Source organism: Ovis aries, chromosome 11, assembly GCF_016772045.2.
Source record: "Ovis aries strain OAR_USU_Benz2616 breed Rambouillet chromosome 11, ARS-UI_Ramb_v3.0, whole genome shotgun sequence".
Classification (NCBI taxonomy): domain Eukaryota; kingdom Metazoa; phylum Chordata; class Mammalia; order Artiodactyla; family Bovidae; genus Ovis; species Ovis aries.
Window position 1 is genome coordinate 43361521 of NC_056064.1, and position 60973 is coordinate 43422493.

General features: G+C 48.6%; 3 protein-coding genes and 1 long non-coding RNA gene across 5 annotated transcripts; 2 read left to right on the forward strand and 2 right to left on the reverse strand.

Moving 5' to 3' along the window:
* The first annotated feature begins 14827 nt into the window (after positions 1-14827).
* Positions 14828-42128, forward strand: LOC132657351 (uncharacterized). Its single transcript, XR_009595359.1, has 2 exons — positions 14828-15163; positions 35833-42128. It is a non-coding gene; the product is annotated as an uncharacterized LOC132657351 (long non-coding RNA).
* On the reverse strand, positions 30039-34947 carry SOST (sclerostin). The gene is made up of 2 exons (XM_015098809.3): positions 34679-34947; positions 30039-32033 (listed from the first exon to the last, which is right to left on the reverse strand). The coding sequence occupies exons 1-2, from the start codon at positions 34893-34895 to the stop codon at positions 31612-31614; spliced, it is 639 nt and encodes a 212-aa protein (XP_014954295.2). The 5' UTR covers positions 34896-34947; the 3' UTR covers positions 30039-31611.
* A 686-nt stretch (positions 42129-42814) lies between the features above and the next one.
* DUSP3 (dual specificity phosphatase 3) lies at positions 42815-56106 on the reverse strand. 2 transcript variants are annotated; one of them, XM_042256028.1, is made up of 4 exons: positions 55943-56106; positions 54742-54898; positions 52568-52794; positions 42815-46520 (listed from the first exon to the last, which is right to left on the reverse strand). In XM_042256028.1, the coding sequence occupies exons 1-4, from the start codon at positions 56013-56015 to the stop codon at positions 46315-46317; spliced, it is 663 nt and encodes a 220-aa protein (XP_042111962.1). In that variant the 5' UTR covers positions 56016-56106; the 3' UTR covers positions 42815-46314. The 2 variants fall into 2 exon arrangements, with proteins under 2 accessions (XP_042111962.1, XP_014954296.1); XM_015098810.3 differs by lacking the exon at positions 54742-54898.
* A 1512-nt stretch (positions 56107-57618) lies between these two features.
* On the forward strand, positions 57619-60364 carry CFAP97D1 (CFAP97 domain containing 1). The gene is made up of 5 exons (XM_027975445.3): positions 57619-57742; positions 58294-58364; positions 58623-58741; positions 59683-59806; positions 60308-60364. Exons 1-5 carry the CDS (start codon positions 57619-57621, stop codon positions 60362-60364), a joined length of 495 nt encoding a protein of 164 aa, XP_027831246.1.
* Positions 60365-60973: the final 609 nt, after the last annotated feature.

Genomic DNA, 60973 nt, shown 5'->3' on the forward strand with positions numbered 1-60973 from the left:
CCCCAAAGGAAGATTTTGTAGCCGCCCCCACCACCCCAAGTCTCCGTTTGCAGAGTCTCCCACTTTGCTCTGAGCTGTCGGTGGCAGACAGAGCCTCGAGGCACTTTTTCATGATCATAATTCAAATTACCCGTTTAAGTCGGTCAAATGAAAAAATAGCCGCTCCGCCCGCACGCGGGCCCTGGCGGGGGCGCAGGGAGCGCCGGGGCGGCTGCAGCGCGCTCCCCGCGGCGGCCCGGCCCTGAGCTCATTTCCTGGGGCGCGCGCGCCGGGCTATTTCAGCCTGGCGCTGTGCAAACAGGACAATTTACTGCGGCCAAAAGGCGCCCAAATTACAATCGTATCACAGACAAATATCCGCCACGCCAGGCCTCCAGAAGCCGGGAGGGGCCTCTCGCCCAGCGCGGGGGCCGGGGAGGTGGGGGGTGGCGCGGGGTCAAGCGGGTCCGCAGGGCTCAGCCGGGCCGGACCGCGGTCCCTACTGCGCCCCGGTAGCATTCGCCAGTAAGTGTACCCCTTCTCTGGCAGCAGGAAAGGAGACCCGGAGAGATCGTTTCTAGCTGGGCTCCAGTACAGAAAACCTTGCCTCTTGTGTGTGTGTTGGGGGTCGGGGGGGTGTTCTCCCTGATTTAGGGCAGCTTTTTCTTTGGCTGCTTCTCTGCGCTTAGGATGAAAGCATCCTTCCCCCGGGCCACACGAAGGTTCAAAATCGTATCTCCAGGGCTTTCTTGGTAATGCAGTGGTTATGGCTCTGCGCTTCCACTGCAGGGGGCACATATTGAATCCCTGGATAGGGAAGATCCCGGATGCCACACAGCACAGCCCCCAAAACAAAACGAAACTCCAAAATCGCTATCTCCTTGTTCAGTACCTCTCTAATACCCTTGGAGAAAAGTTCCAAATCTCTATCGTGACGGTCAAAGAGCATCCCTGTCCCCTGCCCAGTTCACCTATACAGTTAGCAACCCCCGTCCCCCCGCCCCCCCCCCCACTCCTGCCACACACACAGCAGGCTTTTCCGCAATTCCATGCCTTGTCATTTGCCTTTCCACTCAGCCAAATGTTTCCTGTTTTCTCTGCCAGTTGAACTCTTGCACATTCTTCAAGATCCAGCTCATAGGTCACCTCCTCCAGGAAGTTTTCCTTGCCCTCCAGACAGAGTCAGCCCCTTTCCCTTGCTAGCTGTGTAGAAGTATATGCTACTTCTCCCAGCCTGTAATTATCTGCTTGCTGGCCCGGGCTCCACTGTCCTGTTGTTCACAGATATTCCCTCCTCCTCTCTGGAGAAGGAAACTACTTCCCTGACTCACTGGCCTCACTCAGGCTTGACCATGTGACTTTCCCTGGGCTGTGAAGTGGAACTCATGAGTCAGTGAGGAACAGAAGCTTCCAAGGCTAAGTATGGTTCACCATGCTCTCTTTTCCCTTTGCTGCAAAGGATGGCAATGCCCCATCCAGAAACCGCGCTGCCAGCCTGGCACTGGAGTAAAGGAAAGTGGAACTGACTCATGACATACATGAAGCGTGAGAGAGAAATGAACTTGACTGTGATGCATGAGGCCTCTGGGACCGTGGAATCATGTGTTACTGCAGCATAAACCAGCTGATCTTGGCTTCTCCAACCTTTGCCTCTCTGCCCCCGCTCTACCAGCACAAAATCAGGAATCTCATCTTACTCACATTACAGGCCAGACCTGCAGCCCATGTTCTTTGAGTGGCTGATAATATTAATAGGTAAGGTTTGCTGAGCACTGTTTGGGTGCTCGACACCGTGCTGTCCTCTTGCCAAATGTCACCCTATTTCATCCTTTCAATGGCACTAGGTAACTACTCTTACACAGAATTTGCAAAAGAGAAAAGGGGTGGGACTTCCCTGGAGGTCAGTACTTTCTGATGTGAATGAACCTAGAGTCTGTCACACAGAGTGAAGTAAGTCAGTAAGAGAAAAACAAATATCGCATATTAATGCATATATGTGGAATCGAGAAAAATGATACTGACAAAACCTCTATGCAGGGCAGAAATAGAGATACAGACATAGAGAGGAGACTTGTGGACAGAGAGTGGGAAGAGGAGGGTGGGGCGAATGAATAGGGGAGTAGCACCGACACATATACACTCCCATGTGTGAAATAGACAGTCAGTGGGAAGCCGCTGTACATAGCACAGCTCAGCACAGGGAACTCAGCTTGCTGCTCTGTGATGACCTAGAGGGGTGAGATGGGGGTGGGGGCGGGAGCGGGGGGGAGGTTCAAGAGGAAGGAGATACAGGTTTACATATAGTTGATTTATGATGCTGTGCAGCAGAAACTAACACAACAGTGTAAAGAAAGCAATTATACTGCAATTTTAAAAAGAAAAATGCTGCAAAAAAAAAGGACTTCCAATGCAGGGGGCACCCATTCAACCCTTGGTCAAGGAACCAAGAGCCCTCGTGCCACGGGGCACAGTGGGATCTAAGAGTCTAAGGTGCACGATTTAATCCACTGTGGGGTTCCAGTTTGCAGCCCCAGTGGGAACCAATACCCAGGACACATTCTGTTCTCTCTCCTTCCCATGGGTACCACACCATACAATCCTTTGCTGAGATGTGACAGGGGAAACACAATCATTGATGCAAACCCCCTGCTAGCTGCTGAAAAGTCCTGGCAGAAAGACAAGACTGGCCTCAGAACAAGAGGAGAACAACGTGGGGCAGCCAGGCGGCAGCTGCCCCCTGAGATGGATGGGCATAACTTTAATTTATGGATGCAACTCGTTTGGAGAGTGCCTCTCCTGCCCTGTTGGCTGCCCCTACCCTCTACCCCTCCTCTCTGGCTAATAATGAATGACAAGCAGTGGACATTATTAATTAAACTGCCCCCAGTATCCAGTATAAAACCCAAGGCCACATGCAGAGCAGGCATTCAAAGTATTTTTGCTGCCCCCGCTCAGGGCACAGGCCACAGACTCGTTCCTGCCCTGGCTAGAGCAGGCCCTGGAGGCCGCAGGCTCTCACAACAGGACTTCCTAGGAACTCTCTGGGCTCTGCTTGGTCAAATAGAAATCAGCAAGACAGGCTACACAGTAATTAAACTCTTGGCATTCTTTTGACAGAAATTATTTCTCTTGGGATATTCCCACAGGCCACTGAAGGACTGTCTGGGGCCTGCAAGTTCCCAGCTGATTACCAAGGGATTTTTGAAGTTGGCCTTGACTGGGGATCAAAAGGGGATGGGGAGTTCAGGCTGTGAATATGGGGTAGGTAATGCTTATAATTAAATTTATCCTCTGGTCATTCAACTCAAAGCACCAGCTCCTGCTTTGCCAGGACCAAGATAAAAAAGAGGCCTTCAAGGCCCATTTATTTATATTCCTACTGTTTGTTCACTGATGTTTCCTTAGCACCTAAGAACCTGGCATATAGTAGGTGTTCAATAAATACTTGTTGGCTGATCAGCCAGTGATTTGTTGATGCCAAGTCCTCACAAAAGCAGCAATCAGGAGCAATTCATAATGAAGGTCCTAGAGCCAGTGGCTTCTGTGTTTGAAGCCACAAGATTATAAACGTGTTGAAGATGAAGCTTATGTCTTATTCAATTGGCTGTCCCCAGAAAGAGGCATGACTCCCCGCCCAGGACTTGCACGCAGTGGTTTCTTTCTTTTTTTAAAATTTTATTGAAGTATAGCTGATTTACAACACTGTGTTTAATTTCTGCTATATAGCAAAGTGACTCAGTTATGTATATATTCTTTTTCATATTCTTTTCCATTACGGCAGGATATTAAAGCTAGTTCCCTGTGCTATATAGTGGGACCTTGTTGTTTATCCTTTCTACGTATAATAGTTCTTATCTGCTCATCTCAAACTCCTAGTCCTTCCCTCCCCCATACCCCCTCCCCCTTGGCAGCCACAAGCCTGTTCTCTATATCTGTAAGTTTGTTTTTGTTTTGTAAATATGTTTGCGTCCACATTTAAAGTTCCTATATAAGTGCTATCATATGGTCTTGGTCTTTCTTGTTTTTTTGAGGAACCTCCATATCATTTTCATAGTGGCACACAGTGGTTTCTTAACAGGATCTGTTGGCTGAAGGACTCACATTCCAGATCTGGTTCGGCAAAAGCCTGCTAGACATGCCCTGTGTTTCTCTGGGTAGTTCCTTGAGCTGTAGCAGCAGTGGCAGCTACAAAGTCAAGAAGCCTGGGAGGTCAGACCCATAGCGAATGTGATAGTTGGAAAGGCCCGAGACCTCAACCAGCTCCTGATTGAAGAGAAAGAAGGAATGAACTAGTTGTAATTAGGGGGGAGGATGCTTCTAAAAAACACAACTTTGTTTTCCTTTATCTCTCTTTGAGAGCCCATCCCATATGGTAGCAGCAAATTTAATTTACTCATAATCAGTTTCAGCTGAACTCAGAAATTTCAGATTTAGGTTTACCTATTCAGGATTTTCTCATCTGTCTTCCCAGAGTTGCTCCTTAGTTCCAAGGGCTTCTGTGGCCTGGGACAGGGAGCTGGAGGACAGAGGGTGCTGAGCCATGGCCTTCGGTCACTCCACCTCATTGGTGTCTGCTATGTCCACATCCTTTTTTCAGTGACCATCAGTCCATGAACTCAGCCTCCTCCTCACACTGCCCACAACACTCTCCAGGACCACTGCCTTGCCCAACATCTCCCATGGCCTCCTTGGGACCTTGGGAAAGCCAGGTGACCCCTTATTACCCTCAGGGCCCAGGAGGCTCCCATTGCCTCTGGATGCCATGATAAAGCAGGGTTCCCAACAGACATTGGATGCACAAGTCCCCTCTGCTCTGGTAGTTTCCAAGCTGGTTGGTGCCCACACTCCATTTTGACCTTTGTCCATGTGGTGAGCTGTGGCTGCACATAAAAGGGAGGGTCACCAGCAGCAAAGAAGGGAAGAAGTTTGATCCTGTAGCCTTTTATATCCTGAATGTCACATGGGGAAATGGAAGATTTAAAAAGTGGAAAAGACTCACACTGATTCCCTGTAATGTGAGTGAGTAGTGGTATCAGGCGAAGATCCTGGGACTTGGTAAACCACTTCTAAACCCTCCTCCTGAACCAAGCCCCATCCCAGTTTCTATCACCAGCTACTGCAATTGATGGGATATACAAAATAGTCTTAAAACATGGCCGCAAATTCTTTGACGCACTTCCTCTTGCCATGTCTCCTTTCCTTGAATATTGGCAAGCTTGTGATTGCTTCAGCCAAGAGTACAGAGAAGCGATGCTATGTAACTCCCAAGTCTAAGTTATCACAAGCCATCAGCTTCTGGCTTGTTAACTGGGGAAGGGAACCCTTGTGTTTGCAGCCCTGAGACTTTGTGTAAGCTCAGTTATCCCAAGGCCACCATGTTGTGAGGAAGCCCAAACCATATAAACAGGCCTTGTGTAGATACTCTCACTGTCATCGCTGAATCATCCTAGTCCAGGCACCAGACGTGTGAGAGAAGCCCCCAGATGACTTCAGACCTCAGACTTTCGAGCCACCTCCAGCCATCTGAGTCTTCCCAACTAAGGCCACTGGCATTGTAGAGCCAAGACAAGCCACCCCATTGGGCTGGAACCCAGTTCCTAACCCTCTGAATCTGTGAGCCTAATAAAATGGGTGTTGTTTTATGCCACCAAGTTTGGAAGCTTTTGTATGTAGCCATAGATAACTAGAACAGTATAGGATCCCCTAGTCTCTGATGTCTATGCCTCTGCCACCCATTAAGCCAGCCTGCAAAAAGGCCAGTGAGTGTGTGGTGGCCATCCTTGTTCTAGGGAACTTCAGTGAATGAAGTTGTTACTGTGTATGGCTGGTAACAAAGGAATGTATATTCTAGACGGAGTATATATTCTGGAGAAGAGACCCTGGCAGTGTCTTAGGGAAGTAAAGGAAAGGAATAATGACTCACTGACAACAAACTCCATTCCTGGTCCAGCCCATCCTCATATCATTTACTCAACAAGGGACAAGTGCGAAGTGCTAGGTCCCAGTGGGCTCTACAACGTGAACATAGACTTGGAGCCACACAGTTCTCATATCCAGCAAGAGACAAACATTAAACAATTATTTAATGCATGCCCTTTGAGTGAGAAGTGTGGGGTGTCCTGAGAATTGGGCAGAGATTTGCTTCATCCTCATAAAATCCTTCTGAAGTGGCTATTATCATTTCTCTTTTGCAAAGGGAGGCTGAGGCTCAGAGAGGTTAAGGGACCTTCGTTAGGCTACTCAGCAAAGGAGACATCAGACTGAAGAGAAGCCTGACTAAACCCCTCAGGTGCAGCCAGAAAGGCACAGGCACAGGTGACCAAGGCTAAGTGGGAGAGATCCGGGCCAGTGCCCTCAGGAACTGAGGCAACCCCTAAAGGAACAGCAATAACCCTGGGAAGGCAGGGTTGCCTCTGAAGCCAGCAGAGTCACTCCCATCTTCCCAACAGGAGGTAGTCTTCTACCGTGAAGGATGGACAGGGGCTCTTAAATCACCTTCAAGTTCCTGGGCAGCCACACTCATCACCTTTTAAATGGGGCAGGAATGGCCAGCTGAGGTATCACCATCCAGCGGCAACAACTGGGACCACTAAGCCATGTCTTATTATCAAGAGACCAGGAGCCAAGGGACAAGCACGGGGAGATGACACAGAACACCCAGAGTCTCCTGGAGATACCATGTGGACTCAGTCATGTCCTATTCTTTGAAACCCCATGGATCGTAGCCTGCCAGGCTCCTGTTCATGGGGTTCTCCAGGTGAGAAAACTGGAGTGGGTTGCCATTTCCTTCTCCAGGGGATCTTCCAGACCCAGGGATCAAACCCATGTCTCTTGCGTCACCTACATTTGTAGGTGGATTATTTACCACGGCACCACCCGGGAAGCCTGGAGATGCTATAAAGAAGTGAGTTCCATTCCCTGGGGTATGGAAGAAGCATCTGGAGAACAAATAAAATGCTTGGCTCCCTATCCCTGCCCTTGCCGCTACTGAGAGATTTGAATTCAGTAGGCCTGGAGGGAAGCCCAGGCATCTAGATTTAAGTTCCTCCTGGTGTTCTGATGCATAGCACACATACCCCAGCATTTGGGGACCACTGCCTTACAGAATACTCTCCTGTGCCCTCGGCAGACAGAAGAGAAAACTGAAGCCAGAGAAGGGATTATCAGCACAGGCTTAAGGCTTCCCTCCGCTGGAGAGGGCAGATGGGAGAGTCTTGTATGGACATTTAGCCTCTGCCTCTGCTCCTGCCCCAACTCCAGCTTTGTCAGATTTCAGGGGGAATCCTGTCTTCCTCCTTTCATTGAAAGGGGAGCTTAAACTCATGGGCAGGGGGCTCAGATTGGCTGGGTGTGAGTCCCAACTCTGCTACTTACCAGCAGTGGGACCCAGGAGCTTTGAAAAATAATCAGCAGACTATTTTTGAAATATATTCTGAGATGAATTTTTAATAAAGTCCTTAGAATACTCAAAGAACAGGGAGAACTAGGACACTCAAAGATGCATGCAGGTGATTAAGCAAATAAATCATTAGATAAATTGGTTTCAGGATAATGATCCCCCTCTATTCATGATATTGGACAAATTACTGATCCATTCCAAACTTCAATTTCCCCACGTGTAAAATGAGATTAAGAAAACCTATTTCACAGTTTTGTTGTAAAAACATTGTAAGGAGATAAATGCCAGGTAAATAGTAAACGTTCAATAAATTCGACTTCCCTCCCTTCCTGAGCTTTGGGACCACACAGAGGCCACCCCTGCCCTTGACTTTGGCTTTAAGGAGCCTGTGGTCACAGAGAGGATTTCTCACTGGAAGTACATGCATTCCAAATTGACACCTAACTGTATGTTTTCTGGTGTAAACTATACGTCAACTCTAACTTTAGCCTGGGGGAGCGTTATTATTTGTTTCCCTTTCATGAAAGCTGTAATAGAGGGAGAGAAAACCCTGCCTCATACATTCCAGTTTCTAAAATACACAGTTTTCTGGGATATTATTTAAGTCTATTTTAGCTCTGGAGTCTCACCATCTCAGTGGGGTGCTTATTTAAGATTTGGGTGGGCTCTGGAAAGGCCTGGAATGTCTCAAAGGTGGGGAAGAGATTCTTCTTCCCATTCACTGACTAGAAGAGTCTGGGGTCTCTGCCAGTTCTAGAAGATTCTGGAAGCTTCCCTAACATCAGCTGAGAGGTCCCAGCAGAGGGGCTGAACTGACACTGATTCCTTCTTCTCGTGGCCTGAAACTTTGACATGACCTGGGCTTCTTCCTATCTTTTCCAACTTCTGCTTTGGCTGGAGGCTCCAGCTTCCTCCCATTCTTATGATGGACATAGGGTCCGCTGGGCCTCCAGGAGGATAAACACCATCGGCCAAATGGTCAGTGTCTACCTCCCTCTACCTATTTCCTGCCCTCCAGTGCTGTTCTTGGGTCAAGATCATCCCTGGCACTCAATGGCAGGTCCCTAAGAAGGTCCCGCCCTGCTAAACATCCTCCCTAGAGGACTATTCTTCCTGACCCTGTGGCCAGTGCTGTCCTTAGCAGTGGAGGGTGGAATGGGGCAGCATGCTGGGGTTCTTCCCACTTGTTCTGATTACAAGTTGTAAACTCCTGTTCTGGAATGCCACACTAGGGTTCTCCAACTTCAGCATGCAGAAGAATCAAGTGTGCTTTTATTATATTTATTTGGCTGTGCCACCAGCTAATGGTGGGATCTTAGTTCCCCAACCAGGGACTAAACATAGGCCATGGCAGTGAAAGTGCTACATCCTAACCACTGAACCACCAGGGGAAGTGTACTCTCAAAAGCACCCCAAGGGATTCTGGTGCAAGTAGGTATTTGGAGAAACACTGGCTGATAAAGTTTCTAGAAAGATGTTCCAAGTTTCTGGGTGTCTTTGAACTGTTCAAAGTGAAAAACAAGTAGGCACCCTTTACGAAGGCAGACTGGAGGATAGAAGAGCTATTCCCAAGGAGGGTGGGCATCTGAGCTCCTTAATAGTAGCAGCCACGGACTTGCCTGAAGATCCCATGGTTAGGATTCCAAATGTCCACTGTAGGGGCTGCAGGTTCGATCCCTGGTCGGGGAACTAAGATCCCACATGCTGCACAGTTTGAGGGGGCCTCCCCCCAGCAAAAAGAAAACAAAAGAGCAGCTAACTCAGAATAGCACTGAGGGCCGGGCACTGTTCTATGTGCTTGTGAACCACAGCCCCATGACGAAGGTGCTGCTCTTGTCCTCATTGTATATGTGAGGAAACAGGCACAGAGAGGTTGAGAGCTGTACACAAGGGCACACAGCTCCCTGGGGGCCCACAGACACCAGCAGTCTGGCCTCAGAATCCCTGCTCTTCCCCACACTCCAGAACCAACTCAGGAGCAAGTGCCTCTACTTCAGGAAAGGCCATTCGGACCCTGCAGGAGGGTGAGAGGGCAAGGGCAAGCGGAGCCCAGGGAACATTTCAAGACCAAGAGATGTAGCTGGCAGAGTAGTTCCCCTCCTTCAGAGGTCCACATCCTAATGCCTGGAACCTGTGAATATGTTACCTTCCATAGCGAAAGGGACTTACAGATGTGAGGAAGGATCTAGAAATGTGGAGAGCATCCTGGGTTATCCAGGGAGCCCAAAGTGACCACAAGGTCCTTCAGTGTGTGGAAGAGGGAAGCAGAAGGGTGAGAGTCAAGGGTTGCAGTGTGAGAAATCTCGGAGAGCCATTGCCGGCTTTGAAGAGGGAACGGGCCACGAGTCAAGGAACATAGGCCACCTCTAGAAACTGCAAAGGGCAAGAAAAGTGTTCACCTGCAGATAGGAATACAGCCTTGCTGGCATCTTTTAAAATTTTTATTTAATTTTTTTAAATGAATTGATTCAATTTATTCATTTATTTTTGGCTGTGCACGGGCTTTCTCTAGTTGTGGTGCGCAGGCTTCTCATTGCGGCAGTTTCTGTCGTTGCGGAGCGCAGGCTCAGTAGTCGTGGCGCACAGGCTTAGTTGCTCCAAAGCATGTGAAATCTTCCCAGACCAGGAATGGAACCCAGGTCCCTGCACTGGCAGGCAGATTCTTAACCACTGGACCACCAGGGAAGTTCCCCTGCTGGTATCCTGATCCACTGTGGACTTCTGACCTCCAGCACTGTAAGGGTATGGATTGTGTTATTTTACGCCACTAACTTTGTTACAACAGCCTTGGGAAACTAATAACAGGAAGAAAAGGAGCTGTTAAGAGAGATTTAGCACTTTGCTTTGAACAGTGGCTGAAAATAGACAAGAAAACAGGAAGATGATACCCTAGAGTGGAAAGAGGGAGAGACAGTCTCCCCCAGGACTGGAAAAGAGTGGGGCTTCCTAACAACTCTGAGGAGTTTGTTTTATAATGCCTTTCAAGAGAGAGTAGAAATAAATCAAATTTCTGTGCTGTGTCTTCATATAGAATATTTCTTGGGGGAGATATAATGAGTCATTTGTATGTTTTATGAACACTTGCTTCTCTTGGTCTTCCAAATATCTGTTGGAAACTTGGGGTTCAAATCTCATTTAAAAGCTGACATCATTTACCTGGCACATTCTTTGAAATGTACACAAAATACCTAGGAAGACTTCATCATGACAGTTAAAGACCATCAATTGCTAATATGCAATGAGTGTTTGCTCTTTGCCAGATGCTGTTCCAGGCACTTTACGTATATTGTTTCATTTTAGTTTTTAAAATGAAGGTTTATGAGAAGAAGAATGACAGGATGAGTAACTGGGATTCGGAAAGAATAATCCAGCAGCAATGGAGACTGGCTACAGTCCCTGACTCCAAGGGCCCCTGGGCCATTCAGTTTCAGCCATGACCTGTAATCCTGGGCACCAAAGATGAGAAAGAGCAGCCAGAGAGCATCCCTCATATATTGGTAGGATTGAAGCTATCTCAAAGTAGGCAGCCAAGGAGCTGCAGAAAATATTCACTTCTGGGAACAAAAGGTCAGTTGGTTCTTCCTGGTTCACCCTCTGCAGACAATCAAGCATCTGGAGCCCCTTTTCTAAAGCTTCCTGTGCTCTCCAGCTTTTCTTTCCAGCAATAAACACTGGGAAATTGTATTTCGACATTTCTTGAACACCCCTGGTGCTGCGTGCTATTTCTCTCTGGATCTGATTTAGCCTTCACTGAAGCCCTACCTGGGGTGATGACTTAATCCCTGGGCTGCCTGGCTGGAGCCATGAAGTTCAGATGGATTTTGCAAGACAAAAACCTAAATCTATTTTGTGGTCGCCGATACACATTCTGACTTTACCACATCCGCGGTCATTCCAACCACAAACACGAAAGGTGCTATAAATTCTTTTCGATGCGGTATTTGATTGTCTCTGGTATTATTCCCTTCTTGATAAGTCAGCCAGTCAAAACAGCCAGTTCAGGTCAGTCACTAATCCCAAGAGCCCCATTGTGGTGTCCTTGATGGTGTTCCGTCTTAATTGTTAGCAGCAGTTTTTGTGTTTTTTCTCTCGTGAGCTCTGTTTTCTCGTTGACTTTGATGAGGGAAAAAAGTTGAGAGAGATATTATTGAAAGAGTTTAATTGCACTCAAAGAAGCAGCAGTCTCTTTTTTTAAAAAATACTTTTATCAAATAATGGGCTTTAGAGAAAAGAACACAAAGTACCTATAATTTCATAATGTTTTGGTGTTTTCTTTCAGTCTTTTTTTCTCTGCACACACAGATGCTGAAACTTAACTGGGATTATCTGTTATATGGTTTTATCCTTGGTTCCAGCAAGTAGCTTGAACTACTACTACTTTTCGTTTTTTTTTGGCTGTGCCAGGTGGCATGGGAGATGGTTCCCTGACCAGGGATTAAACATGGGCCTCCACAGTGAAAGCAACGAATCCTAACCACTAGGCCACCAGGGAATTCCCTACATGACTGTAAATTTTGTAGACATTCTTTTTTTTTCTTTTGTGTAATTGAAATTTAATAGAACATTGATACAAGGGCAGAATTTAACTAAAAAGCAAAGCTTAGGAAGTTTTACAGACACTTCCGCAGAAACACAAATCTCTATTGGGGAGGTGTGAAACTGCTTTCCACAGTGATTGCGTTCGCCCTTTTACATTCCAACTAGCAATGTATGAGAGTCTTAATTCCCCCACATCCTTGACAATACTTCTTATTATTATCCAGCATAGCATCACCTGGGAGTTTGCTAGAAAATCTTTGGCCCCATTCCTGATGCAATGAATCAGAATCTCTGGGGCTGGGGTCTAGGAATCTGTTTCACCAACTCTCCAGGTGATTCTTTGATCACCAAAATTTGAAAGGCAGTGAACTTTTCCTGTAAAGAGTCAGAGAGATCATCGATGAAATCAGAGTAAATATTTTGGGTTTTGTGGGCCTAGAGACAAAAATCAAGAATGTTATGTGTGTACTTTCGTAACAAGAGAGTAAGCAAATTTTCCACAAATTTTTATTGACAAAATTTAAAATATAATCATAATATTCTGGAACAATTTTTTGTAATACAAGTTTACTAATGAGAAGAATGGATTTTGAGGGGATAACTTTCACTGAATTGGAATTCATCAAATCAATTTCAGATGTTCATCTGTATAAACCATTCTTAGCTCGCAGGCTGTTAAAACAGAAAAAAAAGCTAAAAATAGGCAAAGGCTCAGATCTAGGCTGTGACCATACTTTGCCAACCCATCCTAGCACATGGTAATCTCCAGTGTGTTAGTTTTAATTTTTCTAATTAATTAATTTATTTATTTTTGGCTGCACTGTGTCTTCATTGCTGCACACAGGCTTCCTCTAGTTGCAGAGAGTAGCAGCTACTCTAGTTGCTGTACTCGGGCTACTCACTGCAGCGGCTTCTATTGTTGCAGAGAGCAGGCTTCAGTAGCTATGGCTCGGGGGCTCTAGAAGATGGGATCAGTAGCTGTGGCGCATGGGCTTAGTTGCTCCAAAGCATGTGGGATCTTTCTAGACCAGGGATCAAACCGGTATCCCCTGAATTGCAAGGTGGATTCTTCACCACTGGACCACTAGGGAAGACTCCCTAGTTTTAATTTATATATATATTTGGCTGTGCCAGCTCTTAGTTACAGTATGTGGGATGTTTAGTTCCAGGTTGGAAACTCTTAGTTGTGGCATGTGGAATCTAGTTCCCTGACCAGGAATTGAACCTGGTCCCCCCCTACATTGGGACCACAGAGTCTTAGCCACTGGACCACCAGGAAAGTCCTTCTAGTTTTATTTGAACACTTACCTCTCTCTTGTTTCGTGGAATTCTGATGCGACTGTTGCCCCAGCTAAAGCACTCAGACTTGTACCCCAGGAATTTGAATCCAGAAGAAGTCATCAGTGAGGGAGAGCAGTGGCCACAGAAGCCTTCTGATGGCAGGGCCCTGAATTAATTCCTGCCACAAGGATCACACTGCAACATCAAGGCCTTGTGGGATTTCTGAGAATAAAACCCCATCTTCCCCTGCTCTAAGACCTTTGAAGTGTGCCATATCCATTTTATCGATTTCGTTTAGCAACATCTACTAATGACCTTTAAATCCTGTGCAAATGTATTTGAAGTGGCCCCAGGGGTTACAAATCCAGATGTTCTCTCTCCAGCAACAGCATGCTGCCCCACTGCCTTTGGGATTTTCCATTCTGCTTGCTATTAAAAATTTATTTATTGCATATTAATATGTGTCGGGACAGGGACATTTTTCTCGGTCTGTTTGAGTCATGGGATTGTAAACTGGTACCTGTCAGCTGGAAAGCAATCAGGCAATCTCTTAGGGAACCACTGAAATGTCCCTCTCCTGGGAAAAAATAATCCTAAATAGAGAAAAACCCACCTGGGCAAAGATGTTCAGTGTCCAAGGTGGGCACAACCACCTGCCTCGCATTCCCTCTGTCCTCTGAGTGGAGGACCCTCAACATAATCAGACTCTCTGATTATGGTGGATTCTCAAGGTATCATTGTCATGATCTATGATGTTAAAAGACTCTCTCTCTGGGAATTCCCTGGTGGTCCAGTGGTTAAGACTTCATCTTTCAATGCAGTGGGTGCAGGTTTGATCCTTGGTCGGTAAACTAAGATCCCATATACCTCCTGACCAAAAACCCAAAACATAAGACAGAAGCAATATTGTAACAAATTCGATAGTGACTTAAAAACAATTTTTTTTTTTTAACAAAATATAAGACTCACTCTCCAGTAGGGATGACGACAGAGAGGGGAAAGAGGCTGACAGGGTCAGAGAACCCCATCCACCATATTTATAATAATGAAAATATTATAAACCATCAGGTGTTCCAAATGCTGACTTGCACAGCCAAAGGTGTAACCCAGGAGAGCATCCCAGGATCTGAGCCTGATGGGGGAGGTACTCAATCAAAAAGGCATGAGATCTGAGGATGGATGCCATATTCAGCCTGAGAAGGTAGGTCAAAGGCCAGTTCTAAAGAAGCATTTTGAATTACCTTATTTTTTTAAAACTGTGTATGAGCATGGGAGCTGTCTGGAGAGCGGTTGTTGCAGGTCTAATTTCTCAATGAGTCTCAAATTTAGACTTCTGCTATTATTTTCAAATGCGGTTGCATGCTTAGTCCCAGAGAGCAACTGTGACAAGACTAAAAGAGGACATTTGTCACTTGGCCTTGATCTTGTCTTCCACCCTTGGACAGTCAGTACCACCTGTGATGCCTTATGGATTTGTACATTCTTTGTGAGTTTCATGACAGTGTCCCAACATATTATTATCTGATAAAAGTATCTATCTGTTCAGTGTAAATATTAAAATAGTTGGCAATCTTTATAATCCTCTTGTCATAGCTTCTGTTTATAATATACTAGCAGTCTCACTCCAGTACTCTTGCCTGGAAAATCCCATGGGTGGAGGAACCTGGTAGGCTGTAATCCATGGTGTCACAAAGTCAGACACGACTGAGCAACTTCACTTTCACTTTTCACTTTCAGGCATTGGAGAAGGAAATGGCAACCCACTCCAGTGTTCTTGCCTGGAGAATCCCAGGGATGGCGGAGCCTGGTGGGCTGCCGTCTATGGGGTCTCACAGAGTCGGACACGACTGAAGCGACGCAGTGGCAGCAGCAGCAGCAGCAGCAGCAGCAGCAGTCTCAAATGGATGGGAATTCAGGTTTTTCCAATCTTTGAGATGGCATTCTCTGAGTTGTCGGTTCTGAGGGGTGAGTATGACATAACAACTGGGAGATAAAGGGAAAAGTCTCTAGCAGTGAGAATTCAGGAAGAGGTCAGAAGGTAAGGGACCAGATTGAGGGGACCAGATTGAGGGGACCAGATTGAGAGGGCCAGGGTTTGAGGCTAGAAACAGATAGGACATTGTGACTAACGGATGAGTCAGAGGACAATAGTCAATTTTTAAGGAAACTATTGCCCACCATCCCAGTGGTCTCGGGAGCCATTAGGAGTAATGGTTATGAAGACTATGCACTGGGACTTCGCTGGTGGTCCAGTGGCTAAGACTCCATGTTCCCTTTGCATGGGGCCCAGATTTGATCCTAGGTCAGGGAACTGGATCCCGCATGCTGGAACTAAGTGTTTGCATGCCTCAGCTAAATATCCCGCATGTTGCAACTAAGACTCGGCTCAGCCAAATAAATAAATTTTTTTTTTTAAAAAAAGAAGACTCTGTAGCAACATGGAAAATGCTTACGTTGTCATGAAGAATACATAACTTTATGGACCTGCAGTCATACACACATATACACAAGAAGCAAGACTAAGGAATTACACCTGAACGCAAGCTGTGCTTGTGTTGACTGAGAGGAGTGGGGTTATTTGCTCTGTGTTTAATTTAATTTATTTATTTGCTGCTTCAGGTCTTAGTTGCATGATCTTTTGTTGTGATTCACCCACTCTCTAGTTGTCCCACAGCATGTGAGATCTTAGTTCCCTGACCAGGGATTGAACCAGTGTCCCCTGCACTGGAAGGTGGATTTTTAACCACTGGGACCATCAGGGAAGTCCCTGCTCTGTATTTTAAATAAAATAATGGCCCAAGTTGGGAGATAACTGAGTCAGCATCCCATCCAGCAGCCCCCTGGAAGAAGCCAAGGACACTCCAAATTCCCACCACCTGGCTGAGAAGGTCTGGAAGGGCAGAGAGTCTCCTCCCCTTCTCCTGGGGCCCTGAGTCACTTTCTTTGAAGGACCAGGCAGATGTTGAAGCTGGCAAGGCCCGGCTCTGTGGGAGCCAGCATGCTCTGGCTCCTGCCCTGCTGCCAGCTCCTTCACTGTCAATCTTCTGCAGCCTTGAAGCTGGCTGCCTCCACCCGGCACATGTCCGCATGCCCAGCCAACTGGGCCCAAGGTGCCTCCGGGGCACCAGATCTTTATCCCTGATGTGATAGGGAAAGAATTTACTTCCTGTTCCAGCACCCTGGGAGACCCACAGGGGAGGTCCTCAGATCCTGTGCTGCTGAGGCATGTGCTCTGGGCCCCACCCCTGGGCCTGAGTCCACCCACCATCCCCTCAGCTTTTCTCCACTGATGCCTTCTCGGAATGTCTCAGCATGGGTTCCCAAGTCGGCAAGAAGATTTTCTTGAGGTCAAGATGTTGTTGGGCCTCTGTGCCCAGGCTGGGCCCCTGGCAGGGCTCCATACAGAATTTACATGTGTCCCCACCACCTTCTCCTTGGTGCTCCCATCTCCAACCCTTTAGGAAACATGGGAACTTTTAAATCCCGTAGTCTGGTGTCAATACTTTCAATGAAAGCTGACTGTGACCTGTAGGGACTTAGAAATATTTTGACAGTATGTAGCTTTCCTGGTGGCTCTGATGGTAAAGAATCTGCCTGCAATGCAGGAGACCCAGGTTTGATCCCTGGGGCAGGAAGATCCCCTGGAAAAGGGAAGGGCAATCTACTCCAGTATCCTTGCCTGGAGAATCTCATGGACAGAGGAGACTGGCAGGCTACAGTCCATGGGGTCGCAAAGTTTTGGACACGATTGAGTGACTAACACACGCATTGTTAATAAATTCTGTAAAAGTCCTTTATTTTTCTGTTACAAGAAATAGAACTTTATAAAAAATTCAAACTTCTTTTTAAAAAAGAGCTCAGGAATGTCCCTGGCAGTCCAGTGGTTAAGACACTATGCTTCCACTGTAGGGGGCACAGGTTCAATTCCTGGTTGGGGAACTAAGATCCAACATGTGTTGCAGAGTGTGGCCTAAAAGGAGGAAAAACAAAAAAGCTCAGCCCAAATAGAAAGAGTCAACCTCATGGGGTAGGACTGCCAACATCAGAATCACTCACCATATTTGCTACAAAATGCAGGTTCCTGGGCCCAACTCCAGAGCTACCCAGTCAGAACTCAAGGAGGTGAGGACTGGGAACCTGAATTTTGAACAAGCTCCCCACGTTACTCTGAAGCACAGCAACACAAACCAGTGGCTGAGTGGCTTCTGTGCTGGAGTGCCCGGCTTCTCCCTGGAGCTCCCCAACACCCTACCCCGTGCTGGACACAGGTTCACACTGCAAGCTCCTTATTCTTTAGATATTCAGTGACCTGGGGATGAGAAAGACACTGCAGGCAATGGGAGGTGAAGTATGGGTTTGTCCCAATGTCCTCGGGGAGCCCAGAGGAGAGCAGGAATCTCAGAGAGGAAAAACTTCTCAGGGATCTTCAGATCCTGAAATCTACGTAGAGTGAACCAGCTCAAGAAGAATGGGCTTTGCAGATCAAGGGCACAGCAGGGGCAGACAGGATGGGGAAATGTAAATAGGGGCCAGGGCACCGAGGGGAGGTAAAGGAGAGGAAGCTGGAGAGATGAGGGGCAGATCCTTATGCTGGCTTATATTAAGGCAACTTGGTTAGTCTGGGAATGAATGACACTTCCCAGAATCCCTTTCTCCATATAGGTCTGGGATAGAGTAGGTCAAAAGGGGAAATTTTGTGAGATTTAGAAAAGTGCAGTGAAGCTGCACTGACTCTCAGCACTGTGACTGTCAGAAATGAGAGGGACAGGGACCAGAGGTGTCCTCTGGTCAAGTGGAGGGGAGGGAGAGCTGGAGAGGAGATGGGAGCTGGCTGTGCAGGAATTGAAATATTTCTGCAAAGTCTGGACCAATGATTTCTCAAGGCCTTTATTACCCAGGATTTCAGTGACACTTGTTTAAATTAATGTTTGCTAATGTATAGTTGCTTTACAAAGTTGTGTTAGCTTCTGGTGTACAGCAAAGGGAATCATTTATACGTATGCAAGCATCCTCTCTTTTTTAGATTCCCTTCCCATTAAAGTGTCCAGGTGTCCTCTGGTCCCTGTCCCAATGCTGGTCTTGTGAAGCCACGGCTCCCACCAACGTCCACACTAGCTTGCATCACAGCCCCTTTGGCCACTGGACATGCTTGGTTTCCCAAGTTTCCCTGCAAGCCCAAACTTGTTAGCCACTCAAACTTGACACAGTCTTGGTGGCAAGACTAGCGAGTGATATTTTCTCTGATTGTCCAATTCCCCTTTCAGAACGTCATTTCCCCAGCTCCTCCCACTGTGGGGTCTCAGGCCTATAATAAACCCCTTATTCCCATATATGCCGCTTCCTTGGCTGGATCCTGATCAATGCAATCTTTATCATGAGTCCCTTTTTAGGAGCAAAAAAAAGAAAAAATCTCCATAAGCATCTCCCCCAACACACACACACACACAGAGCTCACCTAGGGTAGACCTCTTAATACCCAGGGCTAGAGAAGCAGTGGACCCTCTCACACTCAGATGGTAGGAGAGCTGTGCCCTCCTCAGGCCACCTGCCAGGAGGGGGAGATGGGTCCAGCCCCTCGGCTCCAAGTCTTATTTACAGGTCTCAGAGGGCTGTCCCTTGGTTTGTTTTCCTGGAACGCAGTCATTCTGCTTGAAGACAAGAGCAGACCACAGGATGCCTGGGCCTCCTCCTTTCCCATTCTGGGAGATCAGAGCCTCCTGGCTGGGCTCCTGAGGCAAACCTGGGTCAATTTTATATCCTGCCAGTTTGACTGCTCCTGCACCTCCAAGTCACAGAATTTTCAAATCAGGGTCTTCTCTGCAGCCCTGAGCAAGATAACCTGCCCCTGTCCTCATGAAGCTTTAAGTCTAACAGAGAAAATAAGCAGTAAATTGGCCATAAAAAGGACACTATGCCAAGGGCACAAGAAAGGAAAGTACGATCTGCCCTGAGAATTCAGAGGAGGGTCCTGGTCCAGGGTGGGAAACTCGGTGGCGGGAGAACTTCTAGGAGAAAGTGATATAAGCTGAGGTAAGAGTAGCAGGTGATACAGGAAAACGCTTGTAGGTGAGTGACCAACTACGTAAAGGCCAGAGGTGTGAGAGGGTGTGGGTCCTGTGGGAACTGAGGGGGGCCCAGCGAGGCATCTGGGAGGTTGCCGGGCTGTGGGAAGAGAAGGAGCTGGAACTGGGAGATCTGATCAGTCTGGCCCAGGGCCTGCTGAGATGACGGCTCACCATCATGAGTGGTAAGTAGAGGAGGGGCAGGATCAGATTCCAAGCCTTTGAATAACTGACTTGGAGGAGGTTAAGGCCAGAGGCCTGGAAAACCTTGGAGGTGGGGACAGGGGAGAGGTGGCTAAAACAAGGGGTGGTACTGGAGAGAAATGAATGGATTCAAGGGCCATTAGGCCTAGAGAAGGAGGTAGAAACTACATACATGGTGGTCGTGGGTCAGATGGAGGGAATGAGGGGGCGGGGACGTCCCAGGTGTCAGGCTGCAGCTCCCGAGGGGCTGGAGGTGCCCAGCTGGTCAGCCAAGCGAAAGCTACAGAGTGAAGGAGCCCCACGCTGACTTCAGAGGGTACTCCTGAGTCTTCCCCAGACAGCACTCAGGACCAGAAGAACCATGAAATGGATTCTATGAATGGTATTGGTTTAAAATGAAGTCTGATGAAGGAGTGAGTACTGGGAACAGGGAAGGGAAATACAGTGATTACGGGAAGGAAAGAATCTTGTGCTAAAGAAACAAAGGATGAGAAATAGAAAAGCTTAAAACATTTTTCCAGGTCTGGGTCTCTTACCCGCTCTCGGGGAGGAGGGCTGTGTGAGCTGATAGCAGCTCGGCTGTGACTGCGATCCGGTATTTCAACAATGCCTGCAATAGTCCTCTTAACATGGGTGGTAGAGGGTGTGTGCTGGCGGCCCCCTTGCCCCTTGCCAGTTCATTCATTTGCAAACATTTTCTGAGCCCTGCTGTGTGCCAGGCTCCCGGTCTCAGCATAGGACACTGCGGGGAGCAGACCAAATCAGCCCCTCCCTGATAGAGCTTACAACTGGGCAGCCAAAGCAGACGCGGTGTGACACTAATGCAAAATGACACATTGTGAGAAGGGTTGGGAAAGAGACCAGTAGAGTCCTGTTCCAGATGGGGAGGTCAGGGCAGGCCTCGGAGGAGGTGGCATCTGAGCTGAGACTGGAGTGCAGAGAATTCAGGAAGAACATTCCAGGCAGAGGGAACAGCACTGTCATAAGCTACAAACAGGTGCTTTTGAGGAATTCAGTGTGGGTGGAGTGGGGAGCCAGGTGGAGGTGAGGGAGAGCTGGAGAGGAGATGGGAGCTGGCTGTGCAGGAATTGAAATATTTCTGCAAAGTCTGGACCAAATGATTTCTCAGGGCCTTTATTACCCAGGATTTCAGTGACATTTCTTTAAATTAATTTTTGCCGATGTGTAGTTGCTTTACAATATTGTGTTAGCTTCTGCTGTACAGCAAAGGGAATCAGTTATACGTATACAAGCATCCTCTCTTTTTTAGATTCCCTTCCCATTAAAGTCACTGCAGAGTCAGTGACATTTTAGAGAACCATCCTGACCCCATTGGTCATAAAAGGCTTAGGAGTCTGTTTCCAACTCCATCTCTTCTTTTAAGACAAAGACACCCAGGCTATCATGAACAGGTGACCCGGAAAACAACCCTTGGTGCCCTACAAACGGTCCAGCAACATTTTTAGAAAATGTTCCCCTTTAGATCCAATTTCTCCTAGCCAAATTGAACAGGGAAAAATAAGTCCCTCCAAATAGCGATCACCAGCCAGCCAAGAGAGTCATTATCTTAAATTGAAGCTGGTTTCTAAGAAAAAGGGGGAAAAATACCCCAAATGCCACTCGGCCAAAACCTCACACCCCACCCACCCTCAGTGTATACGTGAGGACCGGTGGCCCCAGCATTCTCTTTGCAAGGACAGGGCTCCACACCAACCTCTGTGTGAAGGAAGGAAACAGGCAGAGGAAGGCAGGCCAGAGATTAGAGAAGCTGACAGATGTAAATAGCCTCAGAGGAGCCACGCTGTCCCGGCGTTCCTCCCCAGGGAGCCTTTTGTACCAAGGAATCTGGTTGCCTGAACGAAAAATGATATCATTTATTTCTTTAGTCAGAGCTGAGCTGTTTTCTTCAGACATAGAAATAACCTCACACCACAACACCAAATTGTTGGCCAAGTGATAGAGGTGTCTGTAATTTGCATGCTTGATAATTTCCTGGGTAAACAACCATGGCCTTGGTTTTCTTGGGAGGGGCCCCGCTGCCCCCAACAACATTGCAAAGCTACGGAACTTGAATGAAGGAAATGCTTTTGGAAAGGTTGTCCTAGAGCTCTTGCCTGCTGCTCAGCTGGAAGGATGCTGGAGTTTTCATTGCTGCTCAGATCGTGCCCTACTGTCCAAATATCCATTAATTCAATAAACAAGTATTAAGCATCAACTCTGGCCAAGCCTGTGCAAAGGCACTGGGGCTACAAACGTGCAAGCCTGGGACCCTGCCCTCCGTAGACTCCCATGTGATAGAAGAGGTAGCCAGGTTCAGCCCTTGTGATGTTCTGTGATGAGGTGTGTACATGGCATGGTGGTCTGCCCCCATAAGGAGGCAACATTTGAGACTTGAGGGTCAAGAGGACTTTCTAGACCAGAGACATAGAAGGAGAGTGTCCTAGGCACACTTACCAGCATGGGTGAAAGCCAGTTTTCTAGGAAAGGGGTTTATAGTGGATGCTGCCACATGAGTGTGCCCCTTGAAGGGAAAAATCTTGTCCAGTTTTGAGAAGTAAGAACAAATCTTTCGGAAAGGAATTAATTTCTAGATTCCTACTTCCTCTTCAGATCTCCATCGCCTGATCCAGGGTCTCAGAATAAACATGTATACTTCTACACATGTATATATGTCTGGGTTAGAGCCACGGCAGGAAAGAATAATCAATGTGTACACGACTGCATTTTCCCAAGCCAAGCTAGTCCTTGCTTCCAATCCTGGCTGAATTTTGTGGGCATCCACTAAAAGCTGAGGACTTTCTTATATATGAATTCATAACATATGTGTGTCCTAGAAAGAAGGCATCTATCCAGTGCCCACAACTTTAATCAAACCTATCTCATGCTTTAAGAATAAAGGCTTGAATAGTTAATTAATAATTATTTATTAATTAATTAAGAATTAATTAAAAAAGAATTTTTTGTGGACCATTTAAAAAATCTTTATCGAATTTGTTACAATATTGTTTCTGTTTTCTGTTTTTTGACTTTTTGGCCGCTAGGCATGTGGGATCTTAGCCTTCCCGACCAGGGACTGAACCCATAACCTCTGCACTGAAAGGTGAAGTCTAACTGCTGGACTGCCAGGGAGGTCCCCTGTGTGAATGCGCTCAGTCACTCAGTCATGTCCAGCTCTTTGTGACTCCATAGACTCTAGCCAGCCAGGCTTCTCTGTCCTTGGAATTTTCCAGGCAAGAATACCAGAGTGGGTTGCCATTTCCTACTCCAGGGGAATCTTCCCGGCCCAGGGATCAAGCGAGCCCACATCTCTTGATCTCTTGTATTGGCAGGCAGATTCTTTACCACTGCTCCACCTGGGAAGCTCAAACCGCTGGACCACCAGAGAATTCTCTACATATGCAAATTATTCTTGACTGGGAGTCACTTGGTTTTTAATATACAGAGACAGGAGAACACACAAAGAGAGAGTCTCTTTTTTATACACACACAAACACACACACACACAACACCTCATCCTACTATAATTATAATTACCATGCTGGCTTCCAGATCAGGGGTTAGCAGGCTTGGCATGGAGACGCCTGAAAGGCACCCAAGGCAATTAGTGGTGTCGCTTCTCCACCCCCTCCATACCTTCAGGGCCTTTGCACTTGCCGTTCCCCTCCAGGCACACACATCCCCCCTGCCCCACCCCATCCTTGTGTGGCTCACTCCCGCACTGCATTTGGGTTTCATCTCAAATACCACCTCCTCAGAGAGGCCTGGCCTGGCCACCTCCAGGGTGCTCTGTTTACTCACCAGCTTTATTTTTCTTTACTGAACTTTTCACTCCTGGGCATCATGCTTGCATTTCCTTGTTCTCTAACATCCACCTCCCAGCCAGCAGGGAGCTTTGAGAGGCTCCGTGATGGCGACCTTGTGCCCATAGCCTAGGGTGATGCCTGGTATGCTGCCGGCACCCAGTCAATTTCAGTGGAATGAATGATTGATTATTTATCTTCTCCTTCCCATATCCATCTTCTCCTTTCTCCTACTTCCTCTCCTGCCCCCATCTCTCCTGCCTCTGCCTTCAAACTGCTGGCAGGATCAGCCCTCAAGAAGGTGTCAAGCAAGTGAGGGTTTGTGGTCTGGGCTCCTCTTTTTCCATCTCTCTTTCCTACTGTCCCTCCTGGACTGTAGTCCCTCCAGTAGTCTCCCACCTGCAGTTGCCCACTGGCAGCTCTGGCCTTCTCGATGGGCAGAACCCAAGCTCAGGCAACCCAGGCAATTGGAGGGAAATTGGGAACTGGGGCTGAGAGAGGTTGTAAGAAAGTCAGGATTTAGTCTCCAAAGCAGCACTGCCAGGCTGGTGGAGAACAGAATATCGCTTGGGGCACCTGCGATTCAGCTCCTTGCCTTTCCCCTGGGAGTCAATGCCACCTTTATGGGGACTCAGCCCCTCCCCCTTGCCAGTGGATGCCCCCTCTCTTCTGCCATGATAGACAGTATCTACCCCTGCCCCCACCCTTCTCTCCTTCCTGGCTTCTGCTTCCGTATGTCATAATCATAACTAGAGAAAGCCCACTGCATGCCAGGTCCCATGCTAGCATCGCCACCGCTCCCCTCACAGCTCCTCTGGCTTCCACTGCCTCTCCTCTCTGCGTCCTCGCAGCCTTCACAGCTCAGACGGAGCCCACCCCTGCCTTGTTTCCTCAAGCCCCCCACCCCATCTTGACTCTGCTGCTCTGCTGGCAAGTGGTCACATACTCCACAGTGGTACCTGTGCCCTCGTTTTCCACTTGACCTTGAGCAAGGTTAGAAACTGCTTGAGGGGAAGAGCTGTGTCTTATCCTCAGAAACCCAATATGAAATAATCTGGTCAAGCCTCTCCCTCCTCCCACCATCATCCATACATCCCAGTCCATTCCATCCACCTAATCTCGTGCATGTGTGTAAGTCGCTCAGTCGTGCCTGACTCTTTGTTACTCTATAGACTTTAGCCCACCAGGCTCCTGTCCCTAGGGATTCTCCAGGCAAGAATACTGAAGTGGAAGACTATGGAAGACAGTATGGAAATTCCTTAAAAAACTAGGAATAAAACCACCATACAACCCAGCAATCCCACTCCTAGGCATATACCCTGAGGAAACCAAAATTGTATCCCATTGTTCGTTGCAGCACTGGTTACAATAGCTAGAATATGAAAGCAACCTAGATGTCCATCGACGGATGAATGGATACAGAAGTTGTGGTACATAAACACAATGGAATATTACTCAACCATAAAAAAGAGTGCATTTGTGGATAAACATAGAACCTATTATACAGAATGAAGTAAGTCAGAAAGAGAAAGATAAATATCGTATACTAACGCATATATACAGAATCTAGAAAAATGGTACTGAAGAATTTATTTGCAGGGCAGCAATGGAGAAACAGACATAGAGAATAGACTTATGGACATGGGGAGAGGGGAGGAAAGGGTGAGATATGGAGAGAGTAACATGGAAACTTACATTACAGTATGCAAAAAAGATAGCCAACGGGAATTTGCTGTATGTCTCAGGAAACTCAAACAATGGCTCTGTGTCAACCTAGAGGGGTGGGATGAGGAGGGAGATGGGAGGGAGTTTCAAAAGGGAGGGGATATATATATATATATATATATATATATATATACCTATGGCTGATGCATGTTGAGATTTAACAGAAAACAACAAAATTCTGTAAAGCAATTATCCTTCAATTAAAATAAAAAAATACTGGAGTGGGTTGCCATGCCCTCCTCCATGCCAGGGTCCAGCCCTGGTGGATCCAGGGTAATTCGAAGGGGAGACGGAGTAGGTGTCCTAGGAAAAAACTTATTAATTACAGATATATAGAGAGATTAAAAACAGATAGTGTAGTAGGAAATATTAGTGGAGGAAAAGGGGCTGAATAACTTGGTTTACGTGGGATACCAATAAAATTCCAAGACAAGGAATTTGCACCATCTACGCTGGGCCACCGGCGCCACTTGAATATCGGAAAGTGCCCCTCCTTGGGCTCCTTCTCGCATGGAACTTAAAAGCCAGGGCAAGTAAGTAGACGTGGTGGGCACCCACGCTCCAGATGGGAATTCAGCCAGAAAAACAGGGAGCAAGAAAGAAACGATACGGGGGAATCAGTCTTTCCAGAAACTGATCCTATTTTTTTATTTTTCAGGTTTGCTTATATACTTTTTGTTATACATAGGGATGAATACAGAGTCATGCGGGGGTCAGCAGACCTGACCCTTGTCACAATCAGGTGCTTCATATAAAATTATACAAAGGTCTTAGGGGTTTTACATCATCTTCTGGCCATGAGGTCTGCTGACATTTTATGGCCCTTTCTGATAACGGTCAGTCAACCAGAAAACTTATTTTTTCCAGGGGTGATTTTTTCTTAAACCAAGCACCACCCTCCAAATAAAGTTGCATTCCTATAGGGTGAGGGTGTAGTGGGTTACAATCAAGAAAAGAATTTACTTAGCCTAAGGTTTAACATGATTAATCTTAAAGGTTAATACTTATTTTTCCTATATGCTGAAGTGAAGTGAAGCCGCTCAGTAGTGTCCGACTCTTTGCGACCCCATGGACTGTAGCCCACCAGGCTCCTCTATCCATGGGATTTTCCAGGCAATAGTCCTGGAGTGGACTGCCATTTCCTTCTCTAGGGGATCTTCCCAACCCAGGGATCGAACCCGGGTCTCCCACATTGTAGACAGACGCTTTACCATCTGAGCCATTGTATGAAGACCACTAGTTATATTCATTATAAGGGCAGGGAATATGGAGATTTAGCAGCAAATACTGGCTCAACAAATGAAAAACCCTTCACCAATATAATTTCTAATCAATCTACTATATTATACTAATAATTTTCTAACTTCTCAAAAGAGTCTGTATTTAGAAAGTTTTAAAGCATCTCGTGCCTATCACGGTTGGGAGGCTGTAAACAATCACATGTGGCTGGACGAATCCACTCAGGCAGGCTAGAGAACCTTCAGAGGAGTTTGTAAGTTGAAACACTCTTGTCACGCCCAGGAATTTTTATTAACTGGAGCTGCAAGTTAACTCCTTCTCTGAGAGAAATGGTGATGGGGGAGAGCCCCCCGTAAAGTCAGAGGTATAGGTGAGAGCATAAAACAGACTCTGGTTTGGGGGGTAGATGCTCTGGAACAGGGGGTTTCCTGAGGCTCGATCTCACCTTTGCGTAATGCCGAGCCTCCTTCCTCATGACCTTTGCCATGGGCGGAGTTCCTCACACTGGCTCCTGGCACCTCCAGGGGATCTTCCAGACCCAGGGATCAAATCCGCATGCTCTTAGGTCTCTTGCATTGGCAGACAGATTCTTTACCACTAGCACCACCCGGGAAGCCCACCTGATCTCATGAGGAAAGAAATCCTATAGAAACTGAACAACGACTATGCAACCATGATGCATATGAGGCACCTACTGCATGCTGGGTACTGGGGGTGCCCTGGGGAGCAGCCCAGGCAGAGGACCAGCATTTAGAAATGGGTAGCCCCAGCCACTCCACAGAAAGTTGTGTCTCTTAATAGCGGGGAGCCAGATAGTTTATTGTCCAAATCAGGACATTTTTGAAACTAAAAGGGGGAGCTATTAATAATTACATTGAGCCCATAGGTATCCTGGACAAACCAGGCACATGATTGCATTAAGAGCAGCAGTCCCCCTGCCTTCTGCCCCTCTGGCCACTAAAGGCACTTCGGCTGCTGGTCAAAGCTGCCAGATCTGACACCCTCTGCCTGCCCTTGGACGAGGGAGAACACAGAGGATGCGCTCCAGGAAGGGAGAGGGGCGAGCAGGAAGGACTACAGGCCTCAGAGCTCAGTGATCAGGAACTAGGGCAAGCCTGAGTCTGGGATCAGGTAGGAGGGGTATGGGTTACAGCACCAGCCTCCAGCTGCCACGTCTGGGAGCTCAGCTCACATGCAGGTGGCTTTTGCAGGTTCTCCACCTTCCCCAGCTGCCCAAGTCCTGCCTGCTTCAAGGAAAACGGTTTCCTGTGACTTCTTTGGGTTTCTTCTGCTCTACCACCTTGTGCAAAGATGGTCTGGTCTGTACTTGTGATATAGGTAGAGCAAGAAATGTATGTGTCTGAGAGACAGAGACAGAGAGACCTATTAATATTTCCCTCTGTCCCTCTGTCTGTCCGACTCTCAGACTACTAATACAAGCCCCACGTCTGGCTGCACCCCCAGAATATAACACTCTCACAGCACAACACTGCCCTCCCAACTGAGCCTGTTGTCTGTTCCGTTTCTGATTGGCGCCAGGCTCGCAGACCCCATGTAAGTAGAATATAACTTTCCATAAATAACCCTTAACCCGACCTACAATTTAGCCTTTGGGTTTTTTTCCCCTCGTGGTAATGGGATTATAGCCTGGGTCATCTCTCCTAAATCTTCGGGTCCCAGAAGCAGACCCTAGGTGTTAACTCGGGGTTAGGGGGTTGGTTTGAATCCTCTGTTCCCCCACGCTGCCTTGCACATGACAAGGACTCAGTACACATTAAGGAATTGAGTCTCCTCTGCCCATGAACCTTCAGCCTCAGTGTCTTGGCTGGGGCCGTGCCCTCTGCCTAGAATGTCCATGCTCCCTTCTTTACCTGCTGCTGCTGCTGCTAAGTCACTTCAGTCGTGTCCGACTCTGTGCAACCCCATAGACGGCACCCCACCAGGCTCCCCTGTCCCTGGGATTCTCCAGGCAAGAACACTGGAGTGGGTTGCCATTTCCTTCTTCAATGCAGGAAAGTAAAAATGAAAGTGATGTCGCTCAGTCATGTCCGACTCTTTGCGTGTGACCCCATGGACTGCAGCCTACCAGGCTCCTCTGTCCATAGGATTTTCCAGGCAAGAGTACTGGAGTGGGGTGCCATTGCCTTCTCTCCCTTCTCTACCTGGTAAACTGCTAGTCCACCTCTTTGAAACCCTCCCTAAGCTTGATCCCTCATTCCCACCCACCACAGAGCAAATTACTGCCATCCTTGGTCCCTGTAACACTTTGTACAGAACAGTGTGACCTGATTATTTGCCCACGTGACCACCAGTCTCTGAGCAGCTCGAGTGGGTGTCAGGGTAAGGATCTGAGCCTACGGCTGGCTATGGGCAAACCATTTAACCCCTTGGTGCCTCCATGTCCTCATGTTCAAACACCAACCTGGCTCCAGAGCCCATTGCTCACCCAACTGTGCCACATCGCCTCTGGGGGGCTGGACGATGTAGCCATTTCCTACCTGAGCTCGTGTTCTGGGCCCTGGGACTCTCCTCACGATGCATAGATTCTCTGCAGGGTCTCACTGAGGTCTCCTTGGGGCCTGGAGGCAGCAACATCCACTGACACCTATCAAAGGCTTGCAGATGATGAGAATGGGTTTAGGAGGGCTTATTGGGAGTTAAGGGGGAAAATCACAGGGAAGATCTTGGGGTGGGGTGACCCCAAGATGGGCTGGATTCAGACCTTTGCAAAGGGTCATCTTATGGCAAAGAGAGAGTATTTCTTGAGCCTCTGTTAGCGCCTAGCACTATGAAGTGAGGCAAGAGTTTTGAAAAAAGCACAGGTCACAGTCCTTGCTTGTGAAGAGTTTACATTTTCATCACGGAGGCATTAGATTCACATTTGGGAAAAAGCTTGACTGAGCTCCTGTGAGCTGGTCCTGACACTTGACTTTGTGCCTATTCTGGTACTGAACATGGCTTGACTGGGTGGGACAGGTGACCCATGAAGGAATGCTAAATGGAAGACATAGAATCAAAAGTCAAAGGAGTAACAGGGACATAGGGGCCGGACATCTGGGGAGAGGGGATCAGCGGGAGTTGGAGTATTTCTGGAAGGTTCAGGGAAGAGGTGACAAGGAACATGAACCCCAAAGAAAGAGCAGGAGTCGTTGGGGGGTGGTAAATGAGGGCAGTAGACTCTGGGGCCACTTGGGAGTCATTAGGGAGTTTGGGAGAGTGGGGGATGGGGATCAAGCAGTCTTCCATGTCAGACTGAGAAGCCTGAACTTGATCCTGGATAGGAGGAGCTATTGAAGGATTTAAAATGTTTTTATTTATTTGGCTGCACTAGGTCTTAGTTGCGGCACGTGGGATCTTTGATCTTCAATGTGTCACTTGGGATCTTTCGTTATGGAATGCGAACTCTAAGTTGTAGCATGTGGGATCTAGTTCCCTGACCAGGGATTGAACCCAGTCACCTTGTATTGGGAGCAGAAGTCTTAACCACTGGACCACCAGGGAAGTCCCGAGGAGTTTTTGAACAGAGGTATGACATGAGGAGAACAGTGTTTTTGGAAAACAGTGTGGGGGCCAGGCTGTGCGGAAGGGAGACTAGGCTGAGGTTAATACAATGGCCGAGGTAAAGGGATGAAGTCTAGGTTTGGAAAGGAAGGGATGAACGTGACCTTTCAAAGGAAGGATGTAATTGCCACAAGGGCCACCATAACGCTGTCAAAGGTGCCTCCCAGGTTTGACTCTAGTGACCAAGAGAAGAATGTTAACGTTGACAGAAATGACCATATGTGGTTGACAAAACAAGACCACATCCTCTCCGCAACAACTCGTTGTTTTTATTAACAATGCTTCTGGATTCTGAAAGAACAGACTGGTATTTCATAAAGCAATATTAACGTTGTCATTCTCTACAAGAAAAACTTTTGCATAAATAACTTAAGTGAGAAAATAAATATGTAACTTAACTTTTTAGGAAAAAAAACAAAAACTGCTACTTTCATTCTTGTGGACAAATTCCACTTGAAAAGATTGCAAAAACAACCAGCTGGGCAGGCTTTCACATGGCATGTGCTTCCGTTTAAAAAAAAAAAAAATTTTTTTTAAGCAATTAAAAACTGCATAGAAAGTAAGTGGTGCCTGGAAATGATTTTCCAAAAGATTTTTGGATGGCAGCTATTAAGCTTTGTGGTTTCTCAGCATATATACAGCACTTGTAATTTTTTCCCCAATAATATTATTTTAATGTAAGCTATGCCATCACACATAACAGCAATAAGAAGCCCTTTTCCAAACAGAAGTGTTTCCTTGAGTGGTAGGCAGGAGGAGGGTCTTGAAAGGGGCCCTCTGGTCTCTGAACCAATGATGTCTGCTTCCTTGGGCCCACAAGCCCAGTGTGCTGTGACCTTGGGCTTCTCTACAGAAGGTGATCTTAAATAAAATATGGCCATGATGGGTACGGGTTGGGGGGGTGGCCGTGGTGCTCTTTGAGTACAGAGAGTAATCTCTGTGCCTCCCGCCACCCTTGGGACCTTCCTCTCTGTTCCAATGGATGATGCTGTTTCTGTGTCCTTTGTGATGGAAAGTGGAGGTAGCGAAACATCTGGGATCCCAGGCTGGGATACACCACAGCTTCTCCCACGAGTCTGTCAGCCATAAATAGACTCTTTTCCTTTTTTCATCTTTGGCTGTCAGATCAGAGGATTACAACTCCGAATTCTGGAAGCGACCCCATCAATGATTCAATCCAAACTCTCTCTCCTCTGCCCATTCAAAGGGCACCCGAGTCCATGGAATCACGTGACAGCAGATCGCTCCAGATGCTTATCCCACCCCCACTTCCATTTTACAAAGAGGAACTCGAAGTCCAGGAAGACAAGAGCGTAATATCCGAGATCACCTGGCACGCTGGGGGCAGGGGCAGGACTAGAAACCCCATCTAGGGACCCAGTCTTGTGTTCTGGGCACAACAAGGCACTCAAGGCTCTTCTGCCTGGCAGAGAGGTGGGGAAGGGGGAATCGTATCGAACGCTCTTAACCAGTTCCTGGGCTTCCCTCCACTGCTCCCTTAAAACTCCAGGGCAATGAAATGCTTCCTTTTCCGCCTCCTCTCACTCAAGTGGGACTATCAAAAGTAGGCGGCCCCGGCGGGGCGGGTCTGCGTGGCTCAGTGTCTGTGACTCTCAGCGCCCTCCCCTGCCCCCGGGACCCCCTCGGCACGGGCGGGAGGTGGGATGGTTGCTGACCCCGGGATCCACAAGGCCTGCAGCCGGGAAGGTCTCAGCACCCCGCCCCGGTATTAAAAATTAAACCCAACCGATCAAACCGCGCGCAGGGGGCGGAAACCTGGGGCGCCCGGGTTGGGGGCCGCCCGTGGGGCGGCGGGCCAACTCTAATAGGCGTTCTCCAGCTCGCCCCGGTTGGCTTTGGTGCTCCGGGCGCGGGGCCGCAGCTTCCGGCCCGTTTGCGGCCGCGCGGCCTCGGGCCCGAAGTCCTTGAGCTCGGACTGGTTGTGGAAACGAGTGAGGCGCTTGCACTTGCACGAGGCTACCAGGCGCACCTTGCGTGCGCGCGGCGCCGCACCGCCGGGACACAACAGCTGCACCCGCTGCGCGCGGTAGCGGTCGGGGATGCAGCGGAAGTCGGGCCCGCTCGGGCGCCACCACTTGCCACGGCCGATGGCGTTGGGCAGCAGGCGCGCCGGGCCGCACTGGCCGGAGCACACCAGCTCGGTGACCGGCTTGGCGCTGCGGCACGGCCCGTCGGTCACGTAGCGGGTGAAGTGCAGCTCTCGGCAGCTGTACTCGGAGGCGTCTGCGGAGAGAGGCGCGCGTGAGGACGGCCACCCGGCCCGGCTCCCCCCAAACCACCCCTGCCCGCCCCAGACCTGCCTCTCCCCAGACGCTTTTGCCCCTGGGGGTCTATTATGGGAAGGGCCCAATTACTCTGGAGCTGGTGGAAAGATCACGGGTCCACCTTCTCACCCTAAAACTTTGGAGCCAAGTGACTGCTTCGGTTCGAATATCAGTTCCATGACTGTGTGACCTTGGACAAGTTGCTTAACCTCTGTGTGCTTCCTATCTGTAAAATGGGTTGTCTTGAAGATTCAATGAGCCAATCCTTTACATATATAATTCAGGGGATGCTGCTTAGAACACAGTAAGAGCTGGAAGTGTTGGTGCTATTACAGTTATTATTCCTCTCCAAGGGGGTCCTCTTCACCAGACTTAAGTCACATCTGTCCCACAGGGCCCCTGGCCTCAGCAGGGTAGTTATTAGCCACACCTTCTGAATGTCTCTGACTTCTCCCAAATTCCTTTTCTAGCTGGTTGGGAGGAGTGACAGGGTGCAGAGGGGATGGAGAAAGGAGTAGGGGTTAATTGACGGTAATAAATCAGAGCAGCTACTGAGGAGGAGAGGGATGGAAGGAGAGGTGGAGAGGGGACTGAAGTCCTTAGACTTGAAAGGAGCCGATGGCAGCACCTCCAACCCCCTCATTATCACTGAGGCCCGGAGAAGGAAAAGCTCCTTCCGGAAAGGCAGAGCTGGTCTCCTGACTCTGCGCCTCTGAGGCCCCTGCACCTCCAGGCTCCCGCAAAGTGGAAGTTGTGTGCCTGGGCACCATGGGATGTTGAGTGGAGGAGTGAGGGGGGCCAAAGGGCTGCCTTTTACTACTTTTACTATCGTTCCTTCCCTATCAGGGGGCTAAGATCTGACTGAAAACCTAAAGCTTCAGTTGCCACAAACACTTACTAAGTACCTGGTGTGTACCAGGCACTGTGCTGGGCGCTGGGCTCATCTCTTCTGTGCTATTCTGTGGACACCCAATGGTGGCATAGACCTGCTCCCTGGGCGGGGGAAGATTGGGCTCTAAGGTCTGGCTTGATGCCTGAAGACACCTTGATCATGTCTCCTACTATGGACTTAGACTGGTAGGAGCTTTTTTAAACAGCTGGTCCTCATGTGAGCACCTGTCCATCCCCAGGGGTCTCATAGGGACAGTTTCAATGTGACACAAAGGGATGAAAAATAGTCCTATGACCAAAACCAGAGAGGAGACAGACAAGGCCAGCCCCCCACACCCCTACCTTGTAGAATAAGCACAGCAGCAGGGTGTGTGGGGGGTTACCTTCCGCCCCCAGCTGGCCTTTTGTTTCTGGTCTGGTTTGGCACCCTTGCCCCTGCTCCTAGGCCCGCAGGGGTGGTGTGTGGGGGCGGCCTGTTTGCCCAGGGAAGGAGGCTTGGGGCTTTCCAAGAATAGTACCCCTAGGTCAAGTGCTTCCTCTGCACAGGGTGACTCCGGAGCACGTGGCTTCCTCTGCACCTGTGGCATTCATGGGAACCCAGAGAGGTGGACATCTTGGGTTCCTTACAGCCCATCCCTTGAGTTTACTTGATCTTCCCTGGGCAGGAGCAGGGGAGAGGCACGGCTCCTCTGGCGTGCCCTCTGCAGAGCCCCCATTCCCAGCTGGTTGGGAGGCAGGGCAGGATGGGATCCCAGGGCCAGGGCTGTGGACTCCTCTCCCACCTGGACTGCGGCCAGAGGGCCTTCCTCTGAAGCATCATTCCGGCCCCCTGCCCCCAGCCATTCCTGCCATCTGCAGAGCCAGCTACGCATGCTGCCCCTCAGGCTTCTCTGTGCAGACCCAGCCAGGGACCCAGGTGGGGTCTCTGCCCTTTCACTAGGGTCAGGCTCCCTCCCAGGAAGGAGGCAAGGCTAGATCTAGGGTGGCGACTCAGGACAGAGGGTGCCACCTGTGTCCATGCCCGGCCCCAAGGATGCTGCTTCCCCTCCAGGGCCCCCACTCAGGTAGCTGCAGCGCCCATTCCTTCAAGGGCCAGCTCACTGGGTAGATCATGGGTGGTGGGGGCTGAAGGGGTGCCCCTCTGGCGTCCCTTTCTCACTGCTTTGCCAGGATTCGTTGTGACTTTTGGCCTCCGACATCCCCTATGTAGTCCCCTTCCAGGGCTGTCTTGTAATTGGATCAAACTAGCTTCAAATCTCAGCTGGCTTAACAAGCCACTTCATCTCTGAAGCCTCCTTGGGAGGAGGACCTTGGGAGTTCCCTGGGGTACGGTCCAGGCATAGTCCATGTAGCGACTGCATCTAGCGGGTGCTCACAGACGTGAAGCTCCCTTGTCTTGTCCCCTCCCCAGTGGGGTCAGCAGTTGGACCCTACTCCTCTCTTCTCAGGAGGGGATTCTTTGAAATCTCCTTTCTGAGCCCCTGAGCCTGTCCCAGAGCTGCACCCACCACCGCAGCCTCCCTCCTGCTCTGCACTTTCACTCCCAGGACCCTGTCAGCCCCACGCCCTCGCACTTGAGTTCTAAGGATACAGCTGACATGGCATCTTTCCCTGGCTTCCTGGCAAAGTTGTCTGTCCACTGGTGCTGGTAACAGTCCCAAAGAGAACCTTCCCAGGACCCTTATGCTAAAAATACTCTCCTGCGTCACATACCTTTGGTCTCAAAGGGGTGGTGGGGAGGTCTCCCTCCGTTCTCCGCCCGGTTCATGGTCTTGTTGTTCTGCTCTGGCAGAGGCTCGGGGTACTCGCCCAGCTCAGGGATGATTTCCGTGGCATCATTCTTGAAGGCCTGCCACCCCTGGCCCTCCACCACGCGGAAGGCTGCATGCACCAGCAGGCAGACGAGACACAGGGCAAGAGAGAGCTGCATAGTGCCAGCTGGAGGAGGGCACTCGGCCTTCCTAGTAGCACAGGCTCCAGTCCCCAGCCTGGACACGTTTGCCTTTTTAAAGCCCCCTCTGCCTCATGCCAGCCAATGAGGACAGGCTGGGGCAGGGCTGGTCCCATGCTTCCCTCAGCCCAGGAGGAGGGAACGGGGTGTGCTCCAGGCAAGCCCTCCCCAAAGACTCCTCCTTGAGCTCAGAAATCTCCCAAATTGCTGCTGGTGCTCCCAGGTGACCAATGGTGAGGGGGGCGTGTGAGGCAAGCCTGCTCTCAGCGCCTCCCACGTGCAGGCGGCTGCAGTTTTCGGATATCAAAACGAGCTCCAGCTCCTCATCTCTACCTCCCTGGGCCCCTCAGGCTTTCTCAAAACAAACTCAGCACTAGCTTAATGAAGCAAACTACAGCTCTGAGTTCTCTGCAGGTCTTAGCCCTGCTGATCCCACCTCTCAGGCCAAGTTCATTTGTCACCCCACCAAAATAAAACGATGGTGTCTATTGGCCCCCACGGACCCAGGCAGAGGCAGAAGGCAGCTTTTTAAGAACTCTCATTGGCCTACATGTGGCTCAGCATCAATTATCCTGACCAAGAAGGCCCCTCTTGTCATCATCCCTCTGGAAGGCAAGAGGGAAATCTGGAGGGTCACAGCAGGGGCTTCTACTTCCGAGGGGGCAGGGATTCTGGTTTCCAGGCCAGGGTGAGAGGTCAACAGGCTCTGGTGATGGAGACAAGGAGGAAACCTCGGCTCAGGCTCCCTGGAGATCTTGTGCTTGGTGACAGGCACTTCTTGGCAGGCTGATGTGCCACGGGCAGTTATTTCCCGGGCCATGCTGTGGGTAGAAGTAGAGAGCACAAAATCCCTTTTCTTAGCAAAAGTGGAAGCCAGCATTTTTAGTGCTGACATTTTTTTTTTCTTGTTTCCCAGACCATTACATTTTTCAAAACCCGCTTTGAGTCCTGTGTGGAAAACCTTATTGGTGCAGAGCATGGGATGGATGCATTCGGTGAAGCAGTACCAGGTCCAGCTAGCCACAGAGAGCTCAGAAGGAATCGCTACCTTTCCCTGGTGGCTCAGGTCGCCCACAATGCTGGTGACCTGGGTTCTATCTCTGGGTTGGAAAGATCCCCTGGAGAAAGGTATGGCAACCCACTCCAGTATTCTTGCCTGGAGAGTCCCATGGACAGAGGAGCCTGGCAGGCTATAGTCCATAACGTTGCAAAGAGTTGGACATGACTGAGTGATTGAGCACACAAACACACCCTGGAAAACAAAGAGGGCCCAGGGAGGGGGAGGAAGATTCACACCTGAGGTGCAGGAAAAGAAAGGCGCACCCGCGGAAGCGTTCGTGGCAGACGGATTGTTTGAGGAGGCACACTCGCTCCAGGCCTCGAAGGAGGCTGGGAAGTGGACTGTGGTATTTGGTATTTTCACTGGGCAATGAATCAGCACACCCCACCTGCACACCCCACACTCTGCCACCTGCCTCGACTTGTAAGTCACTGTGTCCATCTGCGGCCGTCTGTCCCTCCTTTCCATCATCCATCACTCAACACATAAATGCAGCTGCTCTGACAGTTTTACAAGCCAGACAGAAGCCCCTGCAGGAAGGGCCCCCTCTGATACCTGCTTCCCAAGTCAGTTTCCTTCAGGGCAGACGAAAACAGCTGTGGCCATTGTTGCGGGTGATCTATCTCTCCCAACAGAGCTGGCCGTGTTGTGAGAAGGGGGCCCTCCGAACCCTCTCCCCTTGTCTGTGACCTTCCAGCCTCCTTTTCCCTGACTCTGGAATGCGGACCGTTAACCCTATTGTGGCCAGACTTCTTGCCCTGGAGTTCTGAGAGGGCATTTCTGATGTCTGGATTCCTTGAACTGGAGGGACTTGATGCTGGAGCCCCACCTGCTGTTGGGGTCTGCAGCTCATTCCTAGGAAACGGAGACTGAGGGGACCATCCTTGTAACACTTCTGCCATCTGCTGGAGACGGAAGGAGGAGCCAGTGATCAGAGGATGGCGAGGCTCGGGATTTCATCATTTGAAACAGAAGTAATGTTTTAGAGAGAGTGAGAAGGAGAGAAAAGGAGGAGAAGGAAGAGAAGAAGGATCCAGTGGACTTGAACCTGTAAATTAGCTCCATTCTTTTGAATTACTCTCTGCCAAGGTATAGCCATGCTTTTCACAGAATGGCTCGGCGAGAACCTGCTGTGAGGCCATCTGCTTTCTCACTGAACACTGATTCAGTTTTATATTTATTCAGTCCACAGACCTGTCATTGTTCAGAGCTAGACATTACTCCCCAGAGTTAAACCCTCAGGGTTTTAGCTGACTTCTGTTGTTGGTAGTTTAGGTTATTTCCGACGTTCCTCTATCCTCAGCAGCGATGCTATGAACATCCTTGGACAAAGTCATATATTGAGTTAAACTTTTTATTTTGGAGTCATGGTAAATTCACATGCACTTGTAAGAATATAGAGAAAATTTCCTGTTCCCTCTGCCCATTTTCTCTTGATGATAACATCTTGCAAAAGCCAGGATACTGACATTGATACAATTTACCAGTCTTATTCAGATTTCCCCAGTTTTACTTGTATGTGTGTGTGTGTGTTAGTTCTATGCAACTTTATCATGTATTGGTTCAAGTAACAACCATTATGGTCAAGACAAAGAACAACTCTGACTACAAAGATGCCTCTCATTGCCCTTTTATAATCATGCCCTCCTCCTTCACTTCTAACCCCATGGCACCACGAATCTATTCCCCATTTCTACAGTTTTGTCATTTCAGGTATATAAATGGAATCAGTCAGGATGTAACCTTTTAGGACTGGATTTTTACACTGAGCCTCGTTCCCTAGAGACTCATCTGAGCTGTTGCATGTATCAACAGTCTGGCCCTCTTTATTGCTGAGTAGTCAATCCTAAAGGAAATCAGTCCTGAATATTCATTGGAAGGATTGATGCTGATGCTGAAACTCCAATACTTTGGACACCTGATGAGAAGAACTGACTCATTGGAAAAGACCCTGATGCTGGGAAAGACTGAAGGCAGGAGGAGAAGGGGACAACAGAGGATAAGGTGGTTGGATGGCATCACCGATTTGATGGACATGAGTCTGAGCAAGCTCTGGGAGTTAGTGATGGACAGGGAAGCCTGGTGTGCTACTGTCCGTGGGGTTGCAAAGAGTCGGACACGACCGAGCAACTGAACTGACTGATTCCATTAAGTATTTTTTGACCTGTAGGGTTATTTCTGAAGTGAATGCGGGCTCTGAGAGTGTAAACAGTCCCCAGTCTCAACAGTGACATACAAATGGGCATGTGTCTAGCTTGCTAGCACTGCTGAAACAAAGTACCAGAGACGGAGTGGCTAAAACAACAGAAATTTATTGTCTCATAGTTTCTGGAGGCCGAAGTCTGATTTCAAAGCATTAGCAAGGTTGGTTCCTTCCAAGGGGTTCAAAGAAGAGTCTGTTCTGTGCCTATCCCCTCATTTCTGGGGGCTCACTGGCAATCTTTGACATTTCTTGGTTTTGCAGAAGCTTTGCCCCAATCTCTGTCTTCATCTTCACATGCTGTTCTCCCCGTGTGCGAGCGTATGTCCTAATTCCCCCTTTTTATAAGGGCATCAGTCATGTTAGATTATCACCCACCCTGATGACCTCATCTCAACTAATTATATCTGCAACAACCCTACTTCCAAATAAGGTCACATTCTGAGGTCCTTGGATTCAACATATGAATTTTGGATTCATAGTCAATCAACAGTTCAATCTATAACAGCATGTTTTTCCACAAGGCTGCCAACCCCTGAGTGTGGGCTGTTAAATTTTTTTTAATTGAATTTATTTATTTGGCCACATCACGCAGCATGTGAGATCTTAGTTCCCTGACTGGGGAATGAACCTGTGCCCCTTCAGTGGAAGGGCGGAGTCTTAACCATCAGACCGTCAGGGAAGTCCCTTAAATTGAATTTAATAATTTAAATTCAATTATTAGTAGTTGAATTTCTAGCAAGGCTGTTTTTCTACATGATGATTTACTGGTTTGTGTTTCTATCAAGCTGCCTATTCTTAAGTTCACTTCTCAAACATTTAATGAAGCAAGTCCTCAGGCACAATGAACTGATATATACTCCCCACCCAGGAGCTCCAGTATCAGAGAAGGAATAAATTCTTCATCCACATAACCCCAATACCAAGTAGAAAGTGATTGGTGCCACTAAGGAAAGGTCCAGATACGTTCTTTTTAAAGGACAAAGTGTTTGGGGCCTTTAGAGAAAAGAACAACTTCTTCTTGCGAGGGTGGATCTGGGGAGATGTGGCGTTTGGACCAGACTTCGAAGGACAGTCCAAATTTGGAAAGTAAGTTATGCTCCTCTGTCTCCTCAGGCTTGTAGAATGTTTAATCCGAAGGTGTTGGCAAAGCTAAGTTAGTTTCAGTCTCTACTTGGTTCCCAAGCCCCCTGTCTCTAATTCACGGAAACTGAGGACTCTCAGTGACTGCATTTTTATTTATATTTTTAAAAATCTTTTTTCCTTATCTGTGTTTCTCTAGTCTTTAAAAAAATTTTTATTTTGATTTATTTGGTTGATCTGGGTCTTAGTTGTGGCACGTGGGACCTTTGATCTCTGTTCCTGGTTGTGGGATCTTTAATTGCGGCATGCGAACTCTAAGTTGCGGCATGTGGGATCTAGTTCCTCGACCAGGGATCAAACCTGGGCCTGTTGCATTGGGAGCGTGGAGTCTTACACACCGAGAAGTCCCTTGGCTGCATTTTAAAACAGATTTTGCTGCCACAGATCAGTGGTAAAAATGGAGGATCTGGATTTGGAGGGCAATCTCTTTTTATAGACAGTGTCTGCCCTGAGGGAAGTCCAAATCACCCTGTCTTTATTCACAGTTGAGAAATCATTCTCTGTAGAGGGCAGGGTCTCAGGACAGGTGGAAATCTGTTGGTTCAGCTGCTCCTGAGGGATGGCACTAAAGAGCCCTCCTGCTTAGAACAGGCCAATGGCTCCCCAGGCCCAACATGACTAAACTTCCACTTCCTTCTGCCTGGCAGACCAGGCTGTTTAAGGTGGGGCCCTGAGTCATCCCCAGAACCTAACTTCCACTTTTTGCCTGCAGGAAGGCCCCTCTCTGTAAATCCTTTTTTTCAAATGATAAATAAGGGACTTTCCTAATGGTCCAGAGGTTAAGAATCCGAGTGCCAGTACAGGGGACTCAGTGCAATCCCTGGTCTGGGAAAATCCCATGGAATTAAGCCCGTGTGCCACAACTACTGAACCCATGTGCCTCAGCTACTGAAGCCTGCGCGCCTAGAACCCGTACACAACAAGAGAGGCCACTGCAATGAGAAACCCGCACACTGCAACTAGGGAGTGGCCCCACTCGCTGCAACTAGAGAAAGACCATGCTCAGCAACGAAGACCTAGCACAGCCAAAAAAAAGAAAGGTAAAGACGGAGGCGGGGAAATAGGTACAGGGACCACTGCAATGGGGTTGTGTAGTGGGGAAGACAGATTGGACTCAACTCTGAATATAACAAGGAAAGTGGGAATTTATAGCCAAACAGCAGGGGGGCGGGGGTCAGTGAATGGAAAATTACCAAGAGGACACATCAGGGGTGAGGGAGGATTCTGGCGAAAGGAATCTAACGAGATTCTTGCTGAAGGCAGGCCGGGGTGGTCAGACATCACCTGGAGATGGTGGGGGTGAGACACCTGATCAGGTACTGAAGGTGACCAGATATGGAAGATGGGAAATTCAGGCTAAACTGACTTGGCAGGATTCTTGCTAAAATGAAATAATACAGAGATGACCGTAAAAGTCTAAAAGACAAGGAAGGCCTAGCTGAAGAAGAGTTCAGCGGGGCCTGACTAATAAAGTTGATCAAAGAAGACTCTGTCACCCTTTGTGTTCGGAAACGTCTATCCCCTTAGCAGCAACTCCTTCCCTTCTTTCTGCCCTCCTCCTCCTCCTCAGGGTGGCCCCCCAGGCGCTATATGCAGTCCTCTGGTTCATGGGCCTTCAAACTAGATTCCCCCAGAACCCCAGGTTCCGCAGAGATGATTCATGGTTTAAAAATCATGTACATTTTAATTAGTTAAAAATATAATAGGGAATTCTCTGGTAGTCCAGTGGTTAGGAATTGGTGCTTTCACTGCCAAGGGCTCAGGCTCAATCCCAGATTTGGGAACTAAGATCCCACAAGCCACATGACCAGCCTAAGTAAATAAATAAAAACATAATAAATACACACATTATAACAATGTGGTATGCATCTGCTTTGAATGAATTGGAGATGACCCACTCATGGTATTGCCTGCAAATTAACTCATTTTGATGTAGACTTAAAAAATGCAGGCTTCATGCATTTGAACTTCTTATAAATTCAGGAAGCCATAGCTCAGAGACTATCTTTTTTTTTAAAGTTAGCTTGGACATTTCCACACCCATGAAATTACATAAGGGAGCACAGAACATCCTTCCTTAGTTCTGAGTATCAGGCTGTGCCTGACACTGTTCCACCCCAACGGACAACAGAAATTAACTGGATACAAAGCAGATAAAACACTGTGATTATCATTCATGAGTCTCATTTTATATTTGGTGCTCATTAAAGCAGACCGGACCTTTAAAATAACAGGATACAGAAGTCACAGTTTGTCTGTACACAATGGATGCTAGGTAGCTGGTAAAATGAATGGGAATATAAGAAACAGAGGGTACAATATATTGTTCAGCAAAAAAAATCAAAGTGTAGAACATTTTCCATTTATGGGGAAAAGGATATCTACACACACACATGAACTTCCCTGGTGGCTCAGTGGTGAAGAATCCGCCTGCCAATGCAGGAGACTCGGGTTCAGTCCCTGGGATGGGAAGATTCCCTGGAGAAGGAAATGGCAACCCACTCCAGTATGCTTGCCTGGGAAATCCCATGGGCGGAGGAGCCTGGCAGGCTACAGTCTATGGGGTGGCAAGAGTCAGACACAGCTTAGTTGACTAAACAATAACAACATACACACACGTATCCAAACGTGCGCTTACACACATGTGGCACTTTTTTAAAAGGATATACTTAGAACTGGCTTCCTCTGAGGGAGAGATATTGAAGGTTTGGGGTAAGGTTTACTAAACCTTTTTGTATTATTTGAATGTATTACTGTTCCTATACAATATTTCCTTTTAAATTAAAATGTTTAAGTTCCACTTTAAAAATGTTACCTGTTTTATCTATCAGTGCTTTTGTATCAAAATATGAAGATTAGGTTGCCAAAGAGGTTTGATAATACTGAGCTAGTCTAATTGCCTCCTGCTGTAGATGGTGAGCTGGAGACCAGAGAGGCTCTTTTTCTGCCCAGGCTCTGTCTGTCTAGAGCAAAGTCACCCAGTTTTCTCTCAGTTTTTTATTCAGAGGGGGAGAAAAAGCAATGCTTCTTATAAAATAGTTAGTGCTAATGGAGGAATTTATAAAACATCCAGGGTCAGGGGGTGTTTAGGGACTGCCCGTTTGCAGGATCACTCAACTCCTAAAATGCCACGCCGTCATCTTCATGTGAGATGACCCTGAGACTCACCCCTATCCCCTTTCTTAGGAACATAAATCTTACCTGCTTCATTGGCGGTGGTGGGCCACTCCAATCAAGAATATTCCAATCAGTTACACAGTAATAAAGCTGGAATTCTTAAAAATTAAATAAAAAGATTATTCCTAAGCCAGGAATTTTCTGGTACTGGAGAGATGTTCAATAAATATTTAGTACATGAATATAATCATCACAGAACCTATAACTAGATCAGGAGGGTGAATTTTTAAACGATGATCATTAGAAAAAACAAACATAAAAGCTAAGCATAAAAGTATAAAAGAAAATCAACTATGATAAGAAGGACAAAAAAGACCATTTCTTCATAATATAAGACATTTATTGTGGTTACAGTTTTAGTGTTTTAACACTGATTTGTGATATGACAGACATTAAACTTATTTTTTTAAAAACCAGTTTAATACCTTTCCCTTTTCTGTCCAGAAAATTGATGCTTTCACAATCAAATTACCCTAAAAGCTGACAGCAGGTAAGTTAAGCTTCCAACCAATCTGTTCTCTCAACCGGAGATGGCCTCTCTTTCCAATCAGGATAAAATCTTGACTTGGAAGGGCCATCATTGTCAGCTCTTCAGTGATTCTTGATGCCAGTTTTATGACAGAAAATTTCCTGCGAGAAAAGCTAACATCTTCATATTTTAAGATCAGTGCTTATTTCGATTAAAACATTAGCATCTTAACATTGTGACACAAAAGGCACCAACATTTTCCCAAGCATCCATCACCATGAGTGGAACACAGCGCCACCTGCTGGTCATCATGTTGTTACACACCCTATAATTTCCAGGTGGCGGTCCAAGTCAATGGGGATTCTTGTAACAATGCGATGGTGTCAGAGCCAAAAGGGACCTTACAGGTCTTCAAGTTTAGTCCCCTTGCTTGAAAGATGGTGATTTCTGCTCTCCAGCTAACTTGGAGTGGCAGGGAAACAGACCAGCCTGTGGAAGATGTACTGCTTCAGAACTGAGAAGAAAACCATTTGGTGCTCTCATTTGGTCTAGATGGGGGTCTCCCAGTCAAAGAAAGAGACCAGGTCAGAGGAGGGGAGAGAGGCACCCTGAGTTTCTATTCCATCACTTCCCGGTGGCAGAGGGGGAAGCTGTCCAGATGAGCATGTGTTGGCTCTTACACAACAGAAGTTGATTTTGTTTTTACTCAAAGAAGTAGGAGCCACATCTCGTGAAGGAAATATAGGGTTTCTGGGACTAAAGACTATGAAGAAATCCCAAGTTATCAGCAGAAGAGTAGCCCCTAAGTGACGGCAGTAATTCTCCCCATGGCCTTTTCTCCAACATGTCCCCACACAAAGAGGCCTTCAAAAGGTCCTGTCAGCAGACCTAAGTAGCTGAGGCTGTCCTGTGTGAGGACCACCACCTGGGCGTGGGAGAGGGACCCCAGCCCCAGCTCCTGAGCCTCTTCCGGAAGTGGAGCAGAAAGCTCTGACTTAGGGATGCTACGTGATTCCGAGAAGAGCCACACATCCTAACCCAAACGGGGACCCACATTTATTTTTCCTGCAGCAGGCCCCTCCCCTCCCCCGGCACCACGGCTTGAACTCTTGTCCACTGGCTACAAAACTAACTGACCTCGTGCATGGGGGCTGGGTCAACAGCATGCGCAGTGCACCCAGACCTTCCCGAGGGCTCATTTCCTGAGGAGGAGAGTAGTAGGAGAGGAAGAATTCAGCTTCAGAGAGCAGTCAACCTGAAGTTTCACCTCAGCTCTGCCTTTGAGCTGGGAAGCCCTGAGCACCCCACCCCTAATCACTCTGAACCCCAGTTCCTTTTCTTAAAGGTACCAATACATGAAGGAGCCCCACACCAAGTTAATAAGGTTATTGTGAGGATCAAGTTAGATGAAGTGGAAGAGTTATCTGGCCTCTGTGAGGGACACAGTGGGGGAAAAGGCCATTTCACTTGGGTGGGTCTATGGGGGCAGCCTGGTATCTGAAAAAGAAGACAGATTCTAGTCTGTTCGGGGCTGCTGCAGTCACAGAGCAAAGGGGACATCCAGGCTGGGCGGTGCTGCTTCTGTCAAGTTAGAGATCATTACCCCTGGGTGTTAAGCCCCAAGGCACACCTGCCTCTCCTCCACCTAGCTGGAAGCTTCTGGTCAATTCTCGAAAAGGCACATTTCCCACCTCCACATGGTCAGAACCACTGCCTGAACTGAAACTTAAAACTGAATTTTAAATATTCAACAAAAGTCCCTGATATTTCATTTCAGGTAAGACTCCTTTGCAAATCCTTGCAAGGGATCCTACCACCAAGTCAGGCTTCTGGGAGCTTGATAGACCCACCAGAGCAATGCCTTGCGTATATTTGGTACTCAAGAAAAGAAAAAAAAAGTTTAATTCCACAAACTTTTATCAAACATCTATGTGCTAAGGGCCAGGGGGCAGAGCTGAGGACCACCTCTCTGCCATTAGGAAACCTGAAGACAACGGCACCGCATCACTTGCCCTGATGACAATTATCCCAAGTGCTAACAACACTGTGTTCAAACGAAAACTCCTCTGTTCTGACAAATGTGTACACACGTGTGAGTGTGAGTGTTCATGGCTTCCAACATCATCCTAAAAAGTCCTTGCAAAGGCTGTTTCTTTTCGTTTCTTTGCTCTACCATCCATAAAGGTGCCATTTGGACATTCTGTCATGTTTCCTTTCTGCCTGGCTGAGTCATTTTTGCTCCCAAGGCTCCAGGACCTTTTCTGGCAGCAGAGAGCTGTAAGAACTACCTGTGAGTGGGCAGGGTGTGAGCCTGGGCCCGTTCAACCCCCTGTTTGTCCAGCCACTGGCTATGTTGCTCTCACACACACACACAACACACGAGCTATAATTGGCCAATTTCCTCCTCCTGTTCTTGGAATAGCAACTGAGACAAAAAGCAGTGAGCACGAGTGGCTTGGGCTCGCCAGCACTATAATTTAGGACAAAACCCTTGTAATTCTCCAAATGGTGGGGTTTTTAAATAGGCTGGACTTCAACACCCTGTTTTCTAAAAAAGAAAAATAAAACCCTGCCTAAGGAACTACTCTTCTAACGGACCAAGGGACTGAGAGCCGAGTATCCCTAAAAGGCGGATTCTGAACTCAAGCCTTCTAAGGAGTCACATTTTTCAAACTATTGATCTAGGAGAGTCCTTCACGGGGGGGGATGTGTCTGCCCACACAAGGGCCTCTTTGTTTCGGTATCTTTAATCCTAAGGAAATCGTCAAAATGCAGTTACTTGATGAGCATTTCCACCCACGGACAACTGACCCCAGCCAACTTCAGACCTCATGACGTGTCTCTGTGAGCAGAGCATGGACGGCTGTGAAGATTCGGGGGAGACAGACACAGTGGGGGGAGGGGGCCCACATTTGCATAGTTCCTTTACAGAGCCCCACTCAGGAAAGGGCCCAGGGGTGGGGGCTCGGAGTAGGGGACGGGGGAGGTCAGGAGGGGCCCCTGTGAGCATCTCAGGCCTTGCACTTCCACAGACCTCTTGCCCTGGGTCGTCCAGGAGAAGCACGCCTGTCGCAGGCCTTCCCCCTCTGGGCCCCCACCTCAGGGTGAGGACGTCACAAACTGCAGGCACAGGACACGCCAGGGAGCAGGACGCCCTCCTCAGCAAGCTTCTTTATATGCTCCCCAGGGGAAAAGCGGCCCAGGGCCGTGTTGGGACAGACGTGTGGGCAAGTGCCTGGTGATTCTGGGAGCAGGGTACACTGTGTTTCCTAAACATGGCAGCCTGTGACATCACAACCAGGGACCCCCACCCGCGTCTGACCTCTAGAGAAGAGGCAGTGGGGGCGCCCTAGAGTTTCAATTTTCCCTCCTTGACGAGTCTGTCATTGAGCTGGCAGAGCTGGGCCAGGAAGCCGTCATTGGGGCCGATCTCACGGTTCTGCCTGACGATGCTCAGGGCGGACTTGACATCCATCTTCTGACGCATCATGAGGTATGCGATGACGAGGGTTGGGGAGCGGCTGTAACCCTCACGGCAGTGGACCAGCACTCGGCCTGTGAGAGACGGGGACGTGATGAGCTGGGGCTGGCCCACCACACCTCAACTCTAGTCAGAACTCTTCCCAGGACATGCACATGCAAATTACACTGCCAGGCCATCCTGGGCCCACCAGAATGGCTAAGATGGCAAAGATAAAGATAAAACACACAAAGCACTGTCAGGGATGTGGAGCATAGCTAGGACTTTGATCTGTGGCTGGGGAAAGTGAAAAGGAAAAGTGATAGTTGCCCAGTCATGTCTGACGCTTTGCTAGGACTTTGATCTGTGGCTCGAGAAAGTGAAAAACAGAGTGACAGACGCTCAGTCATGTCCAACTCTTTGTGACCCCATGGACTATTCAGTTCATGGAATTCTCCAGGCCAGAATACTGGAGTGGGTAGCCATTCCCTTCTCCAGGGGATCTTCCCAAACCAGGGATTAAACCCAGGTCTCCCACATTGCAGGCAGATTCTTTACCAGCTAAGCCACCAGGGAGGACCAAGAATACTGCAGTGGGTAGCCTATCCCTTCTCCAACAGATCTTCTCTACCCAGGAATTGAACCAGGGTCTCCTGCATTGCAGGTGGATTCTTTACCAGCTGAGCTACCGTGGTTGGGGAGGGGATCATGGCTTCAGGAAACCATGTGATGGGATCTACTCAAGCTGACCATGTGCATCCCCCAGGGCCTGGCAATTCCATCCCAGACTCACGCCAGATAGGACTGCAAACACACGTCTGCTAAAAGAATCCCACCAGGACGTCATAGGCAGCACTAGTCACAATAGCCCCATACTGGAAACTCCCAGAGGCTGGTCAACAGAAAAGTAGATGAATACTGAGTCTGAACAGTCAACAACTTCCCAGATACAAACTGGATGAAACACACAAATAGGATGTGTATGATCCCACAGAGTAGAAGAGTCAGGGGAATCCCCTGGTGGTCCAGCGGTTAGGACACGGGGCTTCTACTACAGGGGGCACGGGTTCAATCCTGGTTAGGGGACTAGATCCCATATGCTGCGAGGTGTGGCCAAGACAAAACTGAAAAAAAAAGGGGGCCAGCAAAACTGAGCTACGCGGTTAGAAGTTTGGATAGTGGTGTGGAGGTGGGAGATGCGACACTGGGAGGAACATGTGGGGGTTCTGGGGTGCTGGTCAGGTTTAGTTTCTTGATCTGGGGCTGATAGTGAAGGACAGGGAAGTCTGGCATGCTGTCCATGGGGTCGCAAAGAGTCAAACACAACTTAGCAACCGAACAACAAAAACACGGGTGTGTGCAGTGCACTGATCTACACACTGCGATACGGGTACTAACCTACATGAATTTTCCATTTCAAGCAAAAGCAAAATATGAAAACCACCCAAATATCCATCAACAGGTAAATGGATAAACAAATTATGGAATGTCCATCCAACAGAACACTACTCAGCATTAAAAAGGCATTCCTGCTACGGCAACAGCATGGAAGAAACAAAAGAATTATGCTGAGTGAAAGAGGCCAGACCGAAAAAGCACACATCCTGTGCAACTCCATTTACACAAAACTCTACAAAACGTACACTAATGTCTAGTGATAGAAAGCAGATCAGTGGTTACTTGGGAATGGAGGATAGAGAGGAGCAGAAGGGAGAGGTCACAAAGGGAGGTGAAGGAAATCTGTGGGGTGATGGATAAACTCACCATCTTGGGTGTAGTTATGGCTTCAGAGATGTATACATATGTCAAAACTTACCAAACTCTACTATGTGTAGTTTAGGGAATGTCAATTAATGCCTCAACAAAACCATTTCAAAATAGAAGGACCGTGAATGTCAAATACAAACACAGAGAATCAAAACAATGAATGTATGTGTTAGTTGTTCAGCTGTGTTCCACTCTTTGCGACCCCAAGGACTGCAGCCTGCCAGGCTCCTCTGTCCATGGAATTCTTCAGGCAAGAATAGTGGAGTGGGTTGCCATGCCCTCCTCCAAGGGATGTTCCTGAACCAGGGATCAAATGTAAGAGACCCAATGTACATTGCAGACCGCTTCTTTACAGTATGAGCCACCAGGGAGACTATTAAATCCGTCCCCTCCCCCTGCCTGACATCATCTCCTCGTTCCCCTCCTCCCTCCAATCCAGCCAGCCAGCACCTTGGCCTGCAAAAAGTGAAAGTCTTACTTGCTCAGGCCTGTCTGACTCTTAGCGACCCCATGGACTGGAGCCTGCCTGCAATACCTCTTTTCCCAGGTGTTGCTCCAGTGTCCTAGGAAGGTCTTTCCTGCCTACCTTTAAAGAGCCACAATCCCACTCTCTATACCCTGTCATCCCCTTGCTCCCTGCTTGAGTCACCCCCATCCCCTGGGGGCCACACATGTTTTTCACTGTTTACTGTCATCTTCCCCCAAAATGTAAGCTCCTCGAGGGTAGGGATGCCTGTCTGTTTTGCTCCCTGTTGTATCCCCAGCATTGGATGAAGGAAGGAAGGGATGGTCAGGAGAGGCCAGAGCATCATCAACAAGGTTCCTCCAATCTTTTATCAAAGTGGGGAGGCCCCTTGAGCAAGAAGCCTTGGCTTCTCTTATCCCTACTCTCTCCTCACACAGAGCGCTCAGTTCAGGTCTTCATCATCTCTCACCTCTGCCCCTTCACCTCCAAACTAAGCTTTCCCTCCACCCTCACCCTCCACCAACCTACACAACAGCTGGAGGGAGCTTTCTCCAATATAAATGTGACCTGTCACCATTAGTTGGGTAGGCTAGCCACCAAAACGTTACTTACCAGGCTAACTGCCCGCAGCCCCGACACCTTTCCAGGCTATTCATGCTCACCTCTGTGCCTTCGCTCATGTTGTTCCTCCTACCTGGAACACCCTCTCCCTCTTGGCAACCTGGCAAACTCCTATTCATCCTTAAGACCCCAGCTCAACTATTTCCTTTGTCAGCATAAGGACTGAGAACCCCCAATCCTTGAAGTCATAGGAATCTGGGTTTAAATTTTAACTTGCTGGTTGTGATGGTTAAATGTGTCAACTTGGCTTGTCTATGACACCCAATTGCTTGGTCAAACACTACAAGAGATTTTGTAGATGTAATGAACACCTCCGATCAGTTGACTTTAAGTAAAGGAGATCACCCTTGATAAGGTGGGTGGACCTCATCCAATCAGTTTAAGAGCAAAAAACTGAGGTTTCCTGGAGAAGAAAGAATTCTGTCTGCAGAAGTCCTGCCTCAGTTTCCAGCCTGCCCGACAGATTTCAGATTTGCCAGCCCCATGATCACATGAGCCAATCCCCTAAAATAATAATATATTTTACTGGTTCTGTTTTCCTAGAGAACCTGGGCCAATACCCTGGTTATCACCCTATGACCCACCTAAGAATACTGTGCCTCACTTTCCTCATCTGAGCTAATATACGCATGGCCCAAGATGGCTGAAGATTCAGGGAAGAGATAAATAAAAGCCTCAGACTAGCGCCTGGCAGACACGAACATTCAATAGATAAATGTGAGCCAACACTACGAGTGTTCTGCTGGCACCTGGTGCATCGTCTTCTGTAGCAGCCCAGCCCTGTGTTTCTGTTGGTCACACACAGACCAACCCTCCTCTGCCAGAGTGTGAGCTCCTTAAGGGCAAGGACTATAGGGTATTGATTCTGGATACCCTACAATTCCCAGCATACACTAAGTGTTCAACAAATATTTGCTGATCAGCTGAGTGAATGAGTCCCCACCAACACCTCTGCATGGGCATTACTGTGAAGGAAACCTGCTGACCCAGAGTCAGACAGTCTTCTATTCCCATGACCCTACCCCCAAAACATAACCTTATTTTTCCCAATGCTCTCAGGGTAGAAATGGGGAGTTCTCCACTTCCCTGCCCAGTCACTCTCTGGCCAATGGACCCAAAGTATTCAGAGTAGGGCTCTCCCTGCTCCCGTCCTGGCAATGGGACCCTCTGCAGAGCAGCTGCCTCATTACCTAGAACCTGGAACATACTCAGCATGCACAGAACTCAGAGCCACTAAGCAAGGGGAGAGGTCAAAGTCCATCCTTCCAGGCCCCGCCCATACACTACCTCCTCCAGGAAGTCTCCCTTGATCTTCCCAGCTGGAAATGACTGCTTCCTTCTCTGAGGGTCCCTGGCCAATTCCCTCACCCCAAAGTGATGGGCCCCCAGCTCCCTTGAGCCCTGCACAGTGTTGGAGGCCAGTGTATTTCTATTGGCTCACTTGACCAATCAATCCTATAAGTATTTCCACTGGGCATTAGAACCCATGGAATTATTTCCTGTCACTGGTTCAGTACTCCAGTGTACCTGCTACATGCCTGATCTATGTCAGGTGCTAGGGAGACAGACAATGGACACAGTGGACTCAGACCGCAGGCAGGCTTCATGGATGAATGGACACTACATCCAGGGCTCAAGCATGAGGCAGCGTCTGCCAGAGATGGGTCAGGAAGATGCAGAGAGATCCCTCCAGACAAATGACCCAAACCACATGGGCTAAGGCAGGAGGTCACACAAAGACAGGTATGTTCCCAGTTGCATGGAAAGAGGAAACCATCAGGGAGCTCTAAGTTCCCTGAATGAATGACCAATGGATATACAGGAAGAGCAAAATCCATCCCCTTAACTGGGCCCCTCATCCTTGTCTACAGCGGAGTTCAGTATAGCTGGAGAGGAGGCAAGTGATGTATACGAGGCTGGGGAGGACCACAGAGGGCCTGATGATGAAGACTGTAGATATCCCAGGCAATCAAACCTCCCTCCTGGGCCCCAATTGTGTGATAACCAGCGGCTAGTAAACTCTGTCCACTGGAAATCATTGCTCTGGGGAAGCTGCTGGGACAAGTAGCATCAGGGCAGCAGAGACAGGCTAGAATCAGGGGGACAGGGCTGATCACGCCTCAGTGGGAGTCGCTCCCCCTGGCCAGGTTTGGGTGGGGAAGAAGAAAGGGGCTGGAGGAAGCGGCAGGAAGGTAAAGGCAGTTGCTGACAGAATCAAGCTAAAAGCAGAAAGGGCAAGCAGCCCAGCCTGGTCAGCTGCTGTCTGCCCTCTGGCCTTCTAGGATTTCTCTCTGGCATGCCTCACCTGACAGCCAGCATTCTAGCAGTTCTGCTTCGGTCCTGCTTTATATTTTGGACCTGCAGGAAGCATTTAAAAACTGGGCCAAAGTTTGCTGACACCCAGCCTAAGCCAATCAGGGCTGCCCCCTCCCCTAGCCAGGTAATGCATGTGACCCAGCTCTCACCAGTGAGGTGAGGGGGACTCCACTGGGTGGTTTCTAGGGGCTGTTTTATTTGTTCTTAAGAAAAGAGAAGGGGCATCCCTGGTGGTCCAGTGGCTAGGACTCTGTGCTCCCAAAGCATGGGGTCCAGGTTCTATCCCTGGTCAGGGAACAAGATCCCACATGTTGCAACTAAAGACCCCACGTGCCCACAGAGAAGACTGAAGATCCTACATACTGTAACTATGACCTGGCGAGGACAAATAAGGTAGTAAATATTAAAAAAGAAGAACAACAACAAAGAGAAACATGAGGAAGAGATGGTGGCCTCATCTATCGCTGCACTTTATCCTGTTGGGAGGGGGTAACCATATCTACCACAGCCGTCTTGGGACCACCAGGGGAGTCCCCAACACTGAGGGTGGCAGAAAAGTCCTGAAGCCACCAGAGAGCTACCCATCAACCAGCCCTGGAGCTGGTCACCTCAGGATTTTTTATCACAGAAAATAATAAATTTTCACTATTGCAGCTATCTGAATAGGGGAGCAGGGCTGGCAATCAACCCTCGGCCAAAGTCAATGCAAACACAAGGGCCCCGAGGCTGCCATACCTTGTGTCACGTGTGGTCACTTAACAGGCTGCCAGGTGAGCAGAGAGAGACCCAAAGCTCTCGGCCATTCACACAAGAGCCAGAAAACATCAGGTTTTCCAAGAAGAGGCCTGTCATGTGCTTGTTTTCTAAAAAAGTCAAGTTCAACCTGCCTCCCAGTAAAGCAACCCTACTCCAATAAAAATTGATTTTAAAAAAAGCTGCCTCCCACTGTTTCCTGGGTGGCAGGTCCCTTACCGTTCTTCTGAGCCAGAGCCTGGTCGATGAAGTCTGCCGCCTTTTCAAAGTAGGCGCTGAGGTTGAACTCCTGTGTGTCATTGGCCTTGATGCCCAGGTAGGTGATCCCGGAGTCCTTGTAGAAGTTGGCATTGGTGTTGACGTGCATGAAGGACCTGCCCTCAGCCGCATTCAAGACATGGGTGATGCCCAGCTTCTGCAGCTTGGGGATGTCTTGAGCCACAGACCTGGACAGGAAACAGCAGCAGGGGAGGATCAACTGACTACCTGGCAGCCCTCAGGGGAGGAAGATGGAGAAGACACTAAGCCTCTTGGCTCAGAAAGGAACCTTCCGTGCTCTGGCCCCTACTGGCTTCTCCAGCCTCAGCTTATGACCCTCTGCCCTCACTCCAGCCAGCTCCAATTACCTGCCGCAAATAGCCTGGGTGCTTTCATGCCCACACTGTTCCCGCTACCTGGAATGCCCTTCTCCACCTTCTTCATAAAGGTGCACCCTCTCAAAGGCAGCATTTCCTGATCTCCCCTTCATCCAGCATCGTACTCTCGATCCTGTGGTGGTGATACCACCAAGAGGCTAAAAACAGACCCAGACTCCAGACAGCCCTGTCACTTACTAAGCTTGAACAAGTCACTCAGCCTTTCTATGCCTCAGTTTCCCTATCTGTAAAATGAGGATGATAACAGTACCTATTCCTGGGGCTGTTGTTAGTGTTAAATGAGCTGTTCTATAGACAGAGCCTGACACCGTGGTCACGGCCACTATCCTAATGCTTGATCATGCTTATTTGTTTAGATGTCCAGGCTGTGAGCTCCTTGATGGAGGAACCATGTCTGCTTCATGTCCGTATGCCCTGTGCGTGCTCTGGTACCTGGCACACACAGTAGGTACTGAAGGAGTATGTGGTGAATCAGTGAAGAATGAAATCAGCACAGCCCAGCAGCCTTCTTCCTTGGATTACAGAGTGCAGCAGCCCCCTTCCATCCTCTAGAGGGATCCTTCCTGCCATAGTCCACTAGCCACGTCTCTGAAGCTTTCCTGGGTGAGTAAGCACTTGGGGAGCCAGTGGAGGTTACAAAACATTCGATCTGAATAGTCAAAGGGCTGCTTTATTTCATCTCACAACAACGTCCCAATTCAAACAGCAGTTTACACTTTACACAAGGCCTTCTCCTGCGTGATCTTGTTTGCCTGTCACATCAGCCCTGGGAGGAAGGAAGGACAGAGCTTCAACTCTGGCCCGACAGGACAGACGAAGGACGTGCATATGCTCTCAAGGGCTGCTGCATGGCAGGGCTGGGAGGAGGCCTCTTTTCTCCCGACACAAGGCCTGCTCTATCTTCCCCCTCACTCTGCTTCTCATGCCCACATCAACCACAAATCTCACGAGGCAGAAAACGGGGCTCCTCCAGGTTTCACTCTGCCCTGTGAGCCCTGATCAGGGGTCCTGATTTTGTTAAAGCACTCCTGACAGCAAGGGGTAGGGGAGAAATAGGTACTCAGTCAATCCTCCCTGTGGAGCACTCCCCATGCCCCTGTGTCAAGGTCAGATTTGCTTAAAGGCAAGGGATGTGTTTTCTACAGTGGCCATTGGCACGTGCCACCCTTGACCACCACCAGATGGTCACATCTTTGGTTTCCACCTTGGAAGTAGTGACAGCTGACTGAGCCAAACTGCCCAAGAGAGCAGGGTTTCCAAGAGTGCAAGGCCCCTTGCTGCTTGGGTGGATGGAAAGGGGCTTATTCTCAGAACTCAGCAATTACTGAGGACTCTGGATGAGATTCTGGTACCCTTTGTTAGCTATCAGGACACTGCACGCAACTGTAAAGTTGCTCATTAAAAAGGCTCTAAAATAACTAACTTTGAAGAGTCACTGCCATTCATCTGCCTTCTCAAATACTAAGTCAACATTCAACAACTTTACCATCACTACTGTGAATGATGGCTTGTCTGGTGGCTCAGATGGTAAAGAATCTGCCTGCAATGCAAGAGACCCAGGTTCGATCCCTGGGTTGGGAAGATCCCCTGGGGAAGGGCATGGCTACCGACTCCAGCATTCTTGCCTGGGAAATTACACGGACAGAGGAGGCTAGCGCCGCTACAGTCCATAGGTGCGCTGAGTCAGACGCGACTGAGCAATTAACACACACACTGTGAATGAACCTTGTTCAGTACCTGACACCAGTGATGCTCCATGTGGTGAATGAGTGATAGATGGACGAGGTTGGCCCCCATGAAGCTGGGACCTGACTTCTAGACCCCCTAGTTCCGTGATGACCCCCATTTTTGCGGCAGTCCTTGGCAAAGTAAGCATCAGGTCCTAGTCCAGGACCTGGGATACAGACATGAACAAGATATTGACCCTAACCTCACAAGCCCTCACCTGCTCTGGGCCATCATTTCTTCCTGTGAAAAAGGAGAGAACCGGGTTAGACTTGCGGTTTCTGGGCCCACGGAGCTTAGGGCCTCAGGGTCTCATGAAAATCCAATCCAACCTCCTGTGCCCTCTGGAGGCTACACAGGCATGGCAATCTATTTTTTACTTTTGGCTGAGATTTCAACACCTCTCAAAATGGCTATCACTAGTTATCTCCTGCTGCTGAGAAATTCTTACTAGTAGTTTGACTATGAGAAAATGAGAAAATCGATTTGGTAAGAACTCCTAAGTGATAAATAATAAATGCATTTCCTGGTGGCGAGAAGGTCGGCAGCCTTTGCTAAGTGATGGCTCGGGTCCTCAAGGGTTTTATCATAAATTGGGTCGTTCTAGAATTCTAGATAAATCAAACTCTAAGTGGAAGGTAGGGGGAGGAGCGAGGAAACGTGGGCCCAGATCTCTGAACCCCCAAGTTTGGGATATGTCAATTCTCCGATCTAAGCCTGCCTCGCCGGGAAAATTCCACGCCCGAATTGTGACGTCACCCCGTTGCCATGGCAGCGAAGGCAGACATTCCGCGGTGACCTCACTGCAGAACCAGGCAGCTGTCACATGACGCGCGGGCCGGAGACCGGTCGGGCGACATAGGGCCACCTGTTAAGTGAACCTGGTCGCCCCGACACCGCCCAAGGCCGAGCACCTAGAGGGTGGAGGCCTCGGGCCGGACGCTGGCTGCCCGAGCGGCCCCGGCTCTCCACCACCCAGGGAAAGGAAGGACAGAGCTGGGATGGGGCGGGGTCCAGCCCCTCCGCCCCACGCACGAAGGGTGGGCGGTGACTCCAGCCCCCGCCCAGCCCCGGCCCCGGCTTCCGGAGGAGCGACCCCGCCCCGGCTCCCCCCACCCGCTCCCGCCGACGCCCCCACCCCAGCCCTCGGGTGGGCGGGGCGCCCCGGGGAGGGGCTGGAGGGGCGTCTCGGGGCCCGAGAGAGGCGACTCACGCGTTGCCCACGTAGATCCTGGGGGTGACCTCGTTGCAGGGCTGGCTCGGGAGGCTGTAGCAGCCGCTGCCATCCGAGAGCAGGTCGTTGAGATCCTGCACGGAGAGCTCGAACGGGCCCGACATGGCGGCGGCAGGGCCCTGCACGCCCGGGCAGCCTCGAGCGAGGGGAGAGCGGCCGGGTCAGCTGGGCGGGGGCTCCGGAGCCGGGACCCGCCCCGTCCCGCCCCGGAGGCGGGCCCGCAAGGCGCGGGAAGCGGCGAAGCGCGGGCGCCCAGGCGCGCTCAGCTCCGGAAAGTATGTGCGCCGCTTGGCGCCCGGGGGACGCGGGGAAAGACCTCTGGGCCTGAATCCGGGGCGGAAATGCTGCCACCCTGGAGTTTCGGAGAGTCCTCTTCCCACCCCCCGCTGAGGCATGGACGTGCAGTAGCTCCACTGGACTAAATGCAGGGCGCAATAAAAATTTTTCTTGACCGGGGGTACACCCAAGTGTCGCTTAATTTTCTCGGGATTACAGGGACACCCGGGTTCCGAGTGTGAGCTCTGACTGCCTGCTGCGGACCAGCAGCGTTGGCTTCACCCGGGAGCTGGTCAGAAATGTAAAATCTCCGCCCCCCCCCCCGCCCCCACCCCGCCGCCCAGCTCAGACCTGCTAAGGGAGGATGTGCATTTTACAAGCCCTGCTGGGGATCCCTACGAAGGTTAAAGGCTGAGAAGCCCAACTCGGGGGCACATTTCTTCCAGCCTAAAGCTTGGGCTCTATGCAAACAAGCATGGCATTCTGGCCCTGGGCAGTGACTTAACCTCTCTGAGCCTGTTTGTTGAAAAAAAAAATGGGGGTAATAAAAGCACCTAACTCCTAGGGCCTTTTGAAAGATTCAATATAACATTCCAGGAAAGCGCCCAAGCTTTGCATAGTGAGTACTAGGTAGGTGTTCTCCCTCCAATAGCAAACTTGTAGCGCACCCTCTAGGCGCTACACCTCCTAGAGCAGCTGCCAGCCCACTACAAGCCACATGATGTCAGCAACTCATCATTTACTGAGGTCCGGCTACCAGTAAATGACCATCCTCCTCCACTGGCATGAAAATGGCAGATCTCCACACCCTCCAAAGAGCAACTGTGGTGCTGAGAATTCAGAAAACCCACATCCCGAGCCCAGTTCTGCCACTAACTTTCTCTAGAGCAGTTTGGTTGTTGCTCTGGACTTCAGTTTCCCCATCTGCAAAATGAAGACATTGAATCAAATTATCATTAAGGATCTTGTATTGATATCTCCAATAGCTGTAGTCTCACACCTTCGGGGAAACCATTGCAGTGGAGACTACACTTGAAGCCCAAGGTGTATCACAGCCCCCCCACCACCACCACCTCATGCCTTCCCACCCCTTCCAGACAACAAATTTTTTCCTGCTGCCTTTGGTGGCACCTGCATTCCAGGCAGGTGGGAAATCTTCTGAGCCTCAGTCCCCATCTTGGCTTGGACCTAGGTTAACTTTCAAAAGAGAAGCCCAGGGACAACCAGGCATGCTCCACTGCTCCTCTTTCTTCCCTGGGGACCTGTCCCTGATGTCATAACTGGGTAACTATGACAACACATCATGGACCGCTAAGTACCTCACAGAGGTACTTAGAGGCCTGGGTGCCTCATTTCAGAAGTGAGACTAGGAAGAGAAGATGAACAATTCCCTGGATTATCTGGCCTACCCTGTAATTGTCTCTAATCATAGACAGAGCACATCCTTCAGGAAGAAGCTGGACTTTGGCCACTATGCATTTCATAAGAATAGAATACAAATAGGTATGTGGGGCAATTTAAACTGGACACTATGACTAGGATTCTGAAACGGCTCACCTTAAGAGATATTGATGGTAAACCAGAGCAGTACACAGCTTTGCAATGATATGGCCTTATCTGCTGAGTCTGATCAAGACGACATTAGCGTCAGTGACAAAATTTATCTTCCACCAGGGAGTTCCCTTGATGGAAACACTCATTTAAGCTCTTTCAAGCCAAAAAGCTAGACAGAGGATGAGACTGCAGCATTCAGTAGCCAGGTTAGTCATATTGGGAAAGAGTGGGAGAAAGGCTCTTTCATTAGCTTCAAGGAACATTTCTGTCTGTAAATTTTATTTTTCTCAGCTCTCATCATGCTTTCATGTCTGCTCAAAACTCTTCAAAAGATGTCAGTTTGGGAAAGTCAACTAAACCAGAATCCCTGAACTGAATTGGTTCAGAATTCAAACTTGTAATGTTTTAATCAGTGTCATTGTGTAGAATGTGAGCAGAGTCTCTAAGGCTACTAACAGGATACCTGTGACATAACATTGCTCTCTTTCCTTCCTCTCCAGTGAAGCCTACTGTTGATACCAAACCTCCAGCAGCGCACACACATCACATCTTAAAACTGAGCAAACTGCAGGTATTTGTTCTTGCCATCTGCAGATGTACCTTATCTATGTCCCAAAGAGGTCCAGTTTCCCAGAGCCTTCTAAATACCCACTACTTCCTCCTCCTCTCCATACACCACCCCTGGATTCCTCAGCCCTGCTCTTAGTCTCCACTGTAGCCCCCAGTTTGCCCCTTTCCCATAACCCCACAGGAGGGGGATGCTCACCACTGTGAGAGGGAGCACCAGGTAGTGATGATGTCACCATGGTGGGGTGGGGTTTCTCACCAGGGTGAACAAAAGAGAATCGACAAAATTGAATACGAAAACAAGCAACTGTGTCAAAAAATCGCCAATGCCCACCGAGGCCCCGCCAAGGTGGATTGCTGGAACGAATATTTTTCCAAGAGGTAGTATTATTTCTCTTCATTTCATTTTCTGAAAGACAAAACTGACTTCCCCCTTGTTGGGTTTTAGTACTAGACACATAGGAAAGTTATCCTGAGGGATAACCAAAGAGACCATGTTAAGGAGAAAGAAAACCACCCCAAACAAGAACCTTTCTCTAACGTTAAAGAGCTAACTTTTATTCCCTAAGAGACTCTTTGGAGTCCTATTTAGAGTTTGTCACAGGAAAGCACTTTTGTAAAATGGTGATGAAAACTGGGATTTTAATATAGCATTCTTAAAATTGTTTCTGGAACTATTTGCTGAGCAACTACTATGTGCTGAGCACCAGGCATACTGAGGTGAAATGAGATGTATATTTCCTGACCTCAAAAAACACAAGGTCAGAGAGAGGGGACATTTATGCAAATAATTATGAAGTCTGATCAGGGCTACAAATGGAATGTATGCAAGGAAAGATGAGTGTGTATCTCTGTGTGTCAGTGAGTAGGGGAGAGTGTCAAGATGTCTTTCCTGATCCTTGTGTATTTAAAACCAGGTTGAAAGCTGAGGGGAGTAAGGTGAACCAAAGCTATTACCAGCTATTTGTGATTTCTGGGTAGACAAGATCTTCATCACCTAAACCAGAGATTCTCAATCCTGGTTTCATATAAGAATGCCTGGGGAGCTATTGCAAAATGCTAATCCCCAAGCTCCATCCCAGACCAATAAGGTAGAATCTTCTAGTAGGCTGCAGGGCTGAGAACCACTGGCCTTAACCTAAAAAAGCTTTGCATGTTTCCCAGAATGCGGTCTGGTTCAATAGGTTCTCAGGGCTCCGTGGAACAGCAGGCTCCCTGCACTCAGGCAGCCTGAATTTCTGACATCATAACTTCATCTTCTCCACTCCAATCTGGAAGGAGAATTTTATTCTTCACCTGTTTTAGGATTTTTTTTTTTCCAGCTTAAACAGAGAAACAAGGAACCGGGAGCTAGTGAGAATCACTGTGGAAAACCAGGGCATTCTGAAGAGGCTTGGTGATCGCAAACCACACTATGACCGCAAGTCGTCGGAGTTAGATTGGCAGGCACGTGGGTACTCTGTGATAGTTTTATCCACTCACAGAATCTGGCTGTGTTCAGAGGACAGTCAGTCTCAGGAGAGACCCCTGATTGTTGGAGGACAAAATCATGAGGAATGTAACAATCTGTAAAAGAAAAACTGCCCAGAGCCTACAAAGCTAACAGGAGCAAACCTTTCACCAGCTAAGGACATCTTGGTAGCAAAGCCATTATGTGACAGCTTCAGAAAATATCTGGTAACATCTTCCCTCATCCCTTAATTCATTTAGGTTGAATGAGCAAGCAAAGAAGATGAAGGGTATACAATTCAGTATGTGGTTGATTTGTTTCATGTAGGGACAATCCTGCAAGAGGGGGGAAAAAAGCCATCTGCAGTGTTTTTATAAACTTCCACTCTCTGGCTTTGGTCTGTAAGCCTTTTCTAAGACCCATAGGATTTAGAACTTCAACTTTCACACCAGCACCTGGGCATTGACATAAATCTTTCTGATTTTTTTTTCTTCAAGAATTCAAGACGCTATATCAGAAATACAACCAGATATCTTCTCTCCCGAGATAAATAGGTATGTCTCCACATGGCTGCTCTTTATCAAAGAACATGGTGACCACAATTGATGCCAAAGCCCTAAAACCCATGTAGATGGAGAACAAGGGACCCAACCAAGGGGTGAATTTTGCTCTTCTGTAATAGTGATTGGCCATCCACTTGGGGGCTAGATTCCATTTTTGTTTCTTCTCTCCATATAAGTAGGAAATGACTGCCTTTTGTCACCAGCTTTGAGGCTTTATGTGAGTCTAAGGGGAAGTGATTTGTTTCCGTAAGACATAAACAGGAGGTCTCGTGGCTTTAATGTTATGCTGAAGTTATATTACGGGTCTCTGTCACTGTTCAAAAGTACTATTGCGTTGGCATTTTGTATTATTTCATATTATTAGTAATGACTAAGTTCCCCTGCCCTGCCACTGCCCCTAGGAAGAAGGATAAATGGACACTCGGGCTTTTCAAAGAATAATTCTGTATAATTGATGGCTCTCCATTTCTCTCCCTCTCCTCTCCTTGAATGCAAGGTTACTCACCATGGATAAGACAAGAGAAGGCCCTAGGATTTCTTAGCTGCTTAGGATTTCAAGGCACTCCTAAGTGGCTGAATGCTCAATCTTAGGATGCAACA

Coding starts and splice junctions, on each gene's coding strand:
- SOST (XM_015098809.3), bottom strand. CDS start 34,895: ATGCAGCTCTCTCTTGCCCTGTGTCTCGTCTGCCTGCTGGTGCATGCA. Junction 32,034..34,678: donor CCACCCCTTTGAGACCAAAG/GTATGTGACGCA, acceptor CTCTCTCCGCAG/ACGCCTCCGAGTACAGCTGC.
- DUSP3 (XM_042256028.1), bottom strand. CDS start 56,015: ATGGCAGCGGCTGCTACAGCCTCCCGAGCCAGCCCTGCAACGAGGTCA. Junction 52,795..54,741: donor TGGAGCATCACTGGTGTCAG/GTACTGAACAAG, acceptor TTTCCTGTCCAG/GTCTGTGGCTCAAGACATCC. Junction 46,521..52,567: donor GGCTCTGGCTCAGAAGAACG/GTAAGGGACCTG, acceptor CGTCTCTCACAG/GCCGAGTGCTGGTCCACTGC.
- CFAP97D1 (XM_027975445.3), top strand. CDS start 57,619: ATGAACAATTCCCTGGATTATCTGGCCTACCCTGTAATTGTCTCTAAT. Junction 58,742..59,682: donor AACGAATATTTTTCCAAGAG/GTAGTATTATTT, acceptor TTTTTTTTCCAG/CTTAAACAGAGAAACAAGGA. Junction 59,807..60,307: donor CGTCGGAGTTAGATTGGCAG/GCACGTGGGTAC, acceptor TTTTTCTTCAAG/AATTCAAGACGCTATATCAG.